Source organism: Panicum virgatum, chromosome 7K (genome assembly GCF_016808335.1).
Source record: "Panicum virgatum strain AP13 chromosome 7K, P.virgatum_v5, whole genome shotgun sequence".
Classification (NCBI taxonomy): Eukaryota; Viridiplantae; Streptophyta; class Magnoliopsida; order Poales; family Poaceae; genus Panicum; species Panicum virgatum.
The window spans coordinates 25,149,540-25,221,628 of record NC_053142.1 but is presented as its reverse complement, the minus strand read 5'-3'; the positions used below and the strand labels follow the sequence as shown (position 1 = coordinate 25,221,628).

The 72,089-nt window shown below is 43.1% G+C and overlaps 1 protein-coding gene and 4 long non-coding RNA genes across 7 annotated transcripts; 1 reads left to right on the top strand and 4 right to left on the bottom strand.

The window, feature by feature from the left end:
• Window positions 1-21,476: 21,476 nt before the first annotated feature.
• Window positions 21,477-22,715, bottom strand: LOC120640621. Its single transcript, XR_005661920.1, has 3 exons — window positions 22,370-22,715; window positions 22,167-22,224; window positions 21,477-21,896 (listed from the first exon to the last, which is right to left on the bottom strand). It is a non-coding gene; the product is annotated as an uncharacterized LOC120640621 (long non-coding RNA).
• Window positions 22,716-22,834: 119 nt separating this feature from the next.
• Window positions 22,835-24,758, bottom strand: LOC120640620. Of its 2 annotated transcripts, none has more exons than XR_005661919.1 (3): window positions 24,590-24,758; window positions 23,503-23,717; window positions 22,835-23,406 (listed from the first exon to the last, which is right to left on the bottom strand). It is a non-coding gene; the product is annotated as an uncharacterized LOC120640620 (long non-coding RNA). The 2 variants fall into 2 exon arrangements; XR_005661918.1 differs by having other exon boundaries at window positions 24,490-24,757.
• Window positions 24,759-36,736: 11,978 nt separating this feature from the next.
• LOC120640619 lies at window positions 36,737-42,173 on the top strand. Its single transcript, XR_005661917.1, has 4 exons — window positions 36,737-41,717; window positions 41,857-41,896; window positions 41,998-42,042; window positions 42,129-42,173. It is a non-coding gene; the product is annotated as an uncharacterized LOC120640619 (long non-coding RNA).
• A 5,067-nt stretch (window positions 42,174-47,240) lies between these two features.
• Window positions 47,241-49,883, bottom strand: LOC120640617. 2 transcript variants are annotated; one of them, XM_039916507.1, is made up of 9 exons: window positions 49,746-49,883; window positions 49,346-49,478; window positions 49,061-49,255; window positions 48,784-48,987; window positions 48,135-48,719; window positions 47,893-48,057; window positions 47,669-47,803; window positions 47,451-47,575; window positions 47,241-47,379 (listed from the first exon to the last, which is right to left on the bottom strand). In XM_039916507.1, the coding sequence occupies exons 4-9, from the start codon at window positions 48,904-48,906 to the stop codon at window positions 47,286-47,288; spliced, it is 1,227 nt and encodes a 408-aa protein (XP_039772441.1). In that variant the 5' UTR covers window positions 48,907-48,987; window positions 49,061-49,255; window positions 49,346-49,478; window positions 49,746-49,883; the 3' UTR covers window positions 47,241-47,285. The 2 variants fall into 2 exon arrangements, with proteins under 2 accessions (XP_039772441.1, XP_039772443.1); XM_039916509.1 differs by having other exon boundaries at window positions 47,244-47,379; window positions 48,135-48,292; window positions 48,383-48,719; window positions 49,346-49,769.
• A 3,816-nt stretch (window positions 49,884-53,699) lies between these two features.
• On the bottom strand, window positions 53,700-66,998 carry LOC120640618. Its single transcript, XR_005661916.1, has 4 exons — window positions 66,406-66,998; window positions 66,201-66,320; window positions 65,165-65,328; window positions 53,700-55,570 (listed from the first exon to the last, which is right to left on the bottom strand). It is a non-coding gene; the product is annotated as an uncharacterized LOC120640618 (long non-coding RNA).
• Between the last annotated feature and the right edge of the window lie 5,091 nt (window positions 66,999-72,089).

The following is a 72,089-nucleotide window of genomic DNA, read 5'->3' as shown; positions in this document are numbered from 1 at the left end:
CAGGCGACGTGTACCACGGACAGCAAATTCCACCAGGATACACAAGAGTTGGCGTGGAGCAGGTATGCCAGGGTTGGGAGACGCTCGAGCTTGATATTCCTAGAGGCGATGGGGAGAGGACACTAGCAGAAGCCATTCATGGCTACATCCTATGGGATAAGTGCTACATTGTCCTAAAGTCGGATGATCAAACACCAAGACCAGCATCTCAGCATGCCTCTCCAAGGCTGGCATCTCCGCAAAACTCCCCAAGGACAGCACTGTCTCGGCAAGGTTCACCGGCACATTCTCCATCACCATCATCTCATGCACCGATGAACACTCAAGCGTCACCGTCGCCTCCATGGTCACCCCCTCCGCCGCCGGCAAAGAAGCAGAAACGGCCGCCGGCAAAGAAGGTAGCTGCACCGGCTAAGGAGCCTCCAAAGAAGAAGGAAAAGGATAAGAAAACCAAGGAGGCTCCAATTAAACCCTGGGACATGAGCTTTGAAGAATGCAATCGGATAACTCAAGAAAGACTTAAAGAACACTTCAAGCCGAAGCTGAAGCCGGAGCCCGAGAAAGTGATAAATCCGATAGATTTGAAATTTTTTAAGGGAATGTGCGAAGCAAATAAGAGAAAATTCATTCCGAGAGACCCCCCTTCAGACTACAAACGCACAATTATCAAAAATACTGAGAAAAAGAAGAGACAAACAAAGTCGTCGTCGTCCGACGTTCCACAGCTCGGAGCCCAAAAGAAACAATCAATAGAGCCTCTCGTAGTGGGACAGACGACGCAAGAACAAGACTTTGTTACATTTTTGAAAGAATCAAACCTGACAGTGGCTCAGATTGCAGGGGGAGAAGATATTCCAAAGGCCGATGTGGTCGTCAAATGGACGTATGAAATCGGCAAATCTCTTGTACCCCCCGAAGTAGTGTCCGTGCTTCCAACGCAAATGTATAAGCTACACCAGCACTACATGTGTGCGATGGCCGATTGCATCTTCATGCAGAGCGCAAAGATTAAAGATGGCGATTTCATAAGGGGGGAGGCCATTATATCGATAAACTGGGAAGAAATTTACCAACTATTCCATCAGGAGGCCCTCGACATATCTATGGTCGGCTTGTAGGTTCTGTAAGTATTTTACTCTCCTTACGTATTGTTTTGCATGATCTCAACATACTGATCTCTTGATTTATTCGGTATCATGTAGAATGGAGATACAAACTTGCATGAGAAAGGGATACTCTCACCTCGGCTTCATTGAGCCAATTACTTGTAATTGGAGGATTCTACGCGACACTGCCGATGAGCTATACCAAAACTTGTTCAAGTACATAAGCGTTCATCACAACAAGCAAATGATATTGTTTCCTTACAACTTTGCATGAGTGATTCCTTCCGTCTAACTCTTTCTACTCTGTAATCGAATTGTTTAAACCTTAACTACCAAGAACTGCCTCCGTATAATCTTACAGTGAACACTGGGTCCTAATTGTCATAATTCCCGAGAAGAGCCTACTCGTGGTTATGGACTCATTGAGGAGACCTCCAGAACAATACGAAAATCTTCTTAACATGATGAAAAAGTAATTCTACCACTACTCCGTTGATGATCGATAATTTGAATCACTTTGTTACTTGACTATAATTGTTCTAATCATGCACAGGATTTGGAAAGAATTCGCTAAAAATCATCCAGGCAAATTTGACAAGGAATTGAAGAACAAGACAAATTTTGCGGTACGCACTTGGATGATTCGTTGCACGATTCATTAGTTTTATTATATATTCATGTAAATACCTGATAATTTCTTCTCTCTTAAAGTGTATGAGGCAGAAACAAGGCACTGTATTATGCGCATACTATGTATGCGAGAACATCCATGGTCTAGTAGGTCCTCCAAAGGGCTGGACATATTGGGAGGAGGAAGTAAGTAAAAAACTTGTTAATATTTGAACTCATATTTTAATTAGTCGAAATTAATTATCCCATTTTTCCATAGGTCGAGGAGATGCGCGATAAACTCATACCGGAGGAAAAGATTATGGCGATTCAAGAACAATTGTCCGGATTTATTGTTGAGCAAGTCCTCGATCCAAAAGGCGAATTCTACTATGATGGACTATCTAATATTGACAATCACGGCAAATATGATAATATACGCGTATATATATAATTAAGAATGAATATACCTATGTAAATATATATGTGTGTGTATGTATTAAATTTCTATTTATGAGTATGTATGTATTATATATATAAGCACTCCAAATAATATATAAGGATGGATTCGAATGTTTATTCGAATGTCAGATTTTTGGTCATTTTTCTTTGATTATGGACAAATAAGATATAGAATTTACTATGTAAATTCATAGCCTTGTATTTAACATTGACCTTTAAAGATTCATAAAAACTAAACCTCAAATTTATCATATATATTCTCAAATAATAGATATAAAAATTCGGATACGGATTCGAATCTTTTTTCACCTTTTTAATTATAGGGAGCAAATAATACATAAAAAATTTATACAAAATTTTATTCTTATGTGTAATAATATGCTTGATAATATAAAAAAAGATTAGCATAAAATTTTAAGCATATCTATTTTAAAATATTAAATTTGTTCTAAGAATTCGAATGTCTAGATCCATCCTTAATAATATATATGTGTGTGTATATATATAATATTGGTCCTAGACATTTTCATATGTAAAGGAATTCACATGTATAGATATGTGTATACATATATATAAGTGAATTAATTTATATATGAAAACTATCTAGGGCAAATATTATATAAGTAATTATATATATATGTATATATATATATGTACATATATATATATATACATATATATATATATGTGTGTGTATATATATATGTATATATTAGTGGAGATCATACACTGAATTCCAATACATAAGTTTAATTGAAATGCAAAAGTATAATTGAAATAGAAAAAGAATTGAGAAAAGGAAAACAGAAAAAAAAGGGACCTTTTGTCCCGGTTGGTAACACCAACCGGGACAAAAGGGTGCGCCGGCCACGTGGGCGCTGGCAGCACCTTTTGTCCTGGTTGGTGTTACCAACCGGGACAAAAGGTCCTCTTTTGTCCCGGTTGCCAGACCCGGGACAAAAGGGCACCCCTTCCTTTTGTTCCGGACTGGAGTTCCCGGTTGGGAAACCGGGACAACAGGGGTTTCCCAACCGGGACAAATCAACATTTTTGTAGTAGTGTTCCACCCGATGCTTCGTACAAATGTTGGCGGATCTTCGGGTGAAAACCCCATTCCTGACGTACCGGATGATGCGGTGATGGCTAGTTCGATGTCGTTTTCTTTCTAGACCGCCGCCTTGGAGATCCTTTGGTTTGGCTTTATCACCTTAGTAACATTAGACTATTTGCACAACAAGTTTCTAAGAAGATGATTGATATGATGATGGTTTGGTACTGCAATAAGACTTTGCAGACCTTGCAAGGATGAAATGTGAACGAAGAAGAAGATTGAAACTTAATTTTCTAGTTTTCTTCCTTGTTTTAGATTTATTTTCTTGTATTTTTGAAATTCTCATTTGAGGTTTACAGTCTAAGAACTCTTATAATAATCTGCTACACACATGTATATATACACATACATACATATGTATATATAGTTGTAGATATAAAGGTCTGTTGGTCCTTTATCTAAAATGAATATAGGGGTTGGGTTTATTTTTTTCATTTGATCCTCTCATGCCAATGTAACCCTCGTTTTCCTGATCAGCTTGTACGAGTACTACCATGATGCATGGCAGTTCAGACAAGTACATTGGACTTGTTTAATCTTTCGTGGCTTTCATGTCAATTCGGATTACCACCGAATAATTTGGGAGTTGGAATAAGTCGAAATAAAGTACCGTCACCATCGACATAGTCGTGTCCTCTATCCTAGTCTTATGCTCGAGAAATGGTCTAGTTAGTATAATCCACAAGTTACAGGCTTACGACAGCCAGTTGAGACGCCGGGTCTGATATGGAGGAAGCTATGGTTCGTAAGCTGGGGTTTGTTTATTGTTCTAACATGGACAAGAGTCCCTGAATCCTGATCTTGCATGCATCAGCATGGCCTTGATTGCAGAGTCAACGGCTGCATTCCTGGTGGCAACCGGGATTAGCACTTGCAGTCTAAACGTAAGAGTTCCTTGCGTGGCATACCATTAGTGGACTGTTAGTAGGCTCTGTTTTTGACTTCATCGCAGTCGACCAATAGGCCATTTTGCCACGCACTAAGAAGAAGAATGACACGATGATAACAAATCCGGCCCAGTCTCGGGCTAGCCTTACTGGGCTGAGTTATGCTGTGCTTTTGGGATCCGAAAGTTATGGACTTCAGATAATCAGATTGCTGATTTTCTGAAAGTTTTTTCTCCTACAATCGTTTTAAATAGTCATAGACACAAACACCGCCTCCGCCTCCAACTAAACCATAGTCCCATGTAGTAGCGTGCATAATTAAACTGAGACTGGAGAGCGGAAATGAAATAACGGGACGAAAACCAAATTGACGTAGCCAAATTTTTCGTTGAGAAGTTTGGTATTGGGTTTGCTTTTCTGGTCAACACACTGGTGCGCTAGCACGCGTGGATCCCAACGATCTTCACCAGCGAGACTTCACGCAGGACCGGTCAGACCGCCTAGCTCAACTAGTCAGACCGGTTGGAGCAGAAATCACGCGAAAACCTAAAACTTCAAGCTCGGGAGGAACCCCGTCGGAGCTTGAAGATCTAGGGTTGCCTTGAGGTCTACAAGCCACTCAAGACACTCTTGAACGCCGTAGAGACGAGCAAAGAACAGCAAAGGGGTTGGAAAAGATTAGGATTTGAAAGATTGAGTAAAGAAAATAATTTTGGTTCGATTGTGGTTAGAAACCCTCAATCGGCCGCAACCTTTATATTTATAGGCCGGGGAAGACGTACTCCTTCCAAATTGGGTTACAATAGGACTCTTAACACAAAATCCTAACCCTACTCGGATTACAGGTCCAGACCGGTCAGCCTCGGTTATTGCCAATTTTGACCTCCAACATATGCTCCCTGCCTTTTTGGTGAGCTATACAAGCCAAAAAGCAAGTTCCTAAACATCCTCTAAGAATACAGAATTACAAATCCAACACTAGCCTAAAAATAATGCTAAGGGCGATATTCAAATACCGGCCGTCTTCATCTTCAAACGTCTTGCCAAACACTTGGATAATATTTCTTCAAGTATTTTTCATTCAGCGCCCTGAGTAGACGTTCTCCTTGTAGCGTCTCCACCATATAAGAATTTCTGAAGATAACTTTGACAATCTTATATGGACCTTTCCAAGCCAGCGACCACTTGTCAAACTTATTGCTCATTGCTCCAAGAGGCAGAATTATCTTCCAAACTAGCTCACCAACTTGAAAAGATTTAGGCCTTACCTTCTTGTTGCAAGCTCTAGCAACCTGAAGCTTGTCCTTCTTAATTTCCTTCAAAGCTTGCAATCGCTTGTCGCTTACTTCATCAATATTATCCATCATCAAGTCATGATAATCAACAGCGTAAATGTCATTTTATTTAGCTAATCTATAAGCGTCCAGATTTACCTCAACGGGTAAAACGGCCTTTTGACCATAGACAAGCTCAAAAGAAGTAACTTTAGTAGCACGATGTCTAGATATGCGATGTGCCCATAATGCTTCGGATAGAACCTCATGCCACATCCTAGGATTTTCTTCTATCTTCTTCTTGATGAGCTTTATCAAGATCTTATTACTAGACTCGGCCTGACCATTGGCCTGAGTATAATATGGAGATGAATTGAGTATCTTAATTTTGTAAGATTCGGCAAATTCTCGTACCTCCTTCGAAATAAATGATGAACCTTGATCCATCGTCAAAATTTGAGGAATGCCGAATCTATGAATCATATGCTCCGTAATGAACTCAATTACCTCTCTATGTGTCATATTCTTCAAAGGTACTACTTCGGTCCACTTGGTAAAATAATTCGTCGCCACCAACACGAAGTGATGCCCCTTTGAAGGAGGGTTAATTTGACCAATGAAATCCAAACCTCATCCTCTGAATGGCCAAGGCTTAATGATAGGATGCAATAACGCAGCGGGCACCAACTGAATATCACCAAACCGCTGACATTCTTCATATCCTTTATAATATCTAAAGTAATCTGAAATCATACTCGGCCAATAAAAACCGGCTCTCCTAAGCAACCATTTGATTTTAGGAGCCGATTGATGTGTACCATAGATGCCTTCATGCACTTCTCCCATAGCAACACGAGCCTGATCAGTGCACAAATACTTGAGAAAAACATCATCGGCGGTTCGACGATAAAGCTCATCGTCAACAAAATATATTTAAATGCCAAACGCCGAATATTTCTCTCTGCACCACAAACAGGATCCTTTAAATATGATATGATAGGCACCCTCCAATCTCGCACTTTAGCCTCAACCTTTTGGGTAGAAATCTCAGCCGAACTGATGCTCACACCGCCCTCAGCGGTCAGACTGTCTCTGGACCGGTCAGACCGGTCTCAGCGACCGGTCGGACCGGTTCGTCCAGAACCAGTGACTCGGCTTTAATCTGCATCGGCTTTCTAATGTTGAAGTATTCCTTCGTCACATTATAGCCTGATGCTTGTTGAGCCAGAGCATTAGCCTTTTAATTATCTTTTCTTGGAATATGTCAAATTACAAATTCATCAAAGCAAGAGATAATATCAAGGCATTTATCAAGATATGCATTTAAAACTCCATTGTAATATTGTCATACCTTGGATACTTGCTGCACCACTAGAAGTGAATCACCAAAGGCTTCAACATGTTTCACGTCCATGGATTGTAAAAATTCCAAGCCAAATAGAAGTGCTTCATATTCAACTTGATTGTTTGTGCAAAATTCTTCCAATCGGTTTGATAACTCAAAAACAGCACTACTTGGAGCGATGAGAACATTACCAATGCCAACTCCTCTCCCATCATCACAAACTGATCCATCAAAGGATAATCTCCATGGTGTGCAAGTAATATAACCGACTTCCAAATCATGCTCATCATTAATCCGATGTTCAACAATAAAGTCCGCGATAATTTGGCCTTTTACGGATTTCAAAGACTCATAGGCCAAATCATACTCCACAAGTGCATAAGCCCATTTGCCGATTCTCCCACTCAAAATCGGCTTTTGTAACATATGCTTAATAACATCGGCCTAACAAGTCACTATTCATGTACTAGATAGCAAATAATGCCTCAACTTGGTACAAACATAGTATAAAGATAAGCACAACTTTTCAATAAATATATATCTTGTTTCCGCATCAATGAGCTGTCGGCTTAAATAGGTGATGATATACTTCTTTCCTTCGGTTTTTGAGTCAAAACAGCACCAATAATTTTATCTTCTACAACAACATAATGTCTGAAAGAAACCCCTCTCCTAGGCGCCTTAAGCACCGGCGGCAAAATCAAATAATTCTTGATCTTCTCAAATGATTCTTGTTGTTCTGCCCCCCAAGTAAATTCGGCTTCATCTTTCAACCGAAAAATAGGAGTAAAAGAATCAATCTTCACAGACAAGTTAAATATAAATCTTCTCTAATAGTGCACCCTGCCCAAAAATTTCTGCAAATCTTTCTTACAAGTTGGAGCCTCAACACGCTTCATGGCTTCAACTCGCTTTGGATCAATCTCTATGCCTTTCTCATGAATAATAAAGCCCAAGAACTTCCCGGCCGATACTCCAAAAGCACATTTGAGTGGACTCATCTTCAAACCATACCGACGCATCCTCTCAAGAGCCAATCTTAAATCAGTCAAATGATTACCCAAACCGGCCGATTTAATTACAATATCATCAATATAGACTTCCAATATAACACCAAGTAAATCATGGAAGATCAAATTCATAGCTCTTTGATAAGTAGCACCGGCATTTTTCAAACCAAAAATCATGACAATCCACTCAAATAAACCGATAAATCCCGGACATCTAAAGGCCATTTTAGACATATCTTCTTCGGCCATAAATATTTGATTGTAACCGGCGTTACCATCAAGAAAACTAATAACACAATGTCCGGAAGCTTCATTAATCAACATATCGGCAATAGGCATAGGATATTCATCTTTAGGAGTAGCTTTATTAAGATTTCTGAAATCAATGCACACTCTAATCTTGCCCGAATCTTTTTTTTTTCAACGAGCACAATATTAGAGATCCACTCCGCATATCGAGAAGACCGAATAAATCCAGCTTCTAACAAGCGATTAATTTCTTCTTTAATTCGGTCATTCATAGCAGGATTAAATTACCTAGCAGGTTGTTTATAAGGTCTAAAACTGGCTTTAATTGGCAGCCAATGCTCAACCAAATCACGACTCAAACCAGGTATTTCAGAATAACTCCATGCAAAGTAATCCACGTACTCTTTCAATAATTTTATTAAGTCGGCTTTATATTTAGCCGATAAATTCGCATTTACAAAAGTCGGCCTAGGAACACTACCATCTCCAATATCTACCTTTTCTAAAGGATCAGCCGATGTAAACCCTTGGCCTAATTTGTCCATGTCTTCAGTGTCTTCAATGGCCTCGCACATATCGTTCATCCGCGACCGATAGTGCTCTATCCTCTCCTTCAACCAATCTGCGTCAGACCGATTAGACTAACCGGTCTGACCGGTCGGCTCTGTGAGCCGATCTGATGACTGGTCTGGACATCCGGTCTGACCGGTATCACCTGAGCTGCCTGCTGCACTCATTTTATTTGCAATAATGTAGCATATTCTCCATCGGCTTTAGAGTAGCAGGCACGAACCCGTCTTTGGTGCAACTGATTAACTCGAAATCAGACAGATCCAATCCCAATAAGCACTTGAAGTTATCATGCACACCAAGAGTATTGGAATCGGCGGTTGCAATGAAAGATGAAGTGTCGCCATGGACCACCTCAATTTCATCGCCGATCCATTGGATAAGCACTTGATGCAAGGTAGAGGGCACACATTGATTGGCATGAATCCAATCATGTCCAAGTATCAAACTGAAATTACCTTGCACCTCGGAGACGAAGAAAGCTATTGCTAGTGTCTTGCTCCCCACGGTCAACTCCATGGAAGCCAACCCTTTAGTGCCAATAGGATCACCTCCACCCACATCGCTGATCGTCATGTTCGTCTTGATCAGCTCTTCATCCGTCTCTCCAAGTTTCTTGTATAATGAATAGGGCATCAAATTCACAATTGCCACTCCATCAACAAGCATGTGAGAAATCGGCCTTCCATTAATGTGCCCCCTCATATAAAGGGCTTTCAAGTGATTGTCCAATTCCTTTGGCTTCTGGAATACGGCCTCACATGGCCCGAAATCTAGAAGAGTCGCTTCCTCCTCCTCCGAAACGGCGTAGTACTCTTCGGAGAAACGCACAACATTTATCTCCATATTGCTGTGCGCTGGAGAAGCCTCATAATCCATCAGTTCCTCATCACCCATAGCTGCAGGAACAACTGGAACTTCATCATGCGAAACCAAAGTATTAACATCGGCCATCTGCTCGACAACAGGCTCGACCGGTATGACCGGTTGCACCTGGCGGTCAGACCGGTCCTCCGCACCGGTCTGACCGGTCACCTGGGGCGGTTCGACCGGTCCTGCTGACTGCACTACGGGCTTGGCTCGCCACTCTTTTTCTTGAGGAACCATTGGCCGATACTTATTGAAGTGCTCATCCCTGAGCTTTTCAGCCTCTTGCTCCTTCTGCTCTTGGTGCCTCAAGCGCTGCAACCTCCTCTTTTGTGAGTGGCTTAAACCCGGCGGGCACCACCTAGGTTGATGGAACTTGTTCGCCAATCCACTACTTCTAGCCTCATAATCATTGGCTAACACACGCTTCTGGGAATTAATTTGATCCGATTTGCCAAACACCATCGTCTTCTTTCCAACATCCTTGATGACCACATTCACATTGGCGACTTTCACAACCTCGTCGGCAGTGGTCTTTCCAGAGTCAACTTGCATGGGCTGAACCTCACCCTCCTTCTTCTTGATGCGATATTCTTGCTTCAGAGGATGGGGTTGGACCGGCCTCTATTGAGAACGGTCTGACCAGTCGGGCTAGACCGGTCTGACCAGTCGGGCTAGACCAGTCTGACCGATGCAGCATACTGCTGCTGACCAGATTGGCATGGGCCCAATCGGTCATGTACCGGCATCCTGGAGCCTTCCCGCTGGTAATGTGGAGGATATGGCATTGGGAAGCACTGCATCCAGACTTCTTCGTGTTCCCACACTGGATTTGTAGCATTTGATGCCGGAGGCATCCATGGCATGGTAGCATATGCCCTTTGGGGTGGGAACACGGTGACAATATCACGTCTACGTTTGTTGGGTCCTTCCCTCATTGGAGAACCACCTCGATGCGGGGGTGACCAAGTTCTCTTTTTAAGTGGCCGATCCTATTGAACGGCCTTGGTGTACTTGTTCAGAAGCTAGCCAAAGATGGGTTTCTGAGCAACCATCTTCCCCTGAATCTTTGGCACATTCTGCCTCCAAGTACCCTCTTCCGGGTGCTTGGGCTTGAAAGTCCTCAGTTGGCCCTGGGGCTGACCAGTCGGTCTGGACAGTAGGCCGACTTGCAGCAGCCGGAGAACTTTCTTGCCCCCTGGGCACTTGAGTTTTGACAATAATTTCGATTAGCTCCTTGTTATCAGGAGCCTTTTCCAGAACCACCTCCCTGGCCAGAATCTTGCCATTGACATTCTTTGGCATTATTTCACCAAACACCACATTCTTGCCTTCGGCTCCTTCGGCTTGTTCTGGCCGAAGCAGCACCTTTGCATTGCTCAGATCAATGGTATGTATGTTAGTGTGAACAGAAAATAGTGTCTTGTCAACTTTCATCTCAGGAAAGATCAATCGTCCTTCATTAATGGCCGATTGAACCCGGCGACGGAATACATTACAATCGTTAGTCACATGAGAATGAGAGTTATGAAATTTACAATATTCTCGCCGCTTTAACTCTTCAAGCGGCGGTATAACATGAGTAATCTTGATATGTCCTGAACTCAATAATTCATCAAATATACGATCGCATTTAGAAACATCAAACGTAAATTTCATCTCTTCTTTCCGATTCTTTTGAACCGGCTTAAGTGATGCACATGAAGAAGGTCTGGCTGCCGATGGCCAAACAAATTCAGCAATATAAACCTCTTTATCCTCATCGCTCGACGAATCAGAATCATACTCAACAACATGGGTATTTGAGCGATGAGGCTTATATGCATCTTTAGAATTTTCAAACATAGTCTCTTGGCTCATAGCTCGAAGTTGCAAACCATTAATAGAATAATACACACCACCTTCGAGCCTTTCTCTAAGATACGAACGCAAACCACCAAGTGCAATCTCAGCTAAATCCTTTTCAGGAATAGTCAAATTGAAAATCAGTTTTTAATATCTTTAAATCGTTTAAAGTAGTCCGAGACTGATTCATCTCGGCCTTGCCTAACCGATGTCAAATCTGTTATCTTTGCTTCATTATCCCTATTATAAAAGTGATCATGAAATTTCTATTCTAATTCGTTCCAAAATTGGACCGAATTCGGGGGTAAAGAAGCAAACCAAGAAAAAGCCGTTCCAGTCAAAGATAACGAAAACAACCGAACTCACAAAGAATTACTGGAACAAGCCTCCCCAAGCTGAGCCACATATTGACTAATATGTTCCCAATTGACCGATTGTCATCTCCACTAAACTTAATGAAATCAGGAACCCTCCACCCCGAAGGGTAAGGGACTAAGTTGAAAGTGTCGGGATACGGTCACTGGTATAAGCGGCTTTTACTAGGAGCTAACCCTAGTTGACCCAGCTCGCTTCTAAAAAGTTGGCTCAGATCTTCATTTATTTTAATTAGATCGGCCTTATAACTTTCAGCATTTGATGTTTGAGCACCAGAACTTAGATGATTCACTGCTGGAGCAGTATCACTCATCGTCCGTATAGCATTGTGAGGACTATTTTTAGTCAAATTGTCCCAAACATCTTGTGGCATAGCAGGTGGAAAAGGTGGCTCGCCATATGATTTGGTGGTATATGGTGGAACAAAGCCCTCCAATTCATTAGTTCGGCCAGCGGCAGCTAAACTTGGAATTGGCGCGAGTGCGGGAGTAGACGCCGAGGCCAGCACCATGGCACCGGTCTGACTGCACCTGCCGCCGAGGCAGCAGTCTGACTGGTTGATGCGACCGGTTCGGCCACGGTTGGCCGAACGGTGCCTGGCGGTGATGACTGCCCAGCGAAATAATTCGGTAGCATACCATACTATATATTAACATTAGAAGCAGGTGCTACCGAACTCTGAGCAATATCCTTAGTGGGATAAGATGTATCTACGGATTTGCCCTTTTCTATCTTCTCATGCATCTCAAATATGAGATTCTGCGTGAGAGTTTGCGACTTCTCGAATTTGTCCACAAATTCCCTCAAGAAGTGAACAAGAGGGTCTTTAGAAGTACTTACATCGATGGGAGGAGAAGTCGACGTTGTAGTAGAAGGAGCAGGCGGTGTAGTAGATTGGACCCTCGACATGACGAACTTTTCCATCTCGATCACACCTTGCCGAGTTTTCCTGTAGCATGCAAGCATCTTCGCCCTGATCTCCTCATTCTGCCACTTCAAATCGGCTTCGAACTTCTGACATTGTTCTTCATATAGATCTTCATAACTGATGTTGATGGCATCCATCAGATCTACCTTAGAACCATCTCCTTTCTCACTGGCCATTGGAACCCATGAAGATTGCTTCTTCTTCCCCAGCGGAGTCGCCAAAAAATATGTTGACACTTTTCTGGTCAACACAATAGTGCGCTAGCACGCGCGGATCGCAACGATCTTCACCAGCGAGACTTCACGCAGGACCGGTCAGACAGCCTGGCTCAACCGGTCAGACCGGTTGGAGCAGAAATCACGCGAAAACCTAAAATCTCAAGCTCGGGAGGGACCCCGTCGGAGCTTGAAGATTTAGTGTTGCCTTGAAGTCGGCAGGCCACTCAAGACGCCCTTAAATGCCGTAGAGACGAGCAAAGAACAGCAAAGGGGTTTGGAAAAGATTAGGGTTTGAAAGATTGAGTAAAGAGAATAATTTTGGTTCGATTGTGGTTAGAAACCCTCAATAGGCCGCAGCCTTTATATTATAGGCCGGGGAGGACGTACCCCTTCCAAATCGGGTTACAATAGAACTCTTAACACAAAACCCTAACCCTACTCGGATTACAGGCCCAGACCGGTCAGACCGGTCGGCCTCGGTTATTGCCAATTTTGGCCTCCAACACCGAATAAATAATCATGGTTTCATTGCCCGGTAACCGAATATAGCAAATTATAATGGAGATGCCCTCGTGCGCTCTTTACTCTATGTCTGCCCAAGCGACCCTCCTATATCTAACCCTAATGTACCCGTTCACTCACAACTTACCTCACTTCTCTCCCAATTTCCCCTACACATTTAGCCTGTCTCACCTCCCTCTCTCCTACTTGCAGTCCTAGCCGCATCCTTCCGGTCCCACATTAAGGCGGAGAAGAAGCGGACAAGCATCTCTCTCTCTCTACCATCTCTCCAATCAGTAGGCGATGTCCCCTCCCATTGTTCTAGTGGCAGAGCCTCACCAAAGAATGGGGGCGGGGGCAGCATTTGTTAATTAAGCTATGAAAGAAATAACTAATGGAAATTTTGCATGACAAGAGGTCCATGGCCCCCTGGCTATAACTATGCTCCGCCAGTACTTTCCCCACCCTTCCCTCCAATCTGACTGTTGCAGCACTATAAGTGTTGGTGATATACCCAAGAGCCAATCATGACAATTTGGATTAAAAGCCCATCGAATATTAATCCATAAGAGATTAGAGTACTAATGGACTTGGAAACTCATTAGCGTACTCTATAAGTACGAGAGGTGAGGGATAGGGGACAGTCATTCAACCACACCACAAACCCCCTCTACTTGGCCTAATATTGTTGAGCGCATGGTGATCGAGGAGGTGGTGGTCGTGGCTTCGAAGGTCGGCTATGACAGCGTATCTAGAGGCATCTGTTCCACTAATTGGCCGAGGACGTGATTAGACACTATGTCGAAGTTTCTCGAATTTGGAAACCCTGTTGTGGAGAAGGAGTGTTGGGAGATCGATATGTACATGGTTGCAATTGTTCAGTTAGTTTGGTTATAATTGAAGACTAAGCCAAAACCTAATCACCTGGTCTTGAGTTTTTCTAGGAACTAATTGGTTCATGATTTTTGACAACCGAATTTTTTGAAAAACTGAGGAATTCTTCGGTCTGGTTCAGTTAGAATGAATGCCAAGCCCTGCTAACACCATTGACACACTCCGCAAACTCATCCTCGCTCCCAACTTTGAGTTCAGGTTCACTATTCCAATGTCTCCATCACCGCCGGTTTGGGGGGAGGGTTGGATTTATCATAACAATGATGGAAGGATCCATCATCACTAGTTCTAGAATCGACCGGCAGTGATGCCCATTATGCTCACATTGCTCGTTGCCGCCCGTCTCTGACCCACGCTGCCCGTTGCGAGCCGCAGCACTGCGGCTCCTCCTACCCCATGTTAGCTTTAGGATCGCACTAGTGCACGGATCAGTGAGGTTTCAACCTTCTTTTCTTTTTGTCAAGTACAAGAGTCTCTAGATCTACACAAGAACACACACGCAGAGAGAGAGAGAGAGAGAGAGAGAGAGATAGGACCTTCAGTGCCTGCAGAAGAGCTTGAGCTGGCCATCTCGGGTTCGTTGATGGAGATCCGCTCAAAGGCGGCGACGAGTGATGCAGCGAGGTCGATGCCGGCGCGACGGCGTCGGGGACGATGGCAGCGACGGCGGGACGGAGCTGGCGGCGGCGATTGTGGAACTTCCCGCTGCTCCAGCACCCCCTAGTAGATCGGCTTAGGGTTTTTGTGGGTGAGGGTCTAGGCAGCGCGGTGAACCTCGTTACCAGTGCCTTGGCTCCTCACCCCTTTTTATTTTGGCGCTGTACAGCGGGGGCCCACCAACCATTAAGGGTTGGGCACCCCCGATCAGGGTGCGGATTAAGGGCCTAATAGGCCGTTGGGCCTATTAGGAAGGAGATCAATCCAACATTCTCCCCCTTGATCTCACTTTTTACTTTAACTTTATACTTTAACTTGAATTTTTTTTTCCTTTAATTGTTCCATCACAGATTAGTGAATAGAGCATGCTTTATCGTCACAGTCCAAGATCAATAGACTCAACAGCTACCACACACATCACTGTTTTGAAACAAATTCTTTATCTTTTGGGCCCTTTTATTCTCCAAAAATCACAGGCTTTCCCTTAAACCCATGCCGGCTATGTGTTCCATGAACACATTGGGTGGTAAGCCTTTAGTGAGCGGATCCGCAAGCATTTTCTTTGTGCTTATATGCTCGAGTGTAATAGAGTGATTCTGGATTTTCTCCTTCACAACATAAAACTTTATGTCAATGTGTTTGGCAGCACCACTTGACTTATTGTTGTGAGCATAAAACACTGCTGGTTCATTGTCGCAGTACATTCTGAGTGGTCTTTGAATGCTGTCTACCACTCTCAAACCGGGTATAAATTTCTTTAACCATTCAACCTGCCCCGAGGCCTCATAACATGCCACAAATTCAGCGTACATCGTCGATGATGCAGTGACGCTTTGTTTGGAGCTTTTCCACGATATAGCTCCCCCTGCGAGTGTGAACACATAACCAGACGTGGACTTTCGGTCATCGATGTCCCCCGCAAAATCCGCATCTGAGTACCCTTCTATCTCTAGGGAATCGGATTTTCTGTATGTTAGCATGAGGCCTTTTGTGCCTTGCACATAACGTAAAGCTTTCTTTACCATGATCCAGTGTGCCTGTCCTGGATTACTTTGATATCTGCCAAGTATCCCGGTAACAAATGCTAAGTCAGGGCGTGCACAAACTTGAGCATACTGTAAGCTTCCGACAGCTGAAGCATATGGAACCGCCTTCATTTGATCGATCTCATACTGGTTCCTGGGACATTGAAATTTCCCAAATCTATCGCCCTTGACTATTGGAGCAGGTGAAGGCTTGCACTTATGCATACTATACTTCTTTAGAACCTTTTCTAAGTATGCCTTTTGTGATAGTCCTAATACCCCCTTTGTTCTATCTCGGTGAATTTCAATTCCCAAAACAAATTAAGCTTCACCGAGATCTTTCATATCAAAGTTTGAGGAAAAGAATTTTTTTGTCTCCAATAGCAGACCAACATCGCTACTAGCAAGTAGAATGTCATCCACATACAGGATTAGGAAAATAAATTTTCCACTTCTGAACTTTGCATAAATGCAATTGTCCTCCTCATTTTCTTTAAACCCAAATTTCCTTATGGTTTCATCAAACTTTAAATACCACTGCCTAGAGGCTTGCTTTAATCCGTAAATGGATTTCTTTAAGCGACATCCCATATGTTCTTTTCCTTTCACGACAAAACCTTTCGGTTGTGCCATGTAAACATTTTCATACAGATCCCCGTTAAGGAATGCCGTCTTTACATCCATCTGATGTAACTCTAAGTCATAATGTGCCACCAATGCCATTATAATCCTGAAGGAATTTTTACACGAAACCGGAGAAAAGGTTTCGTTATAGTCTATCCCTTCTCTTTGCGTAAAGCCTTTTGCCACGAGTCGTGCTTTGAACCTTTCTACATTCCCTTTGGAGTCATGTTTTATTTTGTAAACCCATTTACATCCTACTGTTTTGGCTCCTTTAGGAATTTCCTCTAAGTCCCAAACATCATTGGAACTCATTGATTTCATCTCATCCTTCATAGCTTTCAGCCATTTAGATGAGTGAACACTTCTCATGGCTTCTTCATATGAAGTGGGATCACCCTCCATATAGACTTCTTCTGTATTATAAACTTCATAGTCGCTAGAAATAGCCGACCTTCTTTCTCTTTGTGACCTTCTAAGGGTCACTGCTTGTGGTACATTTTGTGCCTCAATTTCTGGCACATTTTCCATAGGGGGCTGTAGCTCCTCCTCCTCATGTCCAACCGCGGGTTCAGGCGGTTCCTGGATGACAGGTTCCAAACCTTCGCTCATTATTGGTATGAGTGGAGTTGCGACAGGTGTTGTCACCGTAGTATCTGGAATAGTTGGCGCAGCAACAACTGAAGAAGGTACTAGCGTCACTATTTCAAGAACATTTGGTGCAACATCAACAGGTAGTGAGAAAATGGCTCTTGAATCATAGGAGTAGGCACATACACCCGCTTCTCCTCAAGGTCAATTTCTCTAGGTACCATGCTCCCCCTGATCATTTCATTTTCTAGAAAGACAGCATGTCTCGTTTCTACGAACTTTGTATGTCTGTCTGGACAGTAGAAATGAAAACCTTTCGACTTTTCAAGATAACCGATAAAATGGCAGCTTACAGTTTTGGGATCCAATTTTCCAATACTTGGATTAAACACTTTAGCCTCAGCTGGGCTCCCCCAGACCCGAAAGTGAGTCAGTGAGGGTTCTCTTCCTGTCCATAGCTCATACTGCGTTTTGGGCACCAATTTACTTGGCACTCTGTTGAGAATATAGAAGGCGGTTTTTAACGCCTCCATCCACAGACTCAATGGCAGTGTGGAATAACTCATCATACTGCGCACCATATCCATCAGTGTACGGTTGCGCCTTTCAGCTACTCCATTTTGCTGAGACTCGCCCGGTGTTGAATATTGGGCAACTATACCATTTTCCTGTAAAAATCTCGCAAAAGGTCCAGAAACTTGTCCATAAGGGGTATGTCGACCGTAGTACTCCCCTCCACGGTCTGACCTTACTATTTTAATTCTTTTGTCAAGCTGATTTTCAACCTCAGCTTTGAATATTTTAAATTTATCCAATGCCTCAGTCTTTCTTTAATTGGATAAATGTAACCATAGCGGGAGTAATCGTCTATGAATGTTATGAACAAATCATAGCCATCCACACTTTTCACAGGAAACGGGCCACATATATCAGTGTGGATTATTTCTAATGTTTCTGCACTTCGTTTGGCACCCTTTTTAATTTGCTTTACAAATTTTCCTTTAATGCATTCAACGCATTGCTCAAGATTAGAAAACTCTAGCTGAGGAAGAATTTCACTCTTCACTAATCTTTCAATTCTCCCCCTCGAAATATGGTCTAAACGACAGTGCCATAATTTCGATGAAATATCTTAAGTTCTCTTTCTTTTCTTTGTTCCTTTCTCTGACAAAGATTCATTCACATTCAAATCACATACAAAATGCACTTTATCACGCATAGATAGTAAATAAAGATCATTGTAAAGGAAAGCATCACCAATACAATTATTATCAAACTATAGTTCACATTTGCCATTTGTAAAATGACAACCAAAACCATCTGTGTCTAAGCGTGATACACTGATCAAGTTTCTTTAAAGTGAAGGGACAAATAAAACATCTTTTAATATAAGCATGAAACCATTAACTAGCTCGAGGGAGACATCGCCAACAGCTTCCACATCTGCTTGTACTCCGTTCGCGACTTTAATGTGTCTTTCGCTTCTTTGCGTAGTCCTTGTCGAACGGAATCCCTGTAAAGAATTTGCAACATGCACAGTTGCACCAGAATCAATCCACCTAGTAGATTTAGAAAACTGTATATACAGGGATTCATTAACAAATAAAATTACATTCTCAGCATTCTTTGCCATTATCATCTTTAAGTAGGCGGGACAATCTGCTTTACGATGCCCCTTGTCCTAGCAGTGGAAGCACTCATCTTGAGCTAGAGGATGCTGTTACTGATGCTTCTGTGGCATAGGGGCTTTGTCTTTGGCTTTAGAGGAAGAAGCAGCATGGAAAGGCCTTTTCTTGTTATTATGCACAAAATTGATAGACCCATCATTCTGTTTCTTGAGTCTATCTTCCTCTTGCGCACACATGGCAATTGCCTTTTCCATATTCCACTTCTCTGGCAGTGAGTTATAGTTTACAATGAACGTTGCAAACTCTTTTGGCAGAGAGGCGAACACCAGGTGCACCATAAACTCTTCCTTGAGATCCAAGTTCATTGGTTTGAGCTTGGAGTTCAAGGCACACATCCCCATGATATGATCTCTTATAGTACCGGTATTGCCATAGTACCTCTTTGTGACCAACTGCTCTATGATCTGTGTGGCATATGTCTTTAAAGAACCAGTAAACTGGTTCTTTATCTTTTCAAGGTACTCTGCAGCTGAATCACACTCTCCAATTAAACCCAAAATGTTAGGATCAATTGTGTTATTTATCACTGCCACACATTTCTTATTGGCATTATTCCACTTTATCTTTTGGAGATCATAAGCCATCTTTAAAGGAGCATAGTCCCTTTCCTTTTTCTGCCACTCAGCATCAGTGTCAGATTCCTCTCTCACTGGAGCCGGTGGCTCAGTGGGCTTTGGAGTGGTGATTATCTCATCCACCTCTCCACAGACGAAAGCAAGATCAACTTTCTTGATCCATTCGCCATAGTTGTCTCCTTTTAGAGTTGGGATGTGATTGATGAATCCCATCAAGTTCATCCCCGCTAAAAATTTCAAAAAATAGTGCGAACATAATAACAACAATTGCATGTAATAATTCCAACGTTGGTCAAAATAGAACATACAACTGTTTATGCAATTAAATCTATATCACCGTTAGGCAGAAATAGAAATAAATGCACAAAAACTGTACCAAAAATTATAATACTGCTATTAACAACGTTGGTCAGAAAATAACAATATCATAATTCACTTCTCAAGAAAACTCTTTAAACATGCTCTTAAATTTAATTGTCTCGTTGGTTCGAATTAAAGTAAAGAGCAACTGTAATGACTTTGCAGCGGAAACATGTAGAAAATTTCTATTTTCAGAAGCAATAATGTGAACTTTTAGCTCTAAACAATATACACGTTGGTGCAAAATTGAATAGAGATCAAACTACCGACGCATTGCTCCGGTGCCTCATCGGATCATCCGGTGGTGAAGACTTCGCTTCGACTTGCTTGACATGCTCTCTGATCATTGCTCCGGCCAATGCTCCGACGCTTCATTTCGGCACCGTCAGTTCATCCGGTCCCACTGGGCTTCCTCCACGTGGCCATGCATCGGTGCATCTAATTGCTCCGACGCCTACGCATCGGTTCATCCAGTGCCTCTGGGCTTTCTCCATGTGGCCATGCATCAGTGCAGCAAATTGCACCGATGCCACTGCGTCGGTTTATCCGGTGCCAACCGGATACTCCGGTGCCTAGGCGCCGGATCATCCGGTGCCTACAGAAAATGCAGAACTCGTCCATTTCAACTTTTCTTTGAGTTCTTTCTTTGTGTTTTGCTTTGCTTGGACTTTTTGCTTCATCCCTGGGATCTATAATTGTTCACTTAACAAACTCATTAGTTCCATTGATTGTGTTGTTACTCAATCACCAAAATCACAAAACTATATCCTAATGGGACCATTTTCCTTACACTGCCCGCCACACAAAGCAAGCAAGGATTAATTGTCGAAGCGCACGCGCTCTGTCAGCTTGAAACACTTGCTAATCAAACGTTGATGTCGTTAGCTAGCTAGCATTAGCATCATTCCGGTCATTGTTAGTATGTTTCTGGACGGATCGATACGTACGCGATCGTTTTTCTTCTCGTTTTTGGCTGGATCTAGTGTCGATGGGAGCAGGCCACCAACTGCTCCAGGCCCTCCAGCCAAGCAGAGACTCGTGCTGGGATCGACGCCGACCGGCTGACAGGTCGCCCAAACTATAGGCAGCATGCCTGGACCTGGATCAGTATCATCGACCTGAGCAGCGCGAGGGCCAACTTGGCATCCCGTGCTTCGTGTGCGCAAGTAGCACATCGTGTTCGTCGATGGTGCCTACAATTGACTACCGTCGAAATCTAACCATGTTTGCAAATGAAGCGAATAAAGAATTTACTCACTCTGGATCATCTTTAACTTAGCTCAGCTAACCACACTATGTAAAAACACCTTATTACAGAATTTTCTTAAACCTCATCACAGACACAAAAATCTCGCGTCTGTAAATTTGCGTCTGTGATAACAATACCGCGTCTGTGATGTGAGACACGGATGGCACGCCTCTGATGACCAACATCAGAGACTCTTCTTGTTAAAACACGTCTCTGATGTGGTTCATCAGAGACGTGGCTAGTTAAAACACGTCTCTAATGAACCACATCAGAGACGCAGCTAGTTAAAACAAGTCTCTGATAACAATTTGCAAAAACAAAAAAAAATCTAGATCCACGATTTACATTTCTAAATCCCATATTTCACAAATGGTACATTTCAACCATTAAAAGACTTTGCACAATGATGTTAAGAAACAATAAAATGGTCTGAAAATTGACCTTATGTAAGACTTCTCATGATCAAAATACATAAAATAAATGGTTCACGGTACACAAAAATTTTGATTACAGTCTATTAAATTGTAAGCAATTACATAGAGTATCCACCTAACCAATCAAAATGTGATGGTTGCTCTAGAATAAATGGCAATACAAATACCTCCTAGCTACTTTCTTTCCTCTCAGCTTCAGCAAACTGCTCCTTGGCTACAACAAAACAGCATATTGTTAATTGAAGACATAAATGTACATTCTTCTCAATTTCACCAAAATAGCAGGGAGTTGTTAAGTATAGAGGTGCATAGCATACATAGTGGATGATCTGCGGTGGCTCAGATACTATAATGAGAACCAGATTAGGAACAAAACAACAATTCAAATCCATAATCTACATCCAAATTTCTGGAGGGCAGCCAACAGATAAGCTAATGCTATTCTCTGAAACCAAAGAAATGACACCAGTTACTTTAGTTGAAATGACAATTCAAATGCCATGATACTTTGTTTATACTTTAGTTGAAGTGACACCAAATTTGCATTTTTAATGGACAGATATAAACAAAGTATAATGGCAGGATGCATTGCAACTAAAATTTGCAGACAAGGGTAACAAGTAAAACAAGGTCTGGTACTCAAAAAGGAACCATAAAGAACTATTTGTTCCACCCAAAGTGTTGCAGCATTAAAATAATTTTGCAAGAAATATACCTTTGAAAGATAGAGTGATATTCAGCATCTCCCATGCAAGTTCTTAACTGATCCTGATCTGTAAAGAATCCAAAAGGTAAGAAGATAATTAGAGAATGCAATATGAAAACATTGAAGGATCCATGGTTATACATATCTTGCAAGATATTAAGGCAAGATAGAGAAGAGAGTGATTTAAATATTAGCTGATGCATTCAGATTACCTGCCATGCAACGAGTAGGTGAATAGGCTGCTATGCAGAACAAAGACATAAAACGATAGCACAGGCTGCTCTTGTGCTGTTTACCTGCACAAAATTCAGACAAGCAAAGGCTGCAGTTACAATGAATCTATCGATCGTACTGATGAGGCACCGGTGGATGTAGACCCAAGCAGGATATGATCCAATAGTCAGACCAGAAAAAGGTATAAATGATTGATAGATCAATCTTACAATCACATAGATCCTTTTACAGTGTGCTAAATTGCCTTTTAAAGTGTGTTTCGTGCACTCCTTGTTTTTGCAACTGAGTATCAAACCATATGCAAGTTCTCAATCAGAGCAATTCCTGTACAAATTAAATATTAATTAATTGCTAATCATAGAGCATGTTATCTGTCCTTCAGCCAATTACTCACACATAACTATTATCAGAAATAAGAAATTTGTTTCAAATGGAGAACTCGCTTTGGTCAGTCAGCAGTTCATTTGGAATACACAAAATCCTAACCCAGTATTCAGAGAATAAGCACAGCTTGATTAGGTAAAGTTCAAAGACCAGTGAACAAATAACAAGTGGATCCAGTTCATCCAGCTTATATTCAGACACGTATCACTATCTGAACCCCAATAATAAGCAGCAACAATAGGGCTGTAGTAGTAAAGAGGATGGGGGGATCAAGTTTGGAACACTTGATCTTGAAAAAGCAATTGGTGCCATCGATTGACGGTGACCCCAGCAGCAGCTTCCATGGCCTAAAACCTAGATCAGGACCTCAATTTCAGGAAATCAGAGAGAGAGAGAGGGAGGGAGACATGCCTGACCTGAGCAGCGAGGACCCATGCATCAGTAAAAATGGATATATAAAAAACATTTCTCTCGATGCCTACAGCTTGGTGATGTGGCAGACGGTGGATGCATTGTAGGAGCAGTCGCATTTGATGCCCTGACCAGGAAGCCTTCCCTCTGGCGGGCATTGTCCAGGGGCCGTAACGTCAACCCTTCCATAGATCATGGGAATTTTGGGGCCACCTGCGTCCTGGAATGAAATAAATCAAAACCACCATCATTATTAACAAGCAGCACTTTATGGATGATCATCACTTAATCAGTACGCAGGAGCGATTTAAAGGACCTGAATGGCTGTGGCGCTAGCTAGCTGAAATAGATCTGCATATGCGACACCTGAAAACTTATCCTTGATCGGCTGGATCAGCTTCAAAGCACTACCAGCATTAGCCCCATGCTTTAACTTAATTTCAAATCTCAACCTACCCTTAGCTCCACCACACTTGGGCCAGTCCGCAATGTTCATGTCATAGGTACCGCATCATGTCACGACAATCGAACCTGTACGAAAAGATAACTCATCACAAAATTGTAGGCAAACAACTGAATGGTAGAATGCCAGAACACAAAATTGTAGGCTAGCAACTGAAAGGTAGAATGCCAGAATCAAGTAATGCTGAATCAAGAAGATGGTAAACAGGGAAGGGCACACAAAAGAACAAATACCAACATCAATCTAGTGTAGCATAAACAGATCAGTACATCTGCAAGACTACTATAATTCCAAAACCTATTCTCTTGCATAAACAGTTCTGTGGTCAGTTGACGGAACATATAGCCAACAAAATCACACGAGTTCCTACCTTCCCAGAACAAAATGTTGCAGTATTGGTTCAGCAATTGCAACGGAACATTAGAAAAACTTAAACATTTGTACAGATGCAGAATTCCTTCACAGCTGGATGGACAAATTAGGAAATCCAACACAATCACTCGTCTGCTCCAACCACAGGGAGCTGCAGATTTTGCACGAGGAGCAATACCGTACGATTCAAACCCTAACTTATGTCGACATCACAACCACCACCTACGAAATTAACTCCAGGCAGCACCGCGCCCAGATCCGCCGATCAGGACGCGCAGACCACCGCCCCTAGCTGCGGCACCGCCGGCTCAAACCGATAAATCCGATAAGGGGAACATAGGATCCGAAGCCTCGAGAGGCTGCTACCTACCTACCCCCGCGGATCGAATCGAATCGAATCGGAACAGAACGAGCATAGCAAGCAACCAACGAGCCAAACCGTGGACGGACGGGCGCACGTGTTCTCACCTCGGTGGCGGGGCGGAGATCCGGATGGGGGCGACGGCGAGCCGGGGCCGGCGCGCGATTAGGGCATGAGGGGCCAGGAGCAGGGAGGGGAGTCTCTTACCCCGGAGCGGAGGAGCGAGGATGAGGAGAGGCGGAGGTCAGAGGGCCGCGCGTGGGGGTCGAGGGTGCGGCGCGTCCCCGGGGAATGAAACCCTAGCGGTCGCCTATTCGCCTCCCGACCTCCGGAGCTGAAGACACGGCGGACACGGGGGGTTCGCGGGGGAGGAGGAGCAATGACTGGTGGGACCCATGTGTAGTTGAAAGGGAAGGGGGATGGGAGAACATTTCGATATACACTACTTCATCACAGACGTGTTTCGTTTCTGATGACATCCAAAAAAATCACAGACGCGTTTTCACTACACGCGTCTCTAATTTTTCACATCAGACATGTAAAGCCATTGGAAACCAACACATCAAAGACGCGTGTAGTTGACCCGCGTCTCTAATAATAAATTACAGACGTGTATTGATTCCGCGTCTTTGATAAAAGTATCTTTTTTGTTACTTTCTTACATAATGCCAATTTCTGAAACAAGCAACCTAAAATAAAGGTGAGCTCGCTAGCCAGCTCGATCAACGAAAACTTGATTCAATTCGTCCTTAACTAATCAGTAGATAACTAGAGATGTTAACTAATCAGTAGATAACTAGAGATGCATGCGCGCATGATCTGAATATGCTGCTAGGAAAGAAGATAAAGTAGGAGAAGGAATGGAAATGCTTCTAGTATTTCAATGCTTTTAAACCTAAGGTAGATTTAATTGTTTGTTCTAAATTCTTCAGAAATTATTATTAGCGACCAAGGGTAATTGAAGAACTAAAAGAAACGACATTGTAGAGCATCACTATGGAGAGGGATGGGAGCATGGGTCCATTCCCCTTTGTCGTAGACATAGCCCTACCACAGCTGTCAAGATGATTCCTGTCATCCTGTGGTACGATTATATCAGCTAAAGGCAATAATACTGTTATTTAGCTGTAGCATCTCATTGACTTCTTTCTCTCATTCAAACAATACGGAGGTACTGAAGTTGGGTTAAAATTATTTTTGTGTCACATGCATGAACGGGGACATTGGATTTATGAGTGAGCTTAGTGCCCTACTTTTACATTACCAATCCAAGGTACTGATTTTGCTATATATATAATTCTGACACGATAAAAATATTAAGAAGCGCTCCTTGGAGTTTTTTGTAACCAAAAACTTTGAATCCATAATTTCAAAAAGATGTGGATTATTTGTTTGTCATGCAGAATTTCTCAAAAATGCTAGAATTTACACCCTTTTGAAATTGTTAATTCTAGAAATTTGATGTACGACACTGCTACAAGGGAATATATCGGAAGGCCCATCTCAGATGGGCTTGCCAGCCCACGTCATGACCATTTCATAGGCACCATGCTAACTGAAGCCGTCTGCAATAAACACATCAGGCCACCAGCAGAAAACTAGAAAGACTGGCGCGGCTTTGCCGCGCCCTCCGTTGAGGGCCAGTCCAAGATTTAAAAATATCAATGATGCTCATAATGTGAGCCGGCAAAGGCTTGGAAACGTGCATTGGTCTCTTGACCTTGAGTATTCTTCGGACTGCATTGTTAGTGCTACAACCGGTATTCTTCTTACTGCTGTAATTCTAGGTGTGACAGTGATTTGTATAACTTAAATCATCAGTACAATAAGAAATTTTATTGTACTACCATAGCATAGGAGATTTAGGTCTGAACATTCAAAAGCAGGGAAATTTTGTTTTAGAAACTGAATACAACAGCTGCATCTGAACTGCCCGCTCCATACCGCTTGGTGATCACCCATTGCAGGAATAAGCAAGAGTGACAAATTTGTCAGTTGTTACACCTGAGCCGCATCCTACTTGCTTTGTATGTATATATGAATCACTACATAGTCAGTAATTAGAGAATTTGTCGGTCATCCTGAGTCTTCTCATCAAACAAAGAACAATTTCAAGGACAATTTCATTGCTAAGTACATCGTGCCTCCGTTCTGGAAGAGCTGATTTGTCCTCTTAAGGCTTGCTCTTCTTGTGACACCTTTCCACTTCCACTCCAGATTTCAACTTTGGACATGGAAAGTTGTTGGATCTGAATAATACAATTTCACGGATTCAGACCAAACAACTGAGTAAACATCTGAAATGATCTTCCACCAGCACATATAGTATATGCTATAATGGCATCCTTCTAGGATTAGTATTAAGTAAATCATCTAGTATCTAGCAGATCAGGCAACATTCATACAATGTGCAAATCAACAAGTAGTACCTGGTAATGAACTGACAAAGAATGTCTGCATCAGTTACATGAGGCCCAAGATACTGAAAACTGAAATGTGTGGTAACATCAGCAGATTATCAATTTGTTTTTACCATGTATACATCATGCAAACAAAAGATATTGCCATATGGTCGCTGCCACTCTTGGATTCAGAATTGTTTGGTTAGTAATTGCCTTGGTAATTGTCGTTTCACATCTATGGCAAACCGCAATCTGATAGTTATGTTGCAATTCTAGTACTTGATATGATTATTTCAGATAGCTCTTTAAATAAAATATATATGATGAGCATGACTGAAAGGAATCGGGCGTTCGTAGCCTAAGAGGGGGAGGGGGTGAATTAGACAACTTAAAACCTTAACCTATGACTCTAACTAGTTTGCACAAAACGTAAGCTAAAACATGCTATCTAAATATGCAATTATGGTTCTTCTAGTGTGAAATCATCATCCCAAAAGAGGTTTGCAACCTATAGCCAAACCTAGCAAGATACTACACTATGAAAGTAAAGGCAAACAAGTTGCAATAAATGCGGAAATGTAAATAGGGGATGAGAGGAAGCAAACTCTCGACACGAGGATTTAACCCATGGTTCGGTTAGGCACTAAGCCACCCCTACTCCACGTTGTTGAAGCACTCAATCAAGAGTAACGCTTCTCGGCCAGCAAGTCTCTTCCGGGACTCTTCTTAACTTGCCACCAAGGCTCGCCAAGTCACCACGGTCACCTTAGTCCCATTTTCCACTAAGGAGCTTCGCCACGAACGATGGGGGTCTCCACGTCCCCCGCACAAAGTTGTCGACGTCGCTCCACACCAAACCGGAGGGTCGTTGATGTGTCGGTGAGTCACCAAGACTCTAAGGATGGCCAGCTCACCGAGATACAAGGTTGGTTCACTCTAGAACCAAAGCACAAGGCCACAGCACCTTGCTCTTGCACTCTATCATGAGCTAAACCTAGCACTTACACTCACAAAGTGTGCTAAGGATTAAAGATTTGATCACTAAGCTCTTGGGTGGCTTGGAGGTGTTCTTCAATATGTATAGGATCTCCTTGAACTCCAGCAACCTTGAAATTGCCGGGGGAAGGCATATAAATAGGCCACCAAGTCGAAGTAGTCGTTATCCAGATTCTGTGTAAAGCGTCGGTTAAACCGATGCTTAGACCGTCGGTTTAACCGATGCTTAGACCGTCGGTTTAACCGGTAACTCTAAAACCGCAGATAGCCGTTGAGCCCTGACATGCGCCTGCTGCTGACGTGGCTGCCATTGATTAAACCGATGCCTGGGTGTCGGTTTAACCGATGCTACTTGAACTCTATCTCAGCTTCTGCAGCGCTGACGTCATTGCATCGATGCCTTGTTCTGATGCGCCATCGGTTCAACCGGTGCTGAAAACTTGGCTCCTTGCTTCGCGACATGCTCTCTAGAAGATGCCTCGATGAATGCACCGATGCCTTGTTTTGGTACCATCGGTTTAACCGGTGCTACTGAGATTTCTTCCCTTAGCTTCCAGACGCACGCAGAATTGCCCGATACTAAGCGCTCGGATTAACCGGCGCGGGGTCATCGGTTTTACCGATGCTAAGTCGGTTTAACTGGTGCAACCAATTCTGCTGTCACTTGTCTAATTTGTCGCTGCGGTCATTTGGACGCCTCAACGGTAGATTGGACATGTTGACATCTCAATGGTGGATTGGCGTCTCAACGGTGCTTTTTCACTATGTTTTGACATCTCAACGGTGGATTGGACATCTTGACGGTGCATTGGACACACCGCTATGGCACATTGGACATCTCGAATATGGTTTGGACTTCATCCATGGGACCTAGAAATACTACAAATGTGATCTTACAAACTTGTTAGTCCCATTGATTGCGTTGTCATTCGATCACCAAAATCACAACAAGATGGTCTAATGGCGCCACGTTCGTTACAATCTCCCCATTTTTGGTGATTGATGACAACACAATCAAAGCAAGCATAAATTTGCAAAAATTGACAAATTGAACCACTTACACTTACTTGGGTGCTTACCACCATCCAATGTCGGGTTTGCCTCCCCCTAAATCCAGGATTCCCCCTTTACATCTCCCCATATTGTGATCACTTGATTTGACATTTCTCCCCCTTTGTCAAGATCACTTGCTTTGATCCACATTTCTCCCCCTTTGGAATCAAGTCACCTAAAAAGTCCTTGCAAAACAATATAGCTCAAAAGGAAAAGTTAGTAGCCTAGGGAGTTAGTTCTATAAATCATGATTTAATTGTATGATATCAATGAAGATATCAATTGAAAAATTACTAAGGTGTATCACAAAACTATGAAACTAGCATGACATGAGCTAAGCTTTTCACAAAGTATGTGCACGAAATGATAATGTAAAAATCAAGTGCACAACTCAACATTTTAAATAAAAAAGCTTAGACCATATCATGCATGGAGGTAGCTCTAAAAGATCAAAGGATTGACAATGATACCAATGAAAGAGTTAAAATCTTGCATACCTCCGGAGGTTGGTTAATCACTTTGATTGTACCAATTTTGAAAATGACTTGAGTGAAGCCACTTGAAAGATCTTGCATGAAGAGTACTTGGTACACCCAGGTGGGCAAATGTATGAGCACATAGCCTATGAACTTAGATATGAAAATTTAAGTTCAATAGAGCATGGCTCAATATGCATGAAAGCACACTAATTTATCTAATCACTCATATAGAGTTGTTAATTCACATTAAGGGTGAACAACACTCTCTTAGAGTGTTTTACTCCATTGAGAGTCTACAAAAGATAAACTTGCAAACATGTTAGTCTCCAAAATCACAAACCATAGGATAAACTCCCCCTAAATATGTGCATTTAGTGTTTGAATCACCAATCAAATATATGCACAATGTTTTTGACAACATTGAAAAGTTTACCCTATAGCTTATGTTCATGGTACACAAATGAAATACATACATCATGAAATTCATGTACCATGAAGGATAACCACATGTAGCTTTCTACACACTTACCAAACCATGTAGATTGCTCATGAGTTAGAGCATAACACAAACAACCCACCTTATGTAAACACTAGGAAATACAATGAATGCAAATATCCTAGCACAAGTAATGGAGCTACATGATGCTTGAATTGAAATCTAGCTACCATTACCTTGTGAGGGACTTGGGCAACAAATGTTCATGTTGGGCTTCTTAAGTTTGAATCACCTCATCTTCTTGTAAGCCAAGCCTCCAAATCCCCCGAAGCCGGTCTTGGGCTTCAAGTATCCTTTGGAACCCACACCATTTGAGGCCCCTTCATGTTGGTGATGACTTCCTTGGGCATCTAAATAGAGCGGTTACAACTCCTTTCCTTCTTCCCAACCTTGTGAGTGACCACCTTGCCATTGGTCCTCTTCTTGATCACATAGGAGGTGCTATTGTTTTTGTTTCTCCGGTTGGGCTTGGTGTAGATGAGAGAACTCTTGATGGAGAGTTTTTTCTTGTTCTTCTCATCCGAAAGCTTCTTCTTTAGTTGAGGAAACTTGTTGGACTTGTGGCCTTCTTGATGGCACTTGAAGCATGTCACGGTGGACCCCTTCTCAAGCTTCTTCACCATGTTTTCACGGTTATCTTGAGAAGGTTGGACAATGCTCTTGCCCTTCAATCTTGCCAGATCCTTCATAAACCTTTCCACTTTTTGCTTGATCCCATCATTCTCCTTGGCAATGAGATCATCACATGGCTCTACAATCTCATCCTCAAAGTATTTCTCATTGCAAGGGTTAGAGCAAGATATATCAATTAAATCAATGCAAGAAGTTGAAACGTCTACCTTAGAAATTGGAATTGTACAAGGGATAGATTGCTTCATTTTCAAAAAGTCATTAGTTTCATTTTTAATGCTCTCAATTTTTAATTTAAGCTCTTCATGCTTCATGCTAAGCAATTTGAATTTAAACAACAAATCTTCATAATTTGTAGCAAGGGTAGCATTAAGACCATTAAGAGCATTAAGGTTTTTGATTTCCTTAGATTGTTTCTCAATGACTTTTTGGTGCTCATGAACCAAGTCAAGAAGCTCATCATAGGAGGGAGAGTCGGAATCATCATCACTTACATCGCTTTCATTACCTTTGGCCATAAGGCATATGTTGGATGATGATGGCATGCCCATGTTGATGCAGGTGGTGAATCTTTTGGTTGACTCATCACTTAAGCTTGAGTTTGATTCTTCACCACCGCTTACCCATTCGCCATGGATGATGAGGGCTTCTTCTCCTTCCTTTGCATCTTGCGCTTGATCCTCTCAACCTTCATGAGTTGGTGGTGAGGCCCATCTTTGAGGAAGACCTTACACCCCATCATGTTGATCTTCTTCAAGCATTTGTTCATGATTTTGGCTTGCTTGAGAAGCATGGGGCTCATCTCTTCTTTTCCATCACTTGATGAGCATTGTCTTGCATCCCCTTCTTCCTCTTCACTTGAGCTTCCTTTGATTGTCATCTTCTTCAACATTTTGGCTTGCTTGCTTGCAAGGGCACTATGTGTTGGTGAAGAAGGTGGTGCTCTTAGCATGATGTCATTGCGAAGCTCATGGGCGATCAACTTGTTGAGGACTTGATTTGGCTTCAAGGTGTTGAGCTCTTTCTCATATAGAATTGTTGTCACCAAATCATAGTTTGGCCTCTGTAGTAAGTGAAGGATCTTGCGAATGAGTTCCATATCTTCAATTTGCTTCACACCTAAAGAACTGATCTCATTCACAAGAATATTCAATCGTGAATACATAGCTTCGGCATTTTCATGACCAAGTTGCTTGAAGCTATTAAGCTTATCAATGAGAACATGATATCTTTCATTGGCAACATTCTCCGTGCCCTCATGGTTCTCTTTCATAGTCTTCCATAGCTCCTTAACATTTTCACAAGCAAACACACGATTGAACACATTATCACCAAGAGAAGACAAGATTATGCTTTTTGCGGTTACATCATATTGCTTCTATTGTTGACCATCATTTTTCATCCCTTCACTAACTACTCTCCAAACATTTAGACCCGTTGCTTAGAGATGGACTTGCATTAAAACCTTCCATCATTGGAAGCCCGTGCCATCGAACCATGGAGCATTCCTAAAGGGATTCATCCCTTCTCCGACGAGCTAACTCACTAGGCGGTGAAACCTAACCGATCTAATGAGCCAGTATGCACAAATTGCCAATGGAATTGACGTTCTTTGTGAAAGATGTGAGTCCCAGGTTTGATACCAATTGAAAGGAATTGGGCGCTCGTAGCCTAAGAGAGGGAGGGGTGAATTAGGCAACTTAAAACCTTAACCTATGACTCCAACTAGTTTGCACAAAATATAAGCTAAAACATGCTATCTAAATGTGCAACTATGGTTCTTCTTGTGTGAAACCCTCATCCCAAAAGAGATTTGCAACCTATAGCCAACCTAGCAAGATACTACACTATGAAAGTAAAGGCACACAAGTTGCAATAAATGCGGAAGCGTAAATAGGGGATGAGAGGAAGCAAACTCTCGACATGAGGATTTATCCTGTGGTTCGGTTAGGCACTAAGCCACCCCTACTCCACGTTGTTGAAGCACTCAATCAAGAGTATCATTTCTCGGCCACCAAGTCTCTTCCGGGACTCTTCTTGACTTGCCACCAAGGTTTGCCAAGTCACCACGGTCACCTTAGCCCCATTTTCCACTAAGGAGCTTCTCCACGAAGAATGGGGTCTCCGCGTCCCCTGCACAAAGTTATCGACGCCGCTCCACACCAAGCCGGAGGGTCGTTGACATGCTGGTGAGTCCCCAAGACTCCAAAGATGTCCGGCTCACCGAGATACAAGGTTGGTTCACTCTAGAACCAAAGCACAAGGCCACAACACCTTGCTCTTGCACTCTATCACGAGCTAAACCTAGCACTTACACTCACAAAGTGTGCTAAGGACTAAAGATTTGATCACTAAGCTCTTGGGTGGCTTGGAGGTGTTCTTCAATATGTATAGGATCTCCTTGAACTCCAGAAACCTTGAAATGGCCAGGGGAAGGCATATAAATAGGCCACCAAGTCGAAGTAGCCGTTATCCAGATTCTACGTAAAGCATCGGTTAAATCGATGCTTAGACCATCGGTTTAACCGGTCACTCTAAAACCACAGATAGTCGTTGAGCCTTGACATGCGCCTGCTGCTGACGTGGCTGCCATCGGTTAAACCGATGCCTGGGTGTGTCGGTTTAACCGATGCTACTTGAACTCTATCTCAGCTTCTGCAGCGCTGACGTCATTGCACCGATGCCTTGTTTCGATGCGACATCGGTTCAACCGGTACTGAAAACTTGGCTCCTTGCTTCGCGACATGCTCTCTAGAAGATGCTCCGATGAATGCACCGATGCCTTGTTTTGGTACCATCGGTTTAACCGGTGCTACTGGGATTTCTTCACTTAGCTTCCAGACACACATAGAATTGTCCCGATACTAAGCGCTCGGATTAACCGGCGCTGGGTCATTGGTTTAACCAATGCTGAGTCGGTTTAACCGGTGCAACCAATTCTGCTGCCACTTGTTCAATTTGTCGCTGCGGTCATTTGGACGCCTCAAATATATTCTAACTCTGCGTTTTCACTATGTTTTGGCATCTTAACGGTGGATTGGACATCTTGACAGTGCATTGGACACATCGCTACGGCGCATTGGACATCTCGAATATGGTTTGGACTTCATCCATGGGACCTAGAAATCTTACAAATGTGATCTTACAAACTTGTTAGTCCCATTGATTGCATTATCATTTGATCACCAAAATCACAACAAGATGGTGTAATGGGGCCGCGTTCGTTACAATGACCAAGGGATACCAAAGATGATATATGAATAGTCTGACAAAATTTAAAGGAACAAATTACTGAAATAGTATTTGATCTAGTATTTGATCTAGTTGAGTCCTATGGAAAACTGAATGCAGGCTCTAGCTAAATTTACACATATATATCTAGTTTATATGTATGCCAAGCTTGCTTCCCTTCAATATTATCTAATTTTTATTGTTGTTTGTTGCATCCTAAGTATGCTTAACTTGGCAGCATGGTGTATTTGCAATTTTCATTGCCTGTTTTGTTTTTGAACTAAGACAGGAATTTCAATTCATTGGTTAGTCAGTAATAATGTCATGCCGCATTGTGGTTGTGGCCAGCCATAGCACCACATTGCCGAGCCTGACATGTGCGGTAGTGTTGGATACTGAAATTCAAAGGAAAAAAGGATATCTGCAATTTACTTGCAACAAATCGAAAGAGGAACAGATTATCTATGGAGATGGAGGGTTGAAGACTTGAAGCACACTGTTCGTACCTGTTGGCTCAAGCATTTGGGATACTGATGCAGCACACATTAGCGTGATTGAGTTGGGGAGTCAACGGCCTGGGATGGGAGGAGGATCATCGATGCCTGGCTCATAGTCATGTACAGATAAACGAGGGAGAGGTAAGCGCATTTGATGCTCACCATCCACGGGCTTCACGCTGGCTGGAGGTCGACGGATGGCGAGCGAGTCGGGGTTAGGCCGACAGCAAGGTAGCAGAATGCTCTAGCACAGTTGGAGAAAGCGTGGTGGACGTTGAGCCCACGCCCGCACAGCCGGCCGCGCCGGAGTCGCAGGGGCTGCTTGGGCACCCGCCCGTGCCAGGATGGCCAGGACCGGAGCGGCTTGGTTTGCCACGCCCGCACTCTGCCTGCGCCGGGGACGCTGGGGCCGTCACCCGCGCCGGGATGGCTGGAAACGCGGCGGCGACGCTCGCGCCGAGAGGAGGGAGGTACAGGAGTTACCTTGCGAGCGGGTTCGCGAGGATTCACGACCCTTGACAGCTCAACGGGTGAGCCACCAGCTATGACCCTGATCAGACGGTCCCTACCGTGTCTTTGCTGGATCCGACAGTTATCGAGTTAGCGGGCGACGTGACCCTATCGGGCGCCCGCGGTTTGATCCAAGATTCGTATATAGAGAAGATGAGTCGTTTGTGATGGGCCGTCATCCCAAATTGAAAATTTCAAATTTAGAAAGGATACCGTTCAAAAAAATTTAGAAAGGGTATGTTCAAGAACACCACAATAAAAATTGTATTATCATATATATTTATCTAAAAGGATGGAAGAAAGCATAAGGCCAATATGATTCACTTACGTTTGGCATATTCTTTATGTAATGCAGATCTATTGTCAACCTAGTGCGAGCATCCCCGTTAGTGAATTTATCGTGTTGCCATGTTTCAGAAGTTCATCAAAAAGTATATATAGTACACATAAAGTTAATAAGTATGTCTGCAATAATTTAGATTCACATCCGTCCTATATGTCAAGAACAAAATTGAAAGAAATCAATATGGCAATTTTCATCACGTGTGCTACCAGTAAAACATGTGTTTTTTAAATCTCAACATCAAAGATGAATTGAATTTATGTCAAAATTTTGCAAGTTCAGTCTCTGCATATTAATTTGATTTTATGATTTTTGAAACGTTGCTCAATTATATTTTGGCTAAGTGGGGCGTCCGAACTCTAGGACAAAATGAGTTATTGTACTCGATCTTTATGTTGTTTTTACCCATTGACTTATGAGTTCACTCAATCTGCCCAGTCGCTACAGCTGCCTAGTGCCCCCCTCGTTAGCTCTATTGCTCTACTACTGCTCTACACAAATTAATAATCCGCCTCAGGGGAAGAATTAGTGTGGGTTAATCCTTTTGTTAGCTTAAGCTGTCTTGCCAAGTTGTATATATATGGTTTGCAGTCATCCCCTCTTTTCTCTATATATGCTGTAAAGAAAGACATGGGTTCGGCTTTAGATATTTGCTTTGTGTAAAGCGAGGCCTTAGGCCTTTGGATCTGATTCTTGAATCGATTGACTGTATTTGGATGCTCATCTGAAAAACTGTATTTTGGGAATTGGGATTATAATGTCATCTTAAATCCGGTGACCTTATTCATACCATACATGATAAACACGGAATGTGCCTATAGTTGCCATGAAATTTAAGAATTCAAGGTAATAACAAGTATACGTAGCAGTAGGATTCAGTTGTCAATGTTGTTGTTTTTTTGAAAAAAAACTACTTAATATTAAAACTACAACAAATAATTTAAGATATCATGGACCATGCATTTCCCACAAGCTGCAGACATATTTTTGTTTACTTTATATTGCAATGTGGAATATGCTTATGCAATAAATAGATTTAAGTCATAAAGGCCTGTTCTATTCAAATTCTAGCTTTTTTTCTACCTCCCATCACAAATAAGTGACCTTTTAGCATTGTAAGCTAACAATTTCAAACGTTGGTTATAAATTTCTTTATATTTGTTGATTTGGATATTTATAAATGGTACCAGCAAATTTATCTTCAAATGTAGCTACATAAATACATACTTTATTATGTTTTATAAATATGTCTTAGCAAAAAAAACAGTAGTCCAAATTGTGCTTTGAATGAGTAATTAGGTATTTTCTAGCTAAATTAATAAAGGTAACACATCGAACAATTTATTAATTAATATTGATGGATTATCAAGGGACATCAAGCTACAGCATACGGGAGTTCAAACATGCTTGGTGGTTGTCCAGTTGTGTAGAATCAGATGCCCTTACACGGTGTGGTGGGCCCCACATGATATGGTAAGAAAATAGAAAGGAGAAATTAAAATTAATAAACAGAAGAAAAAAACAGATTTGCTCCTTATCAACTGATTGAGATTTAGCTTTTTTGTCAATCGACGCATAGGAGTGTTGGATCGGCAACGGACGTTAGAGATTGATTTGTGTGTAATCCATGTAGTCGGGTCCGCTCCCGTGAGTTCACGAGCGCCCGTTTACCGGATCCTGCTGTTGACTCACGCTGCACCACCCCGGCACCCCCTGTTGCACTTCCTCACACCCCCTGTGGCCCTTCCGCTTCCTTGGGTCCTCCGTCCCCACATGGCCACATCCATTCCCATTTCTTCCCTTTGGGTGTACTAGTGTGAGCAAGAGAGATGGAGGAGGAGCCAGCGCTGCGCAGCTTGTGCCGCAACGACGCAGGGCCTTCAAGGGGCAGCGAGATCCCAACACACAGTCGCAGGTGTCGGCAGTGTTTCTCTGCAGCGAACTGAAGTTGAGTGACTTCCATTTCTTTCCCTGTTTCCCCCATGTTCTGGATCTTCTCCTCTCTTTTTCTTGTTAATTAGTGTTTCTTTAATTTCTTAATCAATTGGAAATTAAGCCCGCAACTGATCCTTATCATTTCATTGGTGATTTAAGTATTTATGGGGATGCATAAATTGTTAGTGCACCTGGAATGGGAATATATGAATGTTATTTTGATATCCTCGACGAGAATTTAAACTAACAGTCATCACCTAAAATGTTTACATTTATTTCATATAAAATCTATTTTTTCTAACATGCTTTTTCTACCATCGGTGCCATTTAACAAGGTATACTCTCTATATTTGGTCCTAGAATTGCTTTTGTCAAAGTTGTATTAATTTAATACAGTGTTGTGTTATTCTTTTGGTTAATTTTTTCTAACAAAAAAGTTTTAGACAGATATCTAAGTGTATTTTTTATGCAATTAATAAATTTTCAACTGCGATAATGTTCCTCTGCACATATTACAAGTTTGTTTAAAAACATAAGTTTTACTATGCAATGTATAGGTATGAGATGGCATATCATTTTTTAAAGAGTTTTGTAGCTAAGATAATTTATAGTAATATATTATTGGAGAAATTCTATATGTTTCAATTACAACACTTCCATCATTATTTACAGTGTATTTTTTTCACTGTGATAATCTAATCAAGTCGGACAAGTGTTAAGTCATATGGTACCATTGTTTTACATCCATCATAAAATTTGTAACTTTACTTTTGCTAACATGCAATTTTTAAGTTTTATTCGATGGGTTAATGTAAATTAGAAAAATGTATGTGATTTTGTATATATTGTGAATTAGTCATTTAATTGTGGTATAGTTGCACTGCAACTTATAGTGTTGCTGCGGTGTGTCAAATGGGCTCATGAACTGATCATACTTGAAATGTGACATATGTTGTTGCCCCTTTAATTATCTACATGATACAAAATAATGTAATAATGTACTTGAGATAACCATGAAATTATCTCATCCTTGTACAGTTCAATTGTGACAGCTAGCTAAGGAGCCAATTTGTAGGACCAATGGGGACAAGAGCGTAGAAGGATTATAATAGCTAAGCCCCTTTCTGTTTTATCACCTTTTCTGTTTGGTAGCAATCAGCTAGTTCCTTTTTTGTATTATGAAAAACTTAAATGGTCATTATACTAAATTTACAGCTGGAGAAAATTGTTAATTTAAATATTGTTCATATGTAAATTTTTATATTTACTTTTTACTTATGTTTATCTTTTATAATAAACATAATGCTGTGCATAGATTTACATTTGGTGGAGGTTTTTTAGTCTATCAAATTTGATCTAATGAGGAAGTGTCTGAACTCATAACTTATCCGCTGTATTGTACATATCTCTTGGATTTTTTAAAACTCAAGTATCTGCCAGTTTTTATTATTGTACATATGGCATTAGTAATGATTGAATCACAAACAACACCTAATTTCTAACTTGATGTCTTTGGTGGATTTGGACTAGCAGGTGTGCATATACTTTGGCTGCTAGGTGCTCTGTTCAAATATACTGATATTCAACTCTTTTTTGTCTTGACCAGAGTTTTTTACTCTATAAGTTGTTGTAGTTTATAAAAATTTCAAGTTACAGTTAGTATTTTTTTCAGCAAGAAAGAGGTATGTTCATTGACTTTTCCAACTTTTCTTCCACTTGTGATGGTGATGGCTGTCTGCTTTTGCTTTGGAGTTTGGCCAATTGGGGTGTTCGATGTATGTTTGGTTGGATACAATTTGTGATCTTTTGGAGGTGTAACCTTTTAGCATTCCATTTTATGCTACGAGTATATTTTTTCTTGAAATAAAATGCTACGAGTATATTATACTTCTATATATAAAATTTTCATGTGTTATAAATTTTATGTTTACAATGGTTGTATATGGAAATGCTCCAAGAAAAAAAAAATTAGCAGCTACAAACACACAGTTTGTGTGTGTGTTGGGCATGTTGCTCAGTTTTACAATTAGGTCCTGTTACCTTCAATAGAGGTCCTAGTTATACAGCTAGGATAAATTGTATATGTAATTTTATTATAGGTCAAAAAATGCACATGTAAAATTTTGATTTTATTGTTTTTGTTGTGATTTTTGTTTCTATTCTAGCTGTCCAAAAGAAAAGAATAGGCCCTGGACCGGTAACAGCAGCAGCAGCACTCTTTAACAGGCCTCCAAAGCAGACAAAATAGGCCTAGAATGCTAACGGGTCTGCAAACCAAAGGCGCACCCGATATGGATGTGCCTATATGTTTAATGGGTGCGCTATTATGAACTGCGGGCCCAGTAATAGTAGCTGAGCCCTTTTTTTTGAGCAAACATACCTGTATTTCTAGTTAAGGATACCGTACATGGACACGTACAAATACAGATACGTCAACACAGGATACAGAGGACAGCTGTACTGACCTAATAGCACGAAGGCCCCTAGAAAACAAAGAAAATGCAAGCAAGCCCTTGGACCAACTGCAGGCCGAATCCTCCAGAAGCCATCGCCACCGGCCATCGCCGGAAGACGATCTCCACCCACCACAGGTCGCCAGGGCTCCATCGCCAGCAAGCTTTGAGAAGAGCCGCAGTAGACACCTGCCCCCATGGGCGAGATGGAGCAGACGTTGAAGATCCATCGGCCGAGGACGCGCCCCAAGCCCCGGTGACCCTGGATGCCGGCTCGCCGACGCCGACTGACGCCGCCGCGGCACAACCGAACCAGCATCTCCACTTCCCTGCCAATCCCACAACCCAAAGCTGCCTCTCCACCAACAAAAGCCGAACGAGCTCACCTCGCGACGAACCGTCGGCACAAGACTCCTGTACAGGGGTTCACCGATGGAAACCCCACCTCCACTGGCTCGCCGTCGGCGTCGGAGCATAACACCAACGGGGCGAGGACGAATCGGAGAGGACCTTATTCCACTATGGCGTCGCCGCCGCCGCCTCGACCACGCCGCCGGGAAACAAACCCTAGATCTACTAGTACTCCCTCCGACCGGCGGGAGAGCAGCGGTCTCCACCGCCTCGCGAAGCCCCAAGGGACATCGGAGGCGAGGAAGACCGCCGGCTCCGCCGGCCTATGTTGCCCGGATACGCGAATACGGATACCGGTATACGATACGGGGATACTCCGATACGCCATTTTTCCAAAAACAAGGATACGGGGATACGCCAATATATATAAAAATAAAAATAAATAAAAGTTTTAGGATCTAGAATGTGAGAAAATAGAAGTTCCAGGGACTATAATGCGTCATAAACTCATATATTCATATGTTCTATAATTATTAGAAAAGGGAAGGGGCAAAGGAAAAAAGAACCAACCTTATCTTACCTGTTCGTCTGTTCCACGAATGGATGTCGATCGTCTTCTTCCCCAACCTCCGGCACTCTCTCTCTCTCTTTCTCTGTGTAGCGGCCAGTTCCAGCGGCCGCGGCTCCTCCTCTCCCTCTCCGGAGGCCGCGGCTCATCCTCTCCCTCTCTAGCGGCCATGCGGGCTGCGCGAGCCGTGCGAGGCTACTGCGGGCCTGCGGCTGCGCGAATGGGGATGAGAGGGTAGCACAGCTGAACAGAGGACCTTTATAGGAAGCGATTGAGTGGTGTTGTTAGGGTTTGAAGGTATCGGACAGGTATCCACCGGTATCCCACGAGTATCCGATTTATTTTTATTATTTGAAAATACCTAAATAGTCCGATACTTACAGGATACGTATCCGGGAGTATCCGTGGAGTACAGGTATCCGATACCGGTACGTGAGTTTTGCGAAGTATCTGCGTATCATAGCCGCCGCGCGGAGACCGAATCGCCCTGATTCGCCTCTCTCAACTGTAGCTGAGCGAGAGAGTTCGAGAGAGGAGAAGAGGCGTGCGACTCGAATGAGTTAGCAGCTGAGCCCTTGGGTGAATGGATGATGGACGAACTATTGATATCATCGATTGACAAATATCAAAATATCAGTCAATTGACATGGAGACACCAAAAAAAAGGTCCTCTATTTCTCCCATTCTCATCGCCCGTGCCCGTCTCCCTCCCCAATGCCTTCTTCCTCCCTCGCCTCTAATCCGCTCCTCCCTCACGCCTGCTGCTGCCGCCGGCTCCTCATCCGCCTCCGCCGGAGCCGCGATGTCTGCGATGAAGTTCGGTTATGGGGTTGGGCCCGGACCGGCGGGGGCGACAACTTCGGCTTCCGGTCTGCTCTGCAACCGCTCCGTCCTTATGTGAAATGCTGCTGTTGTCTCACAGGAATCCCAAGAAATGCTCTGCGGCCGTCAATTCTAGTGACCAACAGATTGTCTCCAAGCTCTTCTGATTGCCCATGCCAAAGTCGGCCGCAGAGAAGATGCCGTCGGTCTATCTTTACATCCCTAACATCATTGGTAAGTCTCTGGATGGTTTTCCGTTTACTTATTTGCTTTATTATTTCAAGCTAACCGGATAATCTTGTATGTGTTTTCACAAGAGTAGCCAGTCCCGTCGTTATGGTTCCAGTATTTGTGTTACACGTTTTATCTGTATTGTTGATTCAAACAGGACCCTCTTTGCTATCCTGTACTTCTTTAGGTGTGTCGTAAACTTCTGCAGACTACTTTGGTTCGTTATAGTATGCAGACCGTTTATGTAGGTTCATGTATATGGTTCTAACATCCTTGCAAAAATATCAGCTTTGTCCTCGATGGCGTTGATGGTTGGTTTGCACGGAAGTTCAATCAAGGTAACACTATATTGATTAATTTGCACATTTTAAGAATTTTAAAAAGGTTATATATTCTGAAGTGAAATATTGGTCAGTATATAAGATATCTGGTGTGTTTTGAAATCATCTGATCAGTTTGTTTCATTCCATGAATCAGCATCGACATTTGGAGCTGTGTTGGACATGGTTACAGATAGGTATATTCCCCTTGAATAAATCTTTGCGCTCTGGATATGCATGGTGAATACATTCTGCAGCCTGAATTAACTTCACAACTCGTCACATTGCTCTTTTTCAGGGTTAGCACTGCTTGTTTGTTGGCCCTTCTCTCACAGTGCTACAGGTAATGTAGGCAAAACTGCTTGTATATATATCTTTGTTTTGAATCTCAATATCCCGTAAAAATTCTAATTGCAAATATCATTACAGACCAGGCTTGGTTTTCTTGATGCTGCTTGGGTTCGACATTACAAGCCACTGATTTCAAATGTATAGGTTAGTTTTTGCTACCATTTTCAATTCCTGCTGGTTCCCGGCCACGCCATCAGCTCGGACCCAACCCAAGGCCGGCTGCGCGGGGGGGGGGGGGGGGGGGGGGGGGGGGGGGGGCTGGGTGTTGGTTGGTCGGGTGCGACGGTCTTGGTGCATGGGCCCTATTATTTAGTCGGGTGCTATAATGCCCTGAAGAACCAAGGCGACGATCCGCTGGATAGTTGGTTCTAGAGGTGGGTTGTTGCAAGTAATAGCATTTGATCAAACATGCATGTCAAGAGCAAGAGTAGCATCACATATCACAGATGACCAAAGGTTCAAAATTAACACAACCATACACGCATGTCTTTTTATTTCACTTATAAAGTTTATAGCAAAAGCATATTTATGTGCGTGACAAAACAACAGTTCGCGTACTACAAGACTACGTGCGCCACGTGTTATTATGCGCACACTTAGGACTTGCGGTTGCCGCATGACATACTTGCACGGGCTGGACATAGAGAGATCTATCAACGATGTGGGCTGGAGCATTATTCGAAAATAAATGTGGGTTGGAGCACACCGCGTCGTGCCGCGATTAAGCAGCGGCGGGTGGAAAAGAGACGCCGGCGGGGATGGTGGTGTTGCCGCAGTGGCTGAGGAGGAGGCCCACACTACTACAGAACAGGGCTTTTGTCCCGATCTACAACTGCTTTTTATCCCGGTTCCTTAACCAGGATTGGCCGTCCGGGATAAATACGTGCATCTCTTTTGTCCCGGAAGCTATCGAACCGGGACAAATGCTAATTTTTGCGAACAAAAAAAATTAGGTCGCTAGCGCCCGCGTACGGGAGCCAGCTTCACCAAATTCAAAATCAATTACAATCATAAATCAATCATTCACAAAATCAATTATCACAACTACAAACGATTTTTTCACAAATTAATCCGTTCACATATACATATTTGACAAAAAAAACAAGAACAGCAGCGCCGCCAGCCTGGATCTGGCGGCGCCATCCCCGCCGGCGTGACCGAGCAGAGCTGCTGCCACCGTGAGGGCCTGGCCGGGGCGTGGACCCAAGCCGACCCCGCCGGGGCCTGGACGCGCCGGCAACCGCGCCTGCCGGGCCGAGCTTGTGCCTGCCGCCGGGGCCTGGCCGCGGCGCGGACCCGCGCTGGCGACCGCCCCCACCGAGCCGAGCAGCCCCCGCCGGGCCGAGTTGTTGCCGCCGCCGGGGCCTGGCCACGGCGCGGACCCGCGCCGCCGACGCCACTGGGTTGGAGGCGCTCCAACGGGCCCTAGCCACCCTGGCCGGTGCCCGGGCCTTGGCCACGCCCTGGCTGCGGCTCGCCGGCCCCGCCCACACCGGGGAGGAAGCTGAGGGCCGGAGGGAGGGAGGAGAGAAGGAAGCTGAGGAAGGGGGGTGGGACTGCGGGAGGAAGAAGATAAGGCAGAGGGAGAGGAGAGGGAGAGAAATGAGATGAGAGGAGCCAGCAACTTGGAAAATATCGGGAGGGAGACGTCGGTCGCTTTTTTGACCCGGGTGCTGGCTCCACCCGGAACAAAAAGGCTCCCTTTTGTCCCGGTTGCTAGCTCCACCCGGGACAAAATGCCCATTTTTTGTCTCAGTTGGTGTCTCCAACCGGGACAAAAGGCCCCTGTCCCCCCGCTGGCCCGGCTAGCCGTTGGACCCGGGACAAAAGCCACCTATTATCCCGGGTCCAAAGACAGTCGGGACAAATGACTTGGAACAAAGGCATATTCTGTAGTAGTGCCAGGCCGAGGGGCACGCAAGGTTTTCATTATCGGAAATAAAAATTTATCAGAGGTTATTGATAAATAGGATAAACAAGATATATCAAAAATATCAGACCAAATTCAAAAAAAATTCAAATTATTCCGAAAAAAATTATAGAATTTGACCTGAAACTATTTCTAAGCTATTAAACATCACTTGTTCATAAATAAAAATAAGAATAAATATTATAAGTGCGGGATTGTCGCACGGGATAAATAGAAAAAATTTGGTCGATGTCTAATTTTATGAGACCCTAGGGATAGAAATGAAATATTGGAAATTTCGGTGTTATTATGTGTTGTTCCTGATGGCGGGGCGGCGTCGAGGCCGATGAGCTTCCCGAGCAGCGGGCAACACCGCTGGTCCCTTGCCCCCGGGACGGGCACTCCTAGCCCCGGGTTGGTTCTCAGTACTGTTCGCCTAAACAATCGTTTAGCCCGTTTAAACACCGGTTAAATGCTACACAGTAGTACACCGTTTTCGTTCAAGCCCGGCCCGGCCCTGAGGGGGCCGAGAGGGGCAGCCGCCCAGGGCCCCCGATTCCTAGGGGCTCCACGGAGCTAACGTATACAGGGTACCGTAGACAGGTATTGCTATACGTCATCCGGATAGCAGGTGCATTGTGGTTTTCTAAATTCTGTCCAGCACTCCAGCGACTCATTGGGTGCATCTTTTCATCTGTTTTCGGGGCCCGCGGAGAGGGTGCGTCGCGCCGCCGCCGCCGCCGCCGCGCATACATCGCGAGCTCGCGACAGACGGCCGACGCGCGGACGCCATCACGCCGAGACGTGAATTCAACGATTCAAGGCGCCTCCCTCAGGCTGTGAGATCGTGACTCCGTGAGTGTTATTTGTCTTTACCTCTTTGCATCACCGATCAGGTGATCACCATGTTTCCATCACCCATGTCAGACCCTTCTTTTGCTAATCAGTTGATCAATTCAATCCTGACTATCCTATTATGTTATGAGAAATTTTACATTGCTTGGAGTTTTTATGAGCCGTTGATGGGTTTAGATCTAATGGTTTAAAAATAAGAGGAACCAAGAACTAAATATGTGGGCTAGGAACTATTATTTTGTGGGCCAGAAATCACTTATAGAAATCATCTAAATGGTATAAATGGTATTTTAGTACTTTCAATATTCCTCTGTTCCTTTATCCTTTCAACAATCGATCGAAGTCCCGTCGCGTCGCGTCGCTTCCGCTGTCGCTGTTGCCGCCGGCGGCAGCGGCCAGGCCCTTGCCGGCGCATGACCCCAGTCCGGGGATGGCGGCGCGGCACAGGCGAGAAGCAGGGCAGTCTACCCGGTGCAGCATGGACGTCATCTTCATCGCTGTCGCCGCCGCCGCTGCCAAAAGCCACCCCCCGTCACTGCATGTCAAGTCCGGCGATGGCGGCATGAACGGAAGGGACGGGGCCTGGGTAAACGGCGCAGCGTCAAGGCGTGGACTGATGACTGGAAGGCGCGGGGCTGGCATAGGTCACAGGGGCACAACGTTGGGCGAGCTCGCGCCGCCGCCGCCGACATAGCAGACCCCTCCCGGCAAGAAGCGATCTGTTCTCCCATCCCTCAAGTTGGCGCCACGGACACCGGTGAGGCTACGACACCTCTGGCAAGCCGCTCTGCTCTTGATATTAATTAATTCATCCGATCCATACTCTGAGCTCTTGGTTCGTAATCTGAACTCCGATCTGAAGCATGAGTCTGCATTCTCTTGCAATTTATTGTGTCTTGGTTCGTTTCAGCCCATCTAGTCTCACAGATTTTTGAGGTATTAATTGAAGCTAATGGCGATGCATCTCAAGTGGCATAATGTGCAGTGCTAAATTTTTTTTATGCTACCATTTTACCTTAACCAACATGTCAGAACTAGAGAGGGAAGAATAGAAAATGATTAACACATTGGCTTTCCTTTGTGCTATGGATGCATCCTCCACAAACGTGTTCACAATTGTATTAGTTTCGATTGTGACTATGTAGCAGAAATATAAAGTAGAGGTTGTTTTCGGCTCATGTAGGCAAACAGTAGTGATTGATACTATATATAACTGGCAGGTCATGTTATGAGCCCATAGTAATAATTAGTAAAATAAAACATGTATACATTCGGTTTGAAAATTAGGAGCGGTGCCAGTTATAAGCAGAATGTAGTATCACTAATGGAGGAGCTCATTCAGCAAGACTATGTTACTATGAATTTTCTCCACGACAGCACACTAAAATAAGACTTGTCAAAATTAGTAAAATTAAAGATCTTCTCGTAGAAGTCTGGTTACACTTGTATCCATATGTTTTGCTGCAAAAAACCACTAACAAACACTCTAGATACACTGGTCATGGTGCCTTATTTGTAGTTACAAGTGTTCTATGCTCTACAAATCAATTTGCGTGGTTTGGCAGACACTTTCAACTGCTACTCAGATGAGCCCAGCCACAAAAGTGGTAACCTGAAAATTGGGCTAGCAAAAACAGTGCCAAAGCTATAAGGTTTGAAAAATCGCTAGATTAATATGACTGATTGCAGTACCTCTTACACTTGAAATGCACCTTTGGTGCTTCTCCACCAGTCTCGATAACAATGTGCTAAGATGGTAATAACTCATTTTTTTAGAAAAGATGAAAAGATATTACGCATTCATGTTGGAAAAAAAAGAGCTATTGAAGGATGAAAAATTATAGTCCCACTAAAAGTAACAATGTAATCAATAATATGACTTCATCTCTGTACAAATTTAAACTAAAGCACATGATGCTCGTAGCCAATGGAAGCACAAGCCTGAACTCCATAGTAAAGGATGCTGGTAGAACTGAAAGTGATGACACTCTATGGTTTATTGTAAGGGCTCTTCTTGTACTGGCTTGGAATGGAGATTCTTCTATTGGCACCAGGATCACGTGCAACAGTTGACATCTCACTTTTGTTGGTTCCATTTGTTGTGGTAGCCTTGGTATTGTGCCCATCTTTCCTTGGTCGACCCCGTTTCTTTTGGCCTTTTGACAGTTTTGCTTGATCATTTGGGTTGTTGGTCTTATAATCAGACTTTTTCCCGATCTTCTTGTTTATGTTACCAGTTCTTGTGCCGATTATGCAGACTTCACCATCTGATGCACTAACTTTTGGATTTGCAGCCAAATAAAGTTCTTTCTGAAGAGAATTGAAACAAAAGCCATGAAACATGTTTGCGTGAAATATAATTCTAATGAAAGAAATCTTAGGTAGGTAGGTCCATTTGATCCTACAGTAAAAGGCATGTCATTTGTTAAAAAGGTTGTATTTGTACTAATGAAGTTAGAAATGGGTATAAACTATAGCAATGCATGCACCTGTGTGAAATTGTTACACATTTGAATTCTGTTCCATTCCAACATATATTTGATAACATAGACACCACAAGACTTGCTGCATATCAAAATTGATGTATCATGCATGAGGTGTGTGATAGATTGTATTGTCTGTATCATCAGGCGTACCTATCATTTTGTTGGGGTATGTTAGTGTATGGCACTCTTTCCCATGCATTAAGGTCGATAGATTCTGTAGGTGTTACGAAACCAGCTTCAACCGCTGCCTCAATACATGCTTGTAGGTTCTTCACCTTTTGCACATTCAGTAATTAATATAATTGGGTGAGTAATAATGTTGCTGGAGGTGATACAAATAGGTTATTGTACTGACATCAGCTTGTTACCATAGTTATTTCCTTCTTCTCATCGCGGAAGTGTGGTACACCAGCTAAGGAGTTCAGAATCTGGATCTCTTTTTTGGTGTTATTAACCACCAATAAGCACCAATGGCATCCCCACAAATTAAATGGGACAAAAACCTGTAATTGACATTGAGGTTGAGTTGAAACAAATTCACCGACCTATGCAAGAAGGAATAAGTTACAAATTAAGATGGAAAGATACAAACCATTCGGCATGTTGCACAATGATGGCCAATTCTAGCAATCCATGCCCTTTCCTGTTTAGGGTCAAAATCTCCGCGGTCCCCTGATAAATCTTGGCTTTGGGTAGTTGTAATGACTGATGTAAAGGAATCTTCGATATTAGCAATGTATGCATATGCATCAATGACCTGCATAAGGAGTAGAATGTCATATAGCAGCCTTAATGTGAAATATTATATACTGATGGGCAACCAAAGTAGCTTACCGCGTCCAGTAACCATCCATCCTTGACATGTGGTTCTAAGAACTTTACTGTTAGAAGAATAACTGCAATGTCAACAACTACGGCATATTGATAACTGTGCGTGATAAAATGCAGTGCCTCTTTATCTTCCTCTGTCAGGACGTAATCATACTTGAAATCTGCAAATATAACCAATGGTATGATATCGTCGGTCAAAGATAACAAATTTATCCATTGTTTCACAAAACAAACTTTCTTTACTTGCTTACCAAAATATTCGATTGACTCATTTATGTGCTTGTCATTGGTGTATAAATATTGGAGTGAGTGATGAGCATATATGTCACGACCACCGGTCTTGCGCAGAAGTGTTTTGCTTGCTAACATTGACCTATCTCCTGTGGAGCCACAGTCTTTCATGCTTGGCTGCAAATTTTCAATGCTTTGTGCTACAGGTGTAGATTCAGGCATCTCTGTATGGACCTTCGATTGTTGAAAGGAATTAATAGGGTGCTTGGCTGCCATTCCTCCATCTTCAGCATGGGATATGTTCCTTTCATCCTGGGGTGCATGAATTTTGTTGCTGAGCAATGCAGAATTAATATCCTGCACAAAGTTTTATTTAGTACATAAACTCTGAGCAATATAGTGAAAATGAAAAGTCAGTCACCTTCAATTCCCTTCTAATATTGGATATATCAGTTTCAATGTTTCGTGGTACAGATGTAGATTCAGGCGTCTCTGTATGGACCTTCAATTGTTGAAAGGAGTTAATAGGGTGCTTGGCTGCCATTCCTCCATCTTCGGCATGGGGTATGTTTCTTTCATCCTAGGATGCATTAGTTTTGTTGCTGAGCAATGCAGAATTAATATCCTGCACAAAGATTTATTTAGTACATAAACTTTGAGCAATATAGTGGAAATGAAAAGTCTGTTAAAATAGACACCTTCAATTCACTTCTAATATTGGATATATCATTTTCAATGGAACATAACTTAGATGGGAGAGTCCGTTCCATTCTGATATCTGCCAATTCTTCTTCAAGGGTTAGAATTTTTTAACAAACTTTCTGTTCCATTTCCATGACTCTTCGCTCCGCTGCCACACGATTTTTCGTGATGGCTTGAAGTATCATCTCCACCTAGTATAGGTCAGTTAGGTTATAGTGAATATTATATATATACATTGATTAATGGAGCATGAATATAATAGATTAGCATAAATTCGTTACCTGCTGGTTGGTCATGTAAGGCTCTTTGGACTGCTGGTCTGTATGCACTTGTTTTTCTTGTGGACAGCTTCCTCCAGCACCTCTTTTGGCTGTTGCAGTATCTATATTACTGTATTTATGCCCCTACAAACATCTGGGCATATCTCCACAAAGCAGATCATAATTTATCCATATTTTCTCATCAGATTTCAATATAAACAAATTAGCATATGTGTTCACATTTGTGCAGATGTGCATATCTATTTTGAATAGCAACAGGAACACCACAAATTGATTTTACAGATCTAGTTCATGTTAATTCAACATTACCATAAAAATTCATGTGCGTGCCAGGACACTCCTACTAATATAGCACAAGACATTGAAGACATCTTATCATATCAATGGTTGCAGGACTCACCTTGGTGATCTTCTAAGCCTTGCCGATGCAACGTATGTGGTTCCATGCCTCCGCGCTGGGGTTCCACGCCACCCAGTGACTGCTTCGCGCTGCAGAGCTCCTAGGTAGAAGAATCCTCGCCGCTGAACCCTAGCCCACGAGAACCTGGATCACGAGCCTCTGCTTTGAGCCGTGCAGCAAGCCGTCGCGGATGCAGACGAGAGATTAGCGGCGAGGGTCTCTCCTCTGCAACTCTCCCGCTGGGCGTAGTGTGGCTGCACGTGCACCACGGCGCTGCCGTCGCGGATCGCGGCAGGCTGGGAGGCGTAGCAGAGAGGGGTGCGGGGCTGGGCGGGGTGCTCGGCGCCGGCGTTCAGGGAAAAACAAGGAGAGCGCAGCGAGGGTCTCAACTCCGCAGCCCTACGGCGGCGCGGCACCGCCGTCGGGGATCGCGGCCGGCCGGGAGGTGCAGCAGAGCGGGGTGCACGGTGTGCCAGCGGCGTCTGGGGAAAACAAAGAGACAAGCTGATCTATTTGGTGCTAATATGATTACTAAAGTACCCCTCATTAGAGGAAAAGAGGGATTCTAAAGATCAATGGCTCAGATTTTTTTGGAGGGGAGGAACCTCTGGTTCCTCTCAAGCACTGTAACAACTCTCTTATGTTATTGGAGTTAATTTTTGGCACAACAGAACACAGCGAGGAGACAAGGAGAGTAGATAAGGGCATCCATTTTAGCGAACTAATCTGCTGGTCAGGAATCAGTCAATTAGGACCTGGCACTGATTGATGTTTACTCTATAGAATAGATACTCGACTAATTGTGTAATTGTTTGTTCCTTTATTAATTTTCAGCACACAAACATGTTATGTAGAAAATATCCATCTGGCAGTGAGAAAAGGAAGAAAGAAAATAACGAGGAGACCGGTCTAAATCACAGAGAAGCCATTGATAATTTTTTTTAAGAGTAAGAATAACATTAGTCATGACATCATGTGCAACTTCTCTAAAGCGATAAATCAGAACGGCCCAGAAGGCAGGCCAGGCCGACACCATGCAACTAGAAGGGTATAATCGTACTGAATTGGGCCTCCATCTATGAGTCCACAGGAGGAATGAAATTAACTGGGCTTATGGGACGTAACGCTCTTGAATTTCGTAATAATATAATGATTGTTTATTAGCAGTAGCAACAATAAATGCAGGAAGCACGCGCTCACTGATAGTACAAATTAAGCTTTGCTTGGTGTTCATTGGAAGCCTCGATTGTTGGTTTATGAAGAGCATTGTAGTACTCCCTTCATTTTTATTTACATATCATATTACGTTTGTCATAAGTTAAACTTGACTAATTTTGATTGAGTCTATAGAAAACTATAGCAACAACTATACTACCCAACATATGTACTATAAATATATATTTCATGGTGGACTCAACGAAATAAATTTGGCATTGTAAATATTAATTTTTTATAAATTTGGTCAAAGCTATTGACTTAGGACGACAATCCTAATACGGCATGTAAATAGAAATAGATGGAATACACTCGAATAATGGGAGCTGTCAGACGGTTATTAGTACTTCAAACTAAAGAGTAAAGGCATAGTGATTGTTTGAACATCCGGCAGTGTTCTCTCTTTTTCTCTTTATAAAGAAACAAAAGAAAGATGTAAAGAGCAAAGCAACAAAGGTTTCAAACAGTCTCGATGGGAGTGTCATAGGAGTGTCATTGATATTAAATTTGCTAATATGGCAGCCTCATCATGAAGAGAGAGGATGTAGAGTTTCATGAGAAGTGGGAGGAGTGTCACCTAGTTCACAGTTTTGGTAACCGTGCGATGACACTCCTCACTGAGACTAGCAAAGCATCAAAGGTTTCAAACAAATCTGCAGCCTGCCAGTGCTTTACTTCCATCTTGTGATTCTTCCTAAACTAATAAGTTACCAAGTGACATCTGGAGTATCCTGATTGAATTGGTTGCGAAGAAGAGCTATCCAATCCGAAACATTTCCCAGTGTCCAGACTCAGAGTCTACCCACCTCGAATTAGGAATTCCTACATACATGGAAATTAACTCGAGACACCATTTTCATTTTCGAAAAAAAAAACCTCGATCCACAGTGTGCCGCCGCTATTTAAGCATAATTTATTACTTGATAGCTAGGAGATTATATTAGCAGCCGCGCCGATGAGCCCACGAAGCAAACATCCAATACTAGATGAAGCAACACGCAGCAAATTAAATTAAACAAACTTTATTGATTTCACACAAAGCAGACTCATCAGTTACATACCAATTCAATCCATATATAATCAAATAATAACAGCAAGTTCAACAACACGTACTGCAGCAAACGCACACAAATAGTAATATAATAATTTAGCACGCCGAGGTGGCCATGCTGATTATGAATGGGCACGAACAAATTAAAACAGACACACCAAGTTTCACACGGGCAAGCAAATCGAAGGCACTGCACGAACTGATCGCAGCAAGCACACAACACTACAAAACACACGTTATTGAAGCATCAAACACTGCAATCTGGTTGAGCTACTGTCACACTGCTTGGATGCGCCGGCCTGCTAGGTCGGAGGCCGGCCGGCCGATGAAGCAGCCAGCAGACAAACCAAACATCTTATTTGGAACTCTGGACGGGCACATGCAATTGGCGGTGGCGTGGATGCAGTGAGTGGGACGGAGAGGATGCTGTGGTCTGTGGACAAATCTAATCAATAACGTTGGAAGCTGATTTGGTGGATAATGCTAGTACATGATACGACAAGCTAATGCTGACTGAAAATCACATCGCGTACCTTGTGTAACTGGGTGAGCTTGCGGCTTGGGCATGGCTCAGTTCCTTCACCTGAGGTAGGTCTTGATGATGACGCGCTCGCGGATGGAGGCGGATGCCGGGGGAAGCCTGGGCTCGTAGCTGCCGCGGTGCGAGTCATCCCGGTCGTCCCAGCGGAGCTTGGTCCACCAGGCCCGCTCCCCGCTCACCGTCACGGCCTTCTTGCCTGGTCGTCGGTCGAGGCGCGGGAGGCGGCGCAAGCTCCAGCACCCGCGGACGTGGAGCTCCTCCCACGCGGGCGCGGCCAGGACGGCGTCGTCGTCGCGAAGATGCTCCAGCAGGGGCAGCTCCTGGAGGTGGATCCTCCGAAGACATGGGAGCTCGAAACTAGGAGAACGCAGATTATTGTAGTAGAAAATTGCCTTGAGATTGTAGCAGAAGAGGATGTCGAGCGTGACGAGACTTGGCAGCGCAGATCCACGTGGCATGACGCCTTCCAACCTCGGGCAATGCTCCAGCCGGAGGTGCTTCAGTGCATGGAAACCAACATCAAAATACGATTCTTTGTAGAAATGTGTCAGACTTTTGAGATGAGAGACATGTGCATTCTCCAGACTCCGCCCTAGCCAAAACAGATCATTAAAGACATGCACCACCCGATGACATCGCTGGAGCTTGCATTCCTCCAGCATTTTCAAACGACTCAGATCATTGAGGCAGGAGAAGTGAGTATCGTCTGACATGCTAATTGATTTAGTGACTTCTAGAAGATACTTCAGACCATGGGGAGACCGCTCCACTGCTGAGATCTCCACGTGACGCTCAGTCTCCCGAAAGGGAGGCACGTCATCCATTGACACCATCGAGACTCCATCTGTCAGATAGCGATGGTTTACATCAGCATAGGCTGCCAATGACGCATGAACCTAGTTGGTTTTCACCATGTCCTCTTCATCCTGTATCTTCCTAGTTATGGCCTTGCATGATGTAATTTGAACATGGAAAGATTTCAAAATTCTTCCACCCCTTACTAAATCCTTGGTGGCATCATTGAAGCTATAAAACAATCTGGAATCACTTATGCACACCTGAGCAACTTGTGGAGTACTGCAATCATGATTAACAGTTCCAGTTGATGAGCATTGATCCAAGCAAAACACATCTGGGAATCTATCCAGCTTATGCCAAGGGAATCGTCTCAGGGAAGGAACGCCCCTGAGAAGCAATCGCCTAAGCTGGGGCAGATTAGGGATGTTGTCTGGTAGCTCCTTGATAGCCGTAGCAGATAGATCGAGCTCCTCCAAAGCATCAACTTCCTTAATGTCCACGGATTCTAGCTTACTACATCCGTGCAATGACAATCGCTTTATATGTGGTGTACCAACCAATGAGAATGAATGAAGGGTGCCATGCCCATCAAATGCCATCTCTGTTAATCTCGAGAATGAAATGAATTTCTTGTTGTCTATTATCTCGAGTTTTGTTAGAGTAGACAATGCAAGAGCCGAGAAGTGGCAGCTCCTCAAGGTTGGAGCATTTGACAAGCAGAAGCTCTTTTAGAGTAGGAATGCTATGGAAGAAGTCGCACTGGAATGTGCTTATATTTGAATAGGAGAGATCGAGATAGAGCAAGTTGAGCTTTTTGTTGCTGTTGTTTGCACAGAGAGTAATTTCAGTATCTGGGAAGCTGAATGGACTTCTGAGGTTATAGCAGCCTCTAAGGGAAAGCAATTGGAGTTTTTGGAGACAACAGATTGAAGGAGGAAGCGACTCTATCGGAGTGTAGGAAATATCAAGAACACGAAGACAAGGGAGCTTGGCCAAGAAATCATCAGATTCAAGCTTCATGAACAACCTCGAGTGTTGCGAGCAATGCCTTATAATAAGTGTGGTCGGGCCGCTGGACCCCTGGCTCAACCAATCTCTGCTTACATGCCATCCTTGGTCGCCCACATGTGAGATCCACTGCATGTGCTCCAACTGAGAGTGATTTCCCTCACAGAGTTCATCGGATGTGAGGGGCTCTACAACAAGGCTATGATATGCTAGGAAGTGTGCAGCAGATATTGTGGCTTCATCATCTTTCGTTGCAGGAGAAAAAGGCAGCTAGCAGCAACGAATACTCCCGAAAAGCCTCGAGGATGACATTTCCAAGTTGATATATATCATCACCATAGTACTGACAGTGGTAGCCGTCAGTGTCCTCCCCCATTTTTTCTTGGACACTTGGCTTCATGACAGGAAGGATGCCTTGAGCAGCCCACTGGCGGATCAACACATCTGAGCTAACATCAGCCTGGGCATCACACTTTGGCGGGTCAACATTGGAACTGCAGGGAATAAGCAGCAGCATGGTGGCGTAGTGAAAGCACTGGACTGCCACATGATGCCAATACTTCTCCTCTCCATGGCCAACCGCAACAGAGATGTACTTGGCCGCTTGTTCCAGGGAATGCAGTGTGAGAATCAATATATCATCCCCAGCAAAGGATTCGATGACGCGAGGCTCATCTGGCTTGTTGCTCCTGTCATAGACATCTTGGGAGGTGGTGGATACGATCCAGAAAGAATGTTTCCACCAAGGGGCAGGAAGCCATAAGCCCTCTGTCGTATCTTCAAGCACGATGGGCTTTATTGGCCTGTCGAGATTGTGAACCACCAGCAGGTACTTCTTGGTCAGCAGATTTTGCATTATTTGAAGAGCTATGGATTTTAGCTCCAGGGGTGAGACACGGTCATCCTGCTTCTTCTCCCATGTCTACCATGTCGTATTTATGTTCGAGTAGCCCGAGCTGCTCTGCCACTTTGATATGCAGCATGTCATTAATATTGAACCGATTTCCCAGCACTGCTGCTGCATGCTTCATGTCCACCTCTATTACATGGTCGAAGGGACCATGCTTCCTGATATGTACATCCCGAGTGATGCTCGATATAGCTCGAGTGAAACATGCTGCGGGACCGACTCCAACATTCCACTGCACGTAATACTGGACAAGTTTTTCTTCCAAGTTATGATACGCAGGGCTGTTGAGATATCCATTCAGCCTGGCCGCACAAATAAAAAGGGGTTCGTTAAGTGCTTGATCAAACAACTTGCACTCAAGGTTTAGCAGTTAGTTAATCGTCTTCTCTTTTGTGCTCTTTTCTTTTATTTTCATTCTCACGTTGAGTCCTAGAGTTCATTTCTTATCAATTAGAAGGAAGTTTTTGTACTCACGGTGTTTGACACACTTTCTGATGACAGTAAAGATGCATTAAGGTTAGTGCCGATACTATTACGTCCATATTCATGGACATATAAAATCAATTTGTTATGCATTTTTTTATCAACAAATGTATTTGATAATGGCAACAATAAAGAATTTGGGAGTGAAAACGTTGGCATTAACACTGGGCATGGGAAAGAGAAGGATTTTTTTTACAAAAAAATGGATTCCAGGCACAGGATAATCTAAACTACTTATGAAAATATGAGTTTATTTCAAACATTTCAAGTACTGTTTGTGTACGTGATGATTTGGTGGTCTCTTTACCGGCCAGGACGATACAACCGAAATTTTCTTTTTTCAAGTTGGCTGTCACACGTATATCAAATGCAGCGCAGCCACCCAAAAAAAAATCGTATCCATGGGTGCAATCCCAACTCATCCTAACATGACGAAGGCATCGCATGTTCGTAACTTCAGACTCTCGCTGGTGTAGACACTACCACTGCTATACGTAGAGGAAATATATAGACTACTCATGGGCCTCGATTGTCATGTTGCCGCTGTCGCTGCCAGGCTTTGACGACCTCCGGGATGGACATATAAAATCACCTTGTTCTGCATTTTTTTATCAACAAATGTATTTGATAATAAGGGCCATGCTACGGTACTCCATATTGCCTTCTCTTACCCCTTAGGAGGTAATAGCTAAAATAAATCTTAGCCCTTGATTTTGTATAGGAGAAAATATAATTGAAAGGGAAAAAACTGGCATGTCTCCCTAGCTAAATCACGCTAACAGTCCTATCTTTCCGTTAGCTTCTTTTTTTTCTCTCCTCGTTGATCACAGTATAATTTTTTTGTTTCTTTTTTCTCAGCTACATCTACATAGATCAGTAGATGTGTCAGTCAAGAAGTGATGGACTGAGTTTGTGATTTCCTCTTGCAGATTTACCATATATGATACAGGATACGCTATGCACGTCCATGTTCTTTGAACTTTTGCACCGCATGCAGACCGTCTGGGCTCTACCTAAGGCAACAAAATAGGCTAGATATTTCCCTTCTTTTTAGCTGTTCCTTGCTTGCTTTTTTTTTCGTTGCTTTGATCAATGTATATGTACTGATCAATATGCCGATCAATATTATTTATTGCATGATTTGCACAAGCTTTCCGTTTTCAAGACGGAGAGGATTATTAGGCAAATCGTGACGGACCAAAGTTTACATGAGAGCGTCACAACACACATGCTAAAAAAATCGTTACATTAACACACATGTGTTGCCGTGTCATACTGTGACATTACGGTGCATCACATAAGATCAGATAAACATTAGCATGTTTTTTTTCGAAAACAAAGTTTAGCATGGTTTGGTTATCAAACGCTAATCAAGTTACCATTTATATGCATGTTATGTGTACAACTAATCATATTACCATGTCACGTTGTGTAGATCTATTTTTGCCTATTTTTTATTTTGAAAATAAAATTTATATAAATATTTTTTTCCTATTACCTTCTAGGAGGTAATATGCGATAATAATCATCTAAACCTATCTAAATGGACGGTCCACAGTCATTTCGGGGTACTATAGCAAAACCCATTTGATAATGGTAGCAATAAAGAATTTGGGTGTGAAAATGTTTTTGTTCGAAGTCAGCAGGGGAGGCCCCAACTTATTTTTTATAATTTTTTATTCCAGGCCTATTTAATTTACTCCTATAGGAAGTCGAACCATGGCCTGCTGAATGCTACTCAGGTGCTCTAACTAGACCTGGTCACGGGCCGGGTCGGGTCGGGTTGGGTCGGGTCAAAGAAAACCTGGAATTTTTTTTCTTCAGCCCGAACCCCCACCGGGCCGGATTCTTTTGGCCCAAGCCTGACTCAACATGTGGTCGAGTTGGGTTCGGATCGGTTGGGTTAAACATATTTTTTATGTATACTTTTCAGGTCGGGTCAGGCTTTTCGAGTTTTGGGTCAAAAAATCGGTCCGTGCCCGGCACGATTTTTGTTGCGGGTCGACAATTTTGGCCGGAGTCCAACCCACATATTGAGTGGGTCGGGTTGGGTTGGGTTTTTTTCGGGCGGATTGGGTCAGGTTCGTCGGATCAGCCGACCCGTGATCAGGTATAGCTCTAAAGCTGTCCGTACTCGTCATACTCTATTTTCATCCTCTAAAAGAAATATTCTATCATGGTCATCGAGATTCTCTCCTCTATACTAATTTCTCCCGCACCCGTCATCTTCTATATCTCATACTCTATACCAACTACCCTATATTTTATTCAACCATCTCCAACTACCATCACCTCTCTCCTCACCTTTTCTTTTTCTTTTTTTTCTCCTATCTCCTCCCTTCTCCACCCCGTCCACTCCCTCTCCCCGACTCCCCCTTCGGCCCCTTTCTCTGCGCCCCTCCTCCCCGGTGGCTCGCCTCCCCGGTGGAGCTCGCTGCGTCCACCCCTGCCCCCTGACGGTGGAACTCCGTGTGCGCAGGCGGCCACACTGTCCCTACCCTGGCGGGCACGCGCGCAGGCGGGCCAACATGTGGCGGCTGCGGCGGCGGGTCGGCACAGGGCAGCTGCGGCGCGGGGCAGCGGGGCCGGCCGGCCACAGCGGAGATCCAGCGGCTCGCCTCCCCGGTGGAGCTCGCTGCGCCCGCCCCTGTCCCCGGCGGCGGAGCTCCGTGCGTGCGGGCGGCCGCCCGTCCCTGCCTTGCACCACGTTCGCTCCCTCCGCTGGATTTGGCATGAGCCGGTCTGCTACGGTAGCGTCCCGCGTAGCGGACGCTGGAGCAGCGGATTTTTCCACTATCCCATCCTGGAGGGAGGGATAGCGGACGGGATCCCATACCCGTGCAGACAGCCTAACCTCTAGCCATCGGCTATCTAGAGGCCCTTTCGTTGGGAGTGAAAATGTTATCGTTAACACTAGGTATGGGAAAGAGAAGAATTCTTTAAAAGAAAATGGATTCCAGGCACATGCTAATCTAAAGTACTTATGAAAATACGAGTTTCAAACATTTCAAGTACTGTTCATGTACGCGATGCATGATGTGGTGTCCTCTTTACCAGGATGCAACCGAAATTCTTTTTTTCAAGTTGGCTGTGCACCACGTATCAAATGCAAACCCACACATGTACACACACAAAAAAAAGATCATATCCACGGGTGCAATCCCAACCGCGAAGCCGTATACTAAAATGACAAAGGCATCGCATGTTCGGCACTTCAGACTCCTCTCGCTGGTGTGGAGCACTGCTGCTGCTGTACGCGGAGGAAATATATAGACTACTCATGGAACTCGATCGTCGTGTTCCCGCTGTCGTCGCTGCCACTGCTAGCTTTGACGACCTCCAGGATGGCGTAGGCAGAGTGCACCAGCTACTTGCGGTTTGGCTGCCTCTGATCTCTCTCCGGTGCGTCCCTCTCGCTGGCAGTGCTGTTAATCTCGTCGGTGTAGGTCAGACTCTAGGATCGATCAGAGGCTGCCACGAAAGGAGGGTGAGAGCGGCAGCAAAGTAGCGGGGAGGAGGATGGTGCTTTGGGACCCACATAGTCGCATTTCCCTCGCTTATTGAGGGATTGATTTCTCCTCTCACATCTGTCCATTCATCTAGTTTTATTTTCACCTTTGGCAACAAAGCTAATCGAGAATCCCATGCTTCTATTGGAACGCTCCCAGTATTCTATAGAGGTTTGTAGTCCACTTCTTTTTCCATGTTTTTGTATAATCAAACACTTAATTTTACATCCTAAAAAAGATGGTATACAGATCTTTCTTCAGTGAAAGTGGAAATTTCTACCATTGAAACTTAACATGGAGGCCCTTGTTTAGCCAACCGTAAAGATAATATATATATTTGAATCATTATGAACTAAATTTTACACTGCCTCATTATTTAGTTATTTTGCTTTGTAATACACTCGGAAAGTATTTTTTTATTATTTTTATCCAAATTTTGCTAGTTAATTAGGTGTATTTTACACTAGCTCTTTATTATTTAGGTATGGGTCAGTCCAAATTAAAATCAAAATAATATGTTTTCATTGCTTTTATTCCATATTTATCTATTTATTAATTGTATTTAACATGGATTGTTTATGTACCTATTTGCTTCCGAATTCAAATCAAACCAAACTACTAATTTTCCTTATTTTTGGATTCTGAGTTTTGTTCATTATTAATTGTTTTGGCATGGATGATATTTATTGTATTTGATGATTTAATCTTGGTTATTGGATTATCATAACATTCATGATGTAGCATTTGCTTCTAATTAATATGATAATCTAGGCTATGAGAGTGAAAGAGGTGTTTATTTTAATATTGTGTGCAGACTTTACTAGTTTCAGCATTGAGAAAAAGAAAATATGGCTATTGTAATCAGCCTTGACATTTTTGCCTAGCTTGGGTGCTGGCTAATGTGATCGGGCCTTGCCGTGGTGTAGATGAAACCCCCTAGAATTCAAAATTTAGGGCATTGAAAAGCTAAGTTAGTGACTATCGCTCTTGATCATGGTGTAAGTGTAACTATGCAGCCATGATGGCCAGTGTAACCGACCTTATGTTACAAGGTTTTGGGGGAGTTTTACAAGTAGAGGCTAGTTGTGATGTCCTAACCTATAAATACTACTTCATCCATAGTAAAAGATTCTTTTGGCTATTTGTATTGCAAACCTAAGCTCCTAGTATTCATCTCTTGCTCAAATTGTTCGGTGGTTCATTTCTTGATAGAGCAAGCGTCATTAGTCCGTTATTGATGCAGATTATATTGCCGCATCCTGGATGGCTCTAAGAAGGTGAAACCACATAGTCCTTTAAGAAGGTTGTTTTTCTAAGAGGTCTTTGGCTCTTGTTGCCGAAGTTGTGAAGAGACTCTCTAATGGAATCGATATTCAAGGAGGTTTTTGACCTGAGCCAGTTCAAGATCAAGAGGTGTCTTGATAGACACGTGGTTGGAACTTAACGATGCCATACTACAAAGGTAACTAAAGATGGAACATGAACAAGACAGGTGCCTTGTAGGACACGTTCCATGAAGGAAGGAGATTCCCTGATTGTAGAGAATGAAGTCTAGGATAGATGTCACTCTTGCTTGTAAGGCGATAATACTGGAATATAAATAGATAGAAATACCCAGTTGTAATCATTGAAACCTTATCTTACAAATATTTATAACTTTACACCCATGTTGTTCCAATCGAGGTAATAATACAAATCCAACGTGATGAAGGGCTGCTACCCGATCTTGGGGGCTGAACTAGTATAAATCCTTGTGCTCTATTATTTTATGATTGATCCTCATCCAATGTGGGATTCTCATTGAACCAAATATCTACAGACCAAAAACATTGATATAGGCACGTCAGGCAGGAGAATTCTGTGTGTTAATATAAATTTTGCCAATCGCTGGTGGCATCCGTATAAGTCAACCACCGCTTTGCCAAGTCTGCTGCCATGGTCATCATGACGCTAGACTCCACCATCTACACCCTAACCCTCCACATACCATTGCCGACTATCTACTTTGGGAGTCTGGTGTTCAAGTACTAGGGATACTCCAAGATTAAGCTGGTTAGGATAGAAGATTCAGATCTCACCCTTGTTGGTTGTGGGCATTTCGTCACCTAGGGTAAACCCTCCATAGTAGAATTGCTAGATCCCATCACAAGAGTCTCAATTGACTAGTTGGGTTCAAATAAGAAGCCCGATGAGAACTCTTAAAGGACTTGCATGGCAAGTTAGGAGTTGACAGAAGAAATAGGTGAATCTATGAATAGTCACCTGTCTCACCTCTGCCAGGCACCGACTCTATCCACGATCCTACCATAACCAGGTGTAGAGGTCAATGTCCAACCTCACCTGAGAAACTTGGATCTTTGTTTCTAGGAAGTGAAATGTGGAAACATCCAGATCAAGACTTCGTTCGACACCATGGGTCCTATGGTACCCGAGGGTAGCCAAATGTGATAGGGGAATGGAGTTTCCCAACTGATATGCGGATCTCCATAGCTTCGGTGCCACATTAGCACTAGCAGGCATGCAGAGGTACAGTCTCCTAGGCGTGGGCGATGAGCAAACCTGTAACGTCCCGCCTCCCCAAGGCCGGGCCCGCTTACATCTGGCTGCTTTCTAGGACATAGACTGTCCTCACAGACCAACATCAGTCTTTTCTACACACTTTGTCCTCACTCGTGCGCACCCGGGAAGAACTTCCCGGTCGGTCACCCTTCCCCAAATTTCTTCGGGCCAAGCACGCTTAACCTCGGAGTTCTTTGGAGACCGACTTCCGGAAAAGAAGTTGCAACTTGTTGGTATGAGTATCCTATTAATCCTGTTAAGCCCTGGGCCGGGGTGTCACATGCTCACCCCCTTAAGAGACTGACATCCTTGTCGGTCAATCCCAAGCCAGGAATGTCCTCTCTTGACCACGTCTCGTACGTCCAGTGCCAGCAGCTCATGTGCCACGTCCGTGCGTCCAGTGCCAACGGTCCCTGTGCCACGTCCGTGAGTCCAGTGCCAACAGTGCATCCCAGATGCCCGCGCACTAACCCGCCACGCGCCCGTGCACATGCCGGTGGCATCGGCGCCCCCACGCGCCCATGCTCATGCCTCCGCACTTACGCCCGTACGTGCCCGTGAAACCGCGAGAGTCGGCTCTGATACCATTCTGTAACGTCCCGCCTCCCCGAGGCCGGGCTCGCTTACATCTGGCAGCTTTCTAGGACATAGACTGTCCTCACAGACCAACACCAGTCTTTTCTGCACACTTTGTCCTTACTCGTGCGCACCCGGGAAGAACTTCCTAGTCGGTCACCCATCCCCAAATTTCTCCGGGCCAAGCACGCTTAACCTCGGAGTTCTTTGGAGGCCGGCTTCTGGAAAAGAAGTTGCAACTTGTTGGTATGAGTATCCTATTAATCCTATTAAGCCCTGGGCCGGGGTGTCACAAAACCTCAAGCCCCCAAGGAAAGCCACTCATGCACAATATGATGGTGCTCGGTGTTGACTACCTCTCATGGGCCCACCAGCCAGAGCGAATCCTACCGAGGACAAGCTTCCAAGCCAAAAATATCCAGAGCCCTCCTCCATCGCTTGAGAGTGAAAGAGGGCCAAGGGGCAGGCAAGCATGATGCCTGGGGAGCATTAAATGTGTCTGGTGTGACCCACACCCCTATCATATCATGTGCCTCTCTCTGAGGAGCTGTGATCATTTAGACACGGTCCATAAAGTCGGACTGTGGTAGTGTGGGCTGCCACGCTAGCTGTAGAACCTAGCATGCCCACCCCTACCTTTATACAGCCATCGGGGGCTGGACCCCCTCCACTGTTAGGTGGGACCGGTAGAAGGGCCGAGGCGGTCGTAGTCCCCCATAGAGTCCGCCCACCGCAGAAATGGTGGACCAGGGAAACGTGGTGGCCCCTAGGCAACCATAGCACCTGCAGGAAAGTGGGGACTGGCACGTCGTGTGGGCCTAAGTATGCAGGGCCTAATAGGAGAAGATTGGGGTTCAGTTAGCTCAGACGTGTGCACTCAAAGCTCCATAGTACGGTAGCTGTAGCACCTAACCCACTATCCACTCGGTTGTACGGGGCTTCCAGCTATATAATGGGAGGTCCAAGACTAGGAGAGGGAAGGGAGGGAGAGGAGAAAAAATAGAAGAGTTAGAACAAAGGAAAAAGCACCTCGAGCACTTTTGATCTTCCAGCCCTCTAAGGCAAACTAAATCAAACTCCCACACGTAGGGTGCAGGGTATTATGCCCAAGGGCAGTCCGAACCTATCTAAATTCCCTTGTTCAATTCACATTCTCTCTATGGCATGCTCCGAAAGCTTCCTCAGCCGAATCTCAAAGAGGGTTCCCAAAGCCTCCTGCTATCGAAGTTTACCCTCCGATAGTGACCTCAAAACCCTAGGCATGATCCAAGGCAACAATAACATGCCACCTGCCCTTTCCCATCCTCTAGCCAAGCAGCAGATGACCACATAGCTTGAAGCCAACACTAGGATAGCTGAGACACCAATGGACTTGGTGAACTCCAAGGTGGCTGAGGTCCGAACATAGAAGCCAACCACAGAAACGGGGAACAAGGATCAGGGCATAGCTCCTGTTGAAAAGGAGAAGCCTGAATAAGTGACCTGATCCATAAAAAATGGCCCCCTCATTCCAAATGACCCAACAAAGCTCCTTGTTTTAGCTTTCATGTATGCTAATTTCTTCTTGGCTCGAAGGGGACAAAAGAAAAAAAATGGAGGAAGATAGGGGAAGAGGAATTTTTAAAAATAAAGAGATTGATATAAAGGTCAGTTCCTTGTCTTCTATGGAATATGACATGGTGAGAACCTCCTCCAAAATTGCCTAAGTTGGTTATTTATACATATTAATTCTCAAGGGGCTGAATATAAGTACATATATTTATTGCTTGTTTTTATCTTTGGAATCAAGGAGTTCAAGCAATCTTGTAGTGGCCACCGTGCCTTAGTGAGCCACTGATTGCTTCTCATGTTATCATTCGTGCACATATCCGCAGCCTTATTACAGACATGACTAGCAAAATTAATATAAGAATTTAAGCATTTCCTATTATGCTTGTTGATGTCATCTATGTTGAAAGAGATCACAGATCTTTGTTACTGCAAGTTGTTCCAAAGATAAAGAACATTTTTGCTATCATGTCTTCAGGATTAACTTAAAGCTTGTTTGGTTGGTATACTGATTAAGGTTGAAAGTAATTTCCAACCAAACTTGCCTACGGTTAGTTCACAAAATTGTTTGTCACATTTTGGCTAGTCTAAGGAAACCTTGTCAAAAATTTCCGAGTCATTGATGCACAGGACTAAACTGGCAGACAAAGAGTATTGCCATAGTTGTGCCTATAACCAAATACCTACCTAACTTGGTCAAACTAGATTTCCTAATTCATCTTCGACGTGGCTAATGTGGCAAGGTATGAGTAAATTCCTTTTGTTCTCTATGTACTTGGATAGAGTTAGTTAGTTAGAAGCATACTTTTAGGATATAATAGTACAGTACTATATATACTAGAACTAGCACGGCAATACCCTTCCAAAAGGACCGCCAACCGGGCTATCACATGCAGTTGGTACATTTTATTGTAAAACCTTTTGTGTAAGCTCCAGTGATACTTGAGGTCATCACAAATTGTTAAAACTCTACCACAGATGGTTCACAACTGTGGTATGGTGCTATCTCAGTATAGTTCTTAATTTATTGCATGATAGTATACTGTCACAAACAGTCCTGAGTTATGACTTGTGGATTTGTTAAACAGATGAGGAGGTCGGGTTTGTTTCAAGGGTGGGTTGGGGGGAAGGGGTATGTGACGATCCAGTAGTTTGAGTTAGTCTCTACAAATTAAACTAAAACAGTAAACTTCTATAGATCAGATTTTGAAGGTGACATACCAGAAATTGATATCTTGCAGGTAATGATGCCATTCCGTCAATGGCATGTCAAAGATGATATCTTGTAGGTCATGACACCATTCCGTCGATGACATGTCAGACGAAGATGATGCCGACATGACTTATGTTCAGTACTGGACCCAAATTCTCAGTTTACAGGGAACCTGCTAGTGGTACAAGTAATTTGAACGGAGCTGTTTTGCACGAAACAAGGATAAATAATTGAACATTTAGAAATTGCATCATTTGCAAGTTTTATTATGGTTTTTGGAGTATGTGTGCTAATTCGTTGAAGTTCATTTTTTTATTTATCTTTTTAGGCACAGGTCAATCTAATTCCTAGGAAGTTAATTTGGGTAGTAGGTAGAACTTGAAAACATAAATCAAGGCACTGAATTGGAATATTCATATAAGGAACTAACTTATTTCAATTTGAGCATGAAAATAACATACAGGTTAGCTCTATGTTTTGAACCTACCTATATAAAAAAATCACATCTAGTTTTTTACATCAAAGTTATGACTAAATATATTGCTTTCACATATATGGTTTCCATGTGACAAACCAAATGTGTTTATTAACTTGTGATCACATTAGCAGAAACAAAAACATCCATTATGAGCAGGGTTCTAGAAAATTTTCACTGGGGCGCACAAAACAGATAGGAGTCAAGCATACTGCAAAATATTTTTTCAACACCTATACTGTCACTACCACCTATAGAAGCAAAGAGGCTCCTGGTTTCCAAATTAGTCATGACCACAAACATTGTGTGTCCATCTTGAGGCTTGATGGGGACAAGCTCCCAGATTGACATAATGTGGCAATGTCCAACTCCAACCAATTCATCGATTGACAAAATGTTCAAGGCATTCATGCTCCTAGATCAAGTTGACTTGATCTAATCTTAATAAAACTTACCTCAAAGATGAATAAATATGCTAGCTTTACAGACATACGGCAAAGTCATTTGAAACTTTACTGTACAAATTTAGTTGAATTTAATATTAATTACTATAGTTAGTGTTTGTTTACCTCTGGTTTAGCCTTTGGGGTGTTGTTTACAGTGAAATTTCCAGTACTAACTTTGTGTGTCATTCACCAAGAAAGCAACATTTAAGTTGAAGGTTGCCAATATATGTTGTCTCTCCAATTCTGCTCCAAAAGCAAACACTTCATTCAGTGCTCAGATTTTTAGAGTGCTAGTAAATCATTAAACAAGAAAGAATGATAGTAGTACCTGCAGCAAAATTTTGTTGATGTTGTGTGGATGACAAGATATGATCTAGTTGACTTTGCTGGGTTTCAGTTTGAAGGGGGTGGAATCATATAATTCTTTTTGGTACATCGATTTGTCGCTAGAAGATGCAATTAATTGCTTCAATGAAGGAAGAAAGCAATTACATTTTGTAAGATTCAATAACCAAGAAAGGCATAAATAATCATGAAGAAGCACAACAATTTTTTTTTACTTTTTCCAATTGATCACTATGGAAAGAAAGGGCGCAAAACAACATTAGGTAAAAGAAAAGTGATAAAACAACATAAAAGTTCAGATTAAAATAAAAAGGAAGCAGCAAAAAATAAAATTTATGATTTTTTTTACTAGAGGTGCTGATTAAAAGGTGTAATTCTAGGTATGAAAGAACAAGACTAGTGGGAAAACAATCAGATGCTTTTTTTTTTGGTGATGGGCAGTTTGTGGAGGATGGATGGAATTTTTTATATCAATCACTTCGCTGGGAACCTAAAAGAAAGAGATTTAGCATGGAAATGAGAGAACAAGAACTGCCAGGTGGCTGCAAATCAGCAAAACGAATAGCTGAGAGAGGGGCCAGCAATTGTGCACTGCTGTGCTCTCTTATATAGACAGCAAGTCAAGAACAGAGGGGCAATATTCTCTGGTTATGACAACATGCAAAGTATGCTTCTCTCGCAAAGCTAAAGGCTAAATTTGAGAATCCAAAGCAATGGATCGTACCATGTTCAAAGTAACCTGCATGTTTAAAGGACAAAGGGCATCTCAGGATGGAGTGACAGCCGTGACAAAGCACAATCGCATGCCTTTATAAAGCACAAGAGGCAAAGAAAAAGAAGAGTGGTAGCTAGTAGTATTGCTTTGCTTGTACAATCGACAAATTGCCTCAACAACTAAAAAACTGGAACAAGGACAACTTTATCAGCAAGGCTAGAGTGATGTACTGTTGTTATGTTCTTGCACAGAATTGCACCGACTAAGTAAAGCATCGACAAATCCTTCTGCGACAAAGTTGGCATCCTTCGCCCCGTTGGAAAATTCTCCCATACCTTCTTGCAGAAGATCGTCTCCCCTGACCTGTACTATTTCATTTCCTCTAAGCACTTAAGCAGATGTCCGGCCATTTTTCATCAAAAAAAAATGCTCCAACATTACATAACAAGAGGAAAACTAACACTCAGGTGAATAATTAACATTTTGCGCGACCTCGCCTCCCTCGACGCAGCTCCATCCTTGCCGCCGATGGGGCGCCGCCGCCTTCGCCTCATCGTGTCCTTTTTGTTTCTCCTGGCCCAAGCCCGAGGCTGAAGCCTAGTGAGATATATGTTGAGATGGGCCGAGACACAAACAAACCTTGAATCTGAATGGAAGATTTTGCTCTGTTTTTTCTTTTCTTTGGGATTTCTCTTCAGAAGAATATCTTTTGTTTTCCTCTCACTTCATGGAACTATGGATTGTGTCAAAGTTTTTGGGTGCACTAGTGCCATTTTAATGCTGAATTGTATTTCATGAGAGAATACTTTAAACTGTGGATACTGAATTTGTGGATACTTAAAAATGTATATATTGTGGCAGACAAAGAAGCTTATATATATGCATAGAGTTACTCATACATAGATGTTAATCACTGTGGATACTGAATTCAGCCAATTCAGGATTTGGGCTGACAGCGCCACTTCCCTGAGCCCTTCCCGAGATTCAGGCAATAATAGACGCCTAGAACTGTTTTAGATTTTTGAGGTGATGTCTAGTCTTCTATTTTTATACTTGTTTCTCTATACGAATATATGGTTATTTACTGATTTATTCTTGTGAGCTGTTTAGGCAGGCCCTGCTTGGAGCTATTGGATCCATTTTGTGTCCAACATTGCATCTTCGCACTTTGTATTTTCAGTAAAATAGGTGCCATCAGCAGATATGGACCTAAACTTTAATTCTCTGCAGGCACGGAAAGGTACAGTGATGAAATAGATTATATGAAATGAAATCCTTTGCAACATAAGTAAAAGCAAAAACAAAATGTATACTGGCGCAAGCAGAGGTAGCGGCTAATTTCTGGATATCTTGCAGTGTGGCTGAGTGTTCATCGAGTACAGAATTAGAGGGACAATGATTGGCCGGACAGAGCTCATCCCATTTAACAAGCGCTGACTGGGATGATGACGATGTGTGTTACGCATTTTCAAGCCACTCATTCATTCACACTGAAGTGTGAATAACACTTGCACACGCTGAAGATCACGAGTACATGCAAAACATTTTTGCCCATCCCGATGGTGTCATGTAAAAACCTTCCGCTGGTTCGGTCAACTTTTGTCAACTTATCCATAGTCAAAAGGTCACATGTTTCAAAATCCTGCCCTTGTTGGCGCATCAAGTTTTTAGAATTATAAAAATTGATGTCCCCAATTGAAGTAGTTGCTTTGAAGCAACAATAGTTATTGTCTTTTATTAGGGAAAAGTTTATTTCCACCCTCAAACTAGCACAATAGTCCGATTTTCAACCTTCACAGTAAAACCAGATACCGGGTCCATCAAACTGTCAAATTGGACAAATTTGACAATAGTTTTGTATTATTTACAAAATTAAAAAATTTTGATTGGATCTATAAAAATAAAAATTAATTTATTTTAAATTGAAAAATATAAAACTGTTGACGCAAAAATCAACACACTGAAGCCTGAAAGCACCGTTCGCCAAGCTTAGACTGCAAACCAAGCGTGCCAGTCAATTTGACCTGTAAATTGACAAGGAAACAGTAAACATTAAATTCGAGAGTGTATCGGCTGGATTTCCAAATATCTCCCACACAGCGTATCGGCAGGCACTGCCGATATAGAAAATGACAAATCAGTGAAGTCAACCGATGTAAACGCAAAATGATTGATAAGGTTATGAGCGTGTATCAGCAAATCCTTATCGGCAGAACACAGCCGATGCAGAAAGCGACGAATCGGCTAAATCAGCTGATGCGCATGTCGAGCCATGCAAAAACTACGAATGTGTAACCTAAACAAAGCTACTCGAAAACAACACTTGAAACAGATCTAATCGGCTTTTGCAATAAATTTGATAATATAACAAGATTTATAGCCGATTTGAATATGCTCCAAGTTGGATAGATTTGATAAAAGCTAAAACGATGGGAAAAACCTATAGATCTAGCAAATATCGATAACTTGTGAATAAATCTAGATGAGACCACAACGATGCTTCAGAGATCAAAACCTAGATAAAATTCGATAACTTTTGAACAAATCTAAACGAAGCAACAGCGATGCGCCCGTTAGGTAAAGCCTAGATTTACTCGGTAAACGAACACTTACCAGCGAATCAAGTCGCTCGAATGTGAGACGTCCTTGATCAACTCGAAAGAACTCGCAGAAAAGAAAATAGTGAAGTCGCCGCCGTGAAAGTAAATTGTAAGGAAATTGTAAATGTTTGTTTGATTTGGTGTGTACCAACCTTTTCGAGGTCTCATACATCTGATATTTATACCCCTAAACTAACCAAGTCCTAGTCGATTACGACAGATACAAAACGTGACGCAAAAGAAAAAGAATTCCTAAATAAGAACCAACCGAACCGAACCAGAACTCCACCGGAATCTGAACAAATCTGGCTATCTCGCCGGCTAATAGAATCCCCATCAGCAACGATATCACCCGCCGATTCCCGTATTAGATACGTTGTTCCCTTCCAAATCGGTAGCCTTCTCCATTCCAGCGTTTATCTTGACATGTGTCAAAAAATAGCATCAACACATGCCCTCCAGTTTCGGAGTAATATATCTTTTTTGCTCCAGTCATGACTGCCTTTCTGAACCAACGCCTCAAACAGTGTTCAAACCATCCCTCGTACACCGTGCGTGCGGTGCATCAAATCTCCACTATACCCTTCTGGGCAAACACTATAAATATCTTGTCCCACTATGCCATCTTCTTCTCCACTGGCACACCTCCTTCAGCGCTTCTCTCCTTCTCTTTCCTCAAGAACAGATCTATTCCGCCGCTTCCAAGATTTCAAGCGAACTTCTTTCTAGTGACAAGAGCTCATCACCCTCCCTCGATGATGGCTTCCTTCTCCGAAATCCCACAGGTACAACGCCCCATTTCTTCTATCACTATTACCATTCCCGATCCCAAAACTCATCACACCATTGCTTTCTTTCTTTCTAGAATCTTAGGAACAGTTTCATCATCCCGATAGCGGACCAAACAAGCATGATTTGCTTAGGCCCCATGGGTAACCCAGACCCAACCGATCTAATCAATTTGGAAGCCCACAGAATCCCCTTCAAAATCTCCAATATGAATCTAGATTGGTCTCAGGCTTTTAGATCTTGGCCAAGCCCCACTTCAGGATGGAGAAACTGGTTTCGTCGTATGGCAGCTCTGCACCAGACCAGCTGGGATAATTATGACATAGGACAATGTATAACCCTATCCTTATCGGAGATGATTAGGAACGAGCCGATGCTTATATCGGCTTCTTACTTTTGGTCGGATGCTCTGAACGCCTTCTTGTTTGGTCATGGACAGATGACACCAACGCTACTAGATGTCCTGATGTTGACTAGCCTTAATATTTCTGCTCCCGACCGATCCTATGATCTCCTAGCCAAAGCATCTTCCAGATTCGAAACCAGAAATATCAAAGGCTGGAAGGGCTACATAGAAAGATACTCTAAGTCTGGTGCTGTAGATCATAGAGAGCATATTGCCTTCCTGAACATGTGTCCTGAGAAGTATATCTTCTGCGACAAAACCGTCGGTCCAACATCCAACACCTTGAAAATGGCAGAAACATTAGCAGAAGGCAATATGATTCCACTCGGCAAGCACCTCCTTGGATCGATGTACTATTTGCTCCACCAGGTATCGGTCAAGCTCAGAGCCGATCAACCGATTGGCAACCTAGGAGGACCCTGGTGGTTCATCTAGTTGTGGCTGAACACGTACATGCACAAAACTATGGGCATGAACCTGAGGTAGATGTCCTTCCCATCGGAGAACTTTGCAGAAGGAGCAGAACTCCAGACCCGCCAATGCACTTCTTTCGGCGAAGCAGCAGCAATGATAGTCAACGACCCTCTCAAGTCTTTGGCGTGACCGACTTTTTCAAGTGCTTCTATAATGGTTTTTCTGAAGAATCCATCATTTGATTCGCTTATTTCGATGACAATCATAACTTTGAAAGCCTAGTGATGTTCCAACTTGATGACCGGAGAGATGATGAATATGAAATCAACAGTCTAAGAGAAGCCATTACTCCAAGAATTCTGCCTGCTAACTTCACTTCGGGACGGGGTCAGCATTGCTTTGAATTTTATTATCCTTCGGCAGTAGCACGGCAACTAGGATTTGGCCAAGTGCCGATCCATCTCTTCTTTGCCGATAAAGTTCAAGCAAGAGATGCTATCAAGGGCAATATAGCTTTCAATCGACTGAAGAACTTGGAGCCAGATGCAGGTGCAGTCGAACTAGGCGACTGGCAAATCATCCCCTTCACCACCATTCCTTTCATACGTTGGTGGTCAGAATGGCAAGAACATTTGTTCTGCACATCGGCAAGCACCTACTGCAAGAACTTTGATGCTGATTACCAAGAACCCGAGAATGAGGTACATATCTCTTAACCCTCTAATAGTTAACCATTTATTTTC

Coding starts and splice junctions, on each gene's coding strand:
- LOC120640617 (XM_039916507.1), bottom strand. CDS start 48,906: ATGGCAGCCAAGCACCCTATTAACTCCTTTCAACAATTGAAGGTCCAT. Junction 48,058..48,134: donor ATGGATGGTTACTGGACGCG/GTAAGCTACTTT, acceptor CTCCTTATGCAG/GTCATTGATGCATATGCATA. Junction 47,380..47,450: donor ATACCCCAACAAAATGATAG/GTACGCCTGATG, acceptor TTTGATATGCAG/CAAGTCTTGTGGTGTCTATG.